At 31.0% G+C, this 72,089-nt stretch overlaps 4 protein-coding genes, 1 long non-coding RNA gene, 2 other non-coding genes and 1 pseudogene across 12 annotated transcripts; 5 read left to right on the top strand and 3 right to left on the bottom strand.

Annotated features, from left to right (window-relative positions):
• Nucleotides 1–2,701, top strand: part of LOC100787975 (probable acyl-activating enzyme 17, peroxisomal) — a 13,807-nt pseudogene extending 11,106 nt beyond the window's left edge.
• Nucleotides 2,702–18,040: 15,339 nt separating this feature from the next.
• Nucleotides 18,041–21,954, bottom strand: LOC102665538 (tetraspanin-11-like). Its single transcript, XM_026128728.2, is given in 4 exon segments — nucleotides 18,041–18,065; nucleotides 20,685–20,968; nucleotides 21,554–21,717; nucleotides 21,720–21,954. Coding segments are annotated over 4 exon segments (708 nt in total).
• Nucleotides 21,955–28,291: 6,337 nt separating this feature from the next.
• On the top strand, nucleotides 28,292–32,642 carry LOC100787451 (enolase 1, chloroplastic). Of its 2 annotated transcripts, XR_005891911.1 has the most exons (8): nucleotides 28,292–28,970; nucleotides 29,899–30,206; nucleotides 30,591–30,745; nucleotides 30,827–31,144; nucleotides 31,365–31,511; nucleotides 31,599–31,649; nucleotides 31,818–31,938; nucleotides 32,097–32,229. XR_005891911.1 is itself a non-coding variant. In XM_006581979.4 (7 exons), exons 1-7 carry the CDS (start codon nucleotides 28,549–28,551, stop codon nucleotides 32,160–32,162), a joined length of 1,467 nt encoding a protein of 488 aa, XP_006582042.1. In that variant the 5' UTR covers nucleotides 28,293–28,548; the 3' UTR covers nucleotides 32,163–32,642. The 2 variants fall into 2 exon arrangements, 1 of the variants encoding a protein (XP_006582042.1); XM_006581979.4 differs by lacking the exon at nucleotides 31,818–31,938 and having other exon boundaries at nucleotides 28,293–28,970; nucleotides 32,097–32,642.
• Nucleotides 32,643–34,246: 1,604 nt separating this feature from the next.
• LOC100776583 (plant cysteine oxidase 3) lies at nucleotides 34,247–39,885 on the bottom strand. 2 transcript variants are annotated; one of them, XM_003527080.5, is made up of 5 exons: nucleotides 39,582–39,885; nucleotides 38,530–38,681; nucleotides 37,686–37,848; nucleotides 36,551–36,748; nucleotides 34,247–34,817 (listed from the first exon to the last, which is right to left on the bottom strand). In XM_003527080.5, exons 1-5 carry the CDS (start codon nucleotides 39,736–39,738, stop codon nucleotides 34,693–34,695), a joined length of 795 nt encoding a protein of 264 aa, XP_003527128.1. In that variant the 5' UTR covers nucleotides 39,739–39,885; the 3' UTR covers nucleotides 34,247–34,692. The 2 variants fall into 2 exon arrangements, with proteins under 2 accessions (XP_003527128.1, XP_006582040.1); XM_006581977.4 differs by having other exon boundaries at nucleotides 34,247–34,308; nucleotides 39,582–39,872.
• A 10,092-nt stretch (nucleotides 39,886–49,977) lies between these two features.
• On the top strand, nucleotides 49,978–50,063 carry LOC113002024 (small nucleolar RNA snoR77Y). Its single transcript, XR_003267552.1, has one exon. It is a non-coding gene; the product is annotated as a small nucleolar RNA snoR77Y (small nucleolar RNA).
• A 1,746-nt stretch (nucleotides 50,064–51,809) lies between these two features.
• Nucleotides 51,810–51,895, top strand: LOC113002023 (small nucleolar RNA snoR77Y). Its single transcript, XR_003267551.1, has one exon. It is a non-coding gene; the product is annotated as a small nucleolar RNA snoR77Y (small nucleolar RNA).
• Nucleotides 51,896–54,872: 2,977 nt separating this feature from the next.
• LOC100786909 (protein STRICTOSIDINE SYNTHASE-LIKE 11) lies at nucleotides 54,873–57,370 on the bottom strand. Of its 2 annotated transcripts, none has more exons than XM_006581976.4 (3): nucleotides 57,051–57,370; nucleotides 56,296–56,586; nucleotides 54,873–55,442 (listed from the first exon to the last, which is right to left on the bottom strand). In XM_006581976.4, exons 1-3 carry the CDS (start codon nucleotides 57,293–57,295, stop codon nucleotides 54,950–54,952), a joined length of 1,029 nt encoding a protein of 342 aa, XP_006582039.1. In that variant the 5' UTR covers nucleotides 57,296–57,370; the 3' UTR covers nucleotides 54,873–54,949. The 2 variants fall into 2 exon arrangements, with proteins under 2 accessions (XP_006582039.1, XP_003528253.1); XM_003528205.5 differs by having other exon boundaries at nucleotides 56,296–56,571.
• Nucleotides 57,371–61,485: 4,115 nt separating this feature from the next.
• Nucleotides 61,486–63,797, top strand: LOC100776050 (uncharacterized). Of its 3 annotated transcripts, none has more exons than XR_005891863.1 (4): nucleotides 61,486–62,256; nucleotides 62,451–62,587; nucleotides 62,719–63,537; nucleotides 63,625–63,797. It is a non-coding gene; the product is annotated as an uncharacterized lncRNA (long non-coding RNA). The 3 variants fall into 3 exon arrangements; XR_001388705.2 differs by having other exon boundaries at nucleotides 61,487–62,587; nucleotides 62,719–63,048; nucleotides 63,488–63,537; XR_001388703.2 differs by having other exon boundaries at nucleotides 61,486–62,587.
• The last annotated feature ends 8,292 nt before the right edge of the window (nucleotides 63,798–72,089 follow it).

Here is a 72,089-nt window from a genome sequence, read left to right as displayed (position 1 = left end):
TAAATTATAAAAAAAAAAAAGGCAAAGAATGCACTTGAAAAGTTATGATATTCTCTTGAAATTTTAATTCTTATTTGTTATCATGTAAAAGAGGACGAGCCCTGGTGCAGCGGTAAAGTTGTGCCTTGGTGACTTGTTGGTCATGGATTCGAATCCGGAAACAGTGAAGAGCCTCTGGGCAATGGGGTACGAAGTTTTTTTATTTGTTATCATGTAACATACAGAGGCAAGGAATTCATAGCTACAGAACAACCAATAGGAACATTTACAAACATTCTCTTTTCTTCTGGAACAACAGGTAAGTTGAATTTTTTGTTTTGGCCTGAAAGGATACATTCTAGACAAAAGAAGTTTGTGTGCTGTTGATAAAGGATATTTGAGGTAAAAGGATTAATTCAATACCAAGACTTCACTCACCATATGAAGCTAGCCAAAAGCTAATATAATGTACCTCATTTGGTGGTATAGGTGATCCAAAGGCAATTCCATGGACCAATATTACTCTCTAAAAGCTGCTGCAGATGCATGGTGCCACATGGACGTTCGTAAAGGTGATGTAGTGTGCTGGCCCACTAATCTTGGACGGATGATGGGGCCATGGCTAGTATACGCATCCTTGCTAAATGGAGCTTCAATGGCTCTGTACATTGGATCCCCTCTTGGGTCTGGCTTTGCCAAGTTTGTACAGGTACAAACTCATTCTGCTGTTTAAATTTTCAGTCCTTTTCATAGCTTTTGTTTCCTGTGAAGTGTGAACAATTATTATTCTTTTCTGCTAATGATCTATTTGAAGTTATCACCTCCTTATCACTTTATGACTAATGTTTGATAAGCTTTTATGACCACTATGTATTTGTGTTTACTAAGACAGCTTTATATTTTGGTATTATTTTAGTTCTAGAAGCTTTTATTCTTTGCTTTGCCGAACTGATATCTATGACCCTTCATTTTTATTTCTTGAGCAAACTAATGCTCAGACTAGGTACTTTAACTAATGTTTGGTCTTCTTTTCTATGACAGCCACAAAATGTTCCAGGAATAGGTGAGTTGGCTCTTGGTCCGCTCATGCTTGGGGCTTCAAATACACTGCTTAATGCTGACCATTACGGTGTCTATTTCAAAGGAATGCCTCTCTTGAATGGAAAGGTGGGCATACCATTCTCCTTTATTTATGTGGTAATTGGGTATCTGGGGTACCTGAAAATTTACGGTTGAGTTTCTCTAATCAGGTATTACGGAGGCATGAAGATGTATTTGTGCGTACTGCTAGAGGATAATATCATGCACATGGTCGTTCGGATGATACGATGAACCTTGGGGGAATCAAGGTAAACATTTTGCCTACATATTAATTATTAAAATAGTTGGAATGTTAAATGAATATGATGTTCCAAATCAACACCAACCAGTTTTAGGAAGCAAAACAACCATTCTCCATTTCTTCATATAATTCCTGGGAATGAGGTGATGTGCTGTCATTAACTTGGATGAATAAATGTATTAAATGGATCCTCTCGAGTTCACATATATACGTTTTCTATTTTGATTTTCTATTAGAAAAAAAAATGTAAAGTCTGTGATCCTGTACAGTTGAAATGCAACTGTTGAGGAACTTGATCCCTGAAAGTGTAATAATCTCCAGCTGGTTGAAAATGGTGACAGAATCATGGTCAATTAATTGGCATATGAATCTAAATTATTATTTGAAAATTAACCTTCATAGAATGCATCAACACGAAATGTGTCTCTAGAAAGGAATTTGGGGCATTAATTGGGTAGCGTGCAGCCTAATCATTGAAACAGAAAATATATTACATCTTGTTGATATCAAATAGTTGAGCTTTGTTTCGTTAGATCCTTTTTACATGAAATTTTCTATAGCTTTTTTGTAGTTCCAATCATACAGATTCTCGATTATATTGATGTTTTCTTTTGATAATAAACAGGTTTGTCTGTGTGAAAGAGAGACTAGTCTTTCTCTGTATATAATGTCTCCGAAAAGTTTAAGCATTTGACTTTATTAGTGCGTCCTGACATTTCATGCTGTTTGTTTGGACAGGTGAGTTCGATTGAGATTGAACGCATATGCAACGGAGTAGATAGCAATATTCTGGAAACAGCTGCAATAGGGGTACCACCTTCTGGTGGTGGGCCTGAGTTGTTGACTATAGCTGTTGTATTCAAGGATTCAAATAGCACAAAGCAAGATTTACACCAATTGAGGATGTCTTTTAATTCAGCTCTCCAAAAGAAACTAAATCCACTGTTCAGGGTACTGATTAATTTCCTTTTCTAAGAGTGTTTTTTTTTTTTTGGTGTTTACAATGGTCACATTGTGGTTCAATGAGTACAAAGAACACATTTTCTAACACATTCTTTTATTGATTTGAATTTATTAAAGACCACAAACTCAAGATAGAGATATATTAGATGTGATATGAAATTCATACAATTTTGTAATTTGAATAAATTTCAACCAATAAGAGAGTGATCAAAAAAGTATGTTAGAGAGTTTGTTTTTAACATTTCTCTTTTGTATTATCACAACAGTTTAGAGTTTAGTGTTCTAAATACATGCTCGTATGTGTAGGTTTCTCAAGTAGTCACACTGCCATCTCTTCCAAGGACAGCATCCAACAAGGTTATGAGAAGGGTTTTGCGGCAGCAACTTAGCGAAACTAACCAAAATTCTAAAATATAATACAATCATGTTAATCAAATATTGAAGATTATTGAATATCCAGGACCAGGAGTTATCATGGTACACATTTAAAAGTATTATTCTTTTTGGTACTAGAAAAGAATAATATTAGGGTAATTACAATATAATGCACAAATGGTATAAATAATTCTCATTTGTAACGATAGAAATAAAACAGAAGAATAGGAGTTTGAATTGTATTTTGAAATCTTTTTTGAAAACCTTTTGGGTTGATCAAAACACTTTTGAGAGGTAAGAAGCGTAACAGCAAAAAGAGTATTGCAATCAGAAGTTTAAATATCGTCTTATGGGATAAGATGGTGCAAGAACAATTTTTTTTTATCCATAGTGATCGAAGAAGGTGTGAGAGGGTTTACAATAATAGGTGCAAGAACAACTTTGGCCGGGTATAAGCATATTCTTCCCCCAAAAAAACATTTTAAATTCTGCATTTAGTTAGTAAACATAAATAGAGAAGGGATGAGAGATCAACACGTGGTAGTTATTTTTGTTCATCCAACAATCCTTAGCCATGTTTAGTTCTTGACTTTTGGTTTATATTTCAACCAAGGCAGAATAATTTACTCGCATGATATTTTAGTCTTTGCCACTCAATTATTGTTTCACAGGTCTTTCTTAGCTCAACCAAGTATTCTTTGTTACAAGCTGTTTTAGATTTCACACAAGTGTTTAGATAAAAAAAAAAAAAAAAAAAAAAAAAAAAAAAAAAAAAAGAGGTTTACAAATAAACCAAAGTTGGATGAAATATTGTGAGCACCAACATATAATAGGTCTTTCTTCCAAGATATTTACAATAAATGAACAAGACTTGTGAGATATTTGGAAATTGAAATAATGTGGCTTTTGAATATGCAACGATCAATAAATGTCATCTTCTCGAGACATTAATGGAAGGACACTTCAGTTTCAAGTGCTTCATTTCTCTAAATTTAAATGTTGTAACATTGAAAATGCAATAGATAAATACTAATATTATAGACAATGTATTGTGTTTTTGGGCTATTGAATATGCTTTTTATCCCTTAGTTGTGATAGGAATGCAAGTAGGTAAAACTTTTCCATTTGTATGGATGATAGGTTGTCAGTTTCAAAAGTTCAAAGGTCGTTGCTTTGGACACTCAGCGTTTTTTATGTAATACCCAACAACGAAGGTGAAAGGACTAAAAGGCCCTTCACCTTTTGCTTATAAAAACAAAAAGTGACTCGTCCGTACGAGTCACTGTGCGTTGTTTTTCTTCTTTTTGTGTGCTGCTTTCCTTCTTCCTCTTCGTATTCCTTGGTGTTTCTTCTTCCTCTCCCTCCGTTAATGCTTCTTCTTCTTCGTTCGTGGGTCCTGCTCCTCCGTTCCTGGTTCTTCTTCTTCGTGGATCATGCTTCTTCTTCCTTGCGTCTTCTTCATTCTCCTTCGAGGTAAGTATGCTCCTTATAATTGTTTGTGCATTGCTGCTCCTTCGTTCATGATGTTTGCGTTGGTATTGTATTATCTATGCATTGTTGGTATTCTGAGGCCATTTTTTGTGAAAAAAGTCATACGGATTGACAATCCGTATAACCCATATGGATTGTATGGATCATATGGATCAGTAATCTGCATAGCTTTTTTTTTAAAAAAAATTGTTAATTTATTTTGTGATTTAGTTTTAAAATTTTTTTAATTCTAAATTTAATTTTTGTTTGTTATGTTTTAGTAATTTTTTTATATATTAGCAATAGTTTTATAAGGATTGATGGGTGTTATTATTTTATGGTGGTATAGAAACAATAAAAAAATTAGATTAAAAATTAGATTGGTGAAAAAAATTATAAAAATATAAAAGAATTTTTTAGTTGATTTATAAAATTTTAAAAATTGATTGAAATATAAATTTAAAATATTTTAAAATTGTTAGTTAATTTAAAAAAAAAGATTGAAACAATATTTTAAATTTGTTAGTTATTTTTTAAAAATGATTGAAAATAAAATTTAAAATATTTTAAAATTGTTAATTACTTAAAAAAATGATTGAAACCGTATTTTAGAATATTTTTAAATTGTTAGTTATTTTTAATAAATTATTGATAACAAAATTTAAAATATTTTAAAAATTTTAATTAGTTTTAAAAAATAATTGAAAGCGAAATTTAAAATATATTAAAATTGTTAGTTAGTTTTAGAAAATGATTGAAATGATATTTTAAAATTGTTTGTTAGTTTTAAAAAATGATTGAAACTGAAATTTAAAATATGTTAAAATTGTTTTTTAGTTTTAAAAAAATCATTGAAACCAAAATTTAAAATATGTTAAAATTGTTAGTTAGTTTTTAAAAAATGATTGAGACCAAAATTGAAAATATGTTAAAATTGTTGGTTAGTTTTAAAAAAATATTGAAACCAAAATTTAAAATATGTTAAAATTTTTTTTTAGTTTTAAAAAATGATTGAAACAAAAATTTAAAAGATTTTAACATCGTTGCTTAGTTTTAAAAAATGATTTAAACAAAAATTCAAAATAGTTTAACATTGTTAGTTAGTTTTAAAAAAATGATTTAAACAAAAATTCAAAATAGTTTAACATTGTTAGTTAGTTTTAAAAAATGATTGAAACAAAAATTCAAAATAGTTTAACATTGTTAGTTAGTTTTAAAAAATGATTGCAACAAAAATTCAAAATATTTTAACATTGTTAGTTAGTTTTAAAAAATGATTGAAACAAAAATTCAAAATATTTTAAATAATATTGTGTAGATAATGGTTAGAACTAGGGGTCTTGGTCGAACTTTAGGCCAAGCAATAGGAAAAGTCCTGGGAAGGAGAGAGGCTAATGACGATGATAATGATGTCCCTAGCGATGAAGGCCTACCACATCTGCCCGTAGGCAGCGACAACAGTCGCGTGTTGTTGAGGATCCTCCAACAAGCGCAGAGGAATTGAACAAAGAGTAGCAACAACCATTTGTTGAAGAAGGTGTTACTTATGTTGAGGGTTTCCAGGCGGACCCCAAGACACATCAGTTCTTAGAGATTTTGAAAATCTCATTGCTTTGAGAGTCTGGAATGGAGAGGTATGTAATTCTTAAAAAGCATAAAGCATGTAGTTTACAACTTATTATTTTTTTTGTTACATGGTCGATATTATTGTTTGCAGGAACGTCCTGAACTGAAGCTATATCTTCCCATGGAAGGAAGATGGCTAAGTTCGGGAGGCCTACTCCAGAGATTGAGGGCCTTGTGGCTGTCAGCGAATAAGTCATTTGATCACATGTTCCCTAGATATGGGAGATCGAGGACTAATGTCTGTTTTTGTAGAATGCTGGCATAAGGAAACTAGTAGTTTCCAATTCCCGTCAGAGAGGTCACTATCACCTTCGATGAAGTCGCGTCATTGTTACATTTTCTTATCGTAGGGGTGTTCCACAGCTTCGAGCAACTTCATGTCGACGACGTTGTCGATATGTTGGTGGAATTACTCGAGGTCAGCTTTGTAGAGGCAAGAGCTGAGACAATTCAATGTCATGGCTCTTATGTTCGACTATCATGCCTACGAGACGTGTATCAAACGAAAATCGAGGCATGTCACTAGATTGTAGCAGCACGAGCGTAGTTACTACATCTGCTTGGATGCATACTCTTTGCTAACAAGAATGTCACACACGTGCACATGATATTCTTGGATGCACTGCGTGACTTGATGCAGAGCGGGACTTACGCTTGGGGTGTTGCTGCACTTGTGCATATGTATGATAATTTAAATGAGGTGTCAAAGAGCACGGCAAGGCAGCTTGCAAGATATATCCCTCTATTACAAGTTAGTACAACTGTTAATAGTACATTTTTTCATTGGCGTTGGTTATTATATGTTGTCGCTTATTTTAATGAATATGTTTGCAAAATATATTTAGTGTTGGATTTACAAGCATTTCCCGTCTATTGGTTCCGCCCTAGCTGCCGAGGATTATGACGAAAGAAGACCATGTGCATGCCGATGGACCTCTGGCAAGGCACTGTCTGTGTCGATGTATCGCAGGTGTCTGGATAGACTGACCAATGACGTTGTGTGTTGGATTCCATATGGTGACCACCGTTCATTTAGAGAATTTGAGGTCATCTCCTTGTTTTTCGGCCATCTCAGATGGGGTTCCTTGATGGTCATTCACCGACCGGAGAGGGTTGTATGATAGTTTGGGTACATCCAGACTATTCCACCACATCCTACTGTGCCTTTAGTTTTTGTTAAAGAAATGAATGCTAGATGGATGCAGTTTGGTGACTACATTGCACCTGTAGGGTAAATCTGTGTAGTGCTTGGCCAGTGTTCGTCAGATTACATGGAGTGGGTATACATGATTTTGCATCCATTTATGACTCTGGCACAGTTAGGGGATTCTCCTAGAGTTCCGCCGGTTCAACAATATGACACATTTGTTGAACCAGATGTGCATCAGCAACCGGTGTCGACAGCAGCACCTGATGAAGTAGACATTGATGTGCATCAACAATATATTTTTTTGGTATTTTGTGTTTGTTGTTTTCTTTTCTATTTTATTACTAACAATTGTTATGTTTATTTTTTTTTTTACTTAGTAGGATGGTTATTTAGCAATTGTTGATAAGTTGGAGAGACTACTGAGAGACTACTAAACCTGAGGATCTGACTGAAGGAACAGAAGCCTATATTGTTGCTGAAGAATGTCTGAGCATCGCAAGAAGCTACAATGGCCAACCAACTGTAGGTCACAGATCGAGACGTAGGCAGCGTACGGACAATCATTGAAGTTGTTTTTTTTTTGCCTTATATATGTCAATTTTAATTTTTTTGGATAATTTATTTATTTGGTGCATTTATGTATTGACACTAACATTTGGTTAATTTATAATTTTGGTACGCTACTTACGGGCATGTTTTTAATTATTTTATACAAATTTTTGTTATCCATTTATCGTTAATTAGTCATTAATATTGATTTGAGGAATAAATTAATTCGTCCATAACAAATTACGAATTATGTTTTTTGCAACATTTAAGCATCATAAATCATTTGCAAAGTTGACAACACACTATGAATTGCATGAGCCTATTTAAAAAAATGAATACTACACCTACATACTGAAATATAAATGACTACTCAGTTGTTTTAGTTCTGATAGTAACAATGCATTTCTGATGCAAAATTAAAGCATGATACAACATTGTTGTACTTGACAACATATAGGAAGTGACACGTGTCTATTTAAAAAAAATAACACAAGCAGACTCATTGAACAACATCTATATATACCACACCAACACTCTCAACAATCACACATCCTCACCCAATCTACCTTTAGAAACCAAATTCTACAAGAAACTATGGCATTTTGGGGAGAAACAAGCAGTCAAACCATTGTCAACTCTAGTAGAATGCACAATACCCTTCAACTAACCGACGATCAATATTTGGATGAAATTTACTACCGGCAGCCATTCGCAGATGCAGGTAACCAATTTGTCTTTCAATTTATGTAATTGAAAAATGATGATGATGTTAACACAATATTAATGTGTAATGATCAATACTCGTGTGTTGGCCCGATTGAGTTATTATGTATCATTGGTAGAACACCGGATGATATATTAAACTTACTTCAAGCCACTATGACTCCTACTAATGATTCTCTGCTATATTACAACAGGAGGTGGAACATATCACACCAACACGACTTTGTGGATTACTCGTTCAAAGGAAAAAAAAAATCCAAAATGATTTGACATTCTTTTGGGATGTAGCATCGATGGACTGAAGGATGTGATCAAGTAAGTTGCACCTCAAAGGATTCTTCTTTATGGTATTCATGAATCACAAATTGTAAGACGATTGTTTTTTGGACAGTCAGGTCATTTTGAGTATTCAGAAAAAGTTATCAAATTTGAAATTATTGAGCTGAAAACTGACGATGATGTGTTGAAGGTCTTAGTATAGTCTAACTTCTGAAAATAAATTGGCCCAATAAAAATTTTAGCTTTTTTTAGTAAACTGGTAATCAAAGTGGAAGACGACATGTTTTGGTCGCAACATGATTCAATGCAAAATTAGTATTAGTTAATTGTAGTTTTTTTATGCATTTTCTATTTGTTTCAACTATGTTGTAAGCTAATGTAATGTTTAAATTGGTATCCATTAACTAATGAAACCATATGTTTATTTTTTTTAAAGTACTTAGTTATGCCCTAACTTTTTAAAATAATTAGTGGAAATAAATTATTATTTACAAAAATGTGAACAGAATCATGAATGTTAACAAAATTTGGTTTTTAGCCTAAACAAATTTGTGTAACACTGCATTCTACCTATATATGGGGTGGGCCACTGCTTTGCCTGATAATGACAATGTGTATTTCACAACAACGCCAATGGTGGTAAAGGACAATGGTCTCATAAAAAAACATGTTACATAACGACAAACAGATTCAATGTAAGATAACTAACAACATTGTCAACATTTATACTAACATAATAATTATGCAATTTCCTGTACAAAATGATTCCCCTACACATGACCAATGTATATTATGTGACGCACAGAAGAATTTGGTGGTGGTTGACTTCTAAGAGGATAAGATGACATGCTTTTTTGTTGTGAAAGAGAAACAACAATTATGTTGTATCGTAAAACAATGACATATCTCATATCCATAATATTCATCCACTTGTCTATGGTAACCTACATGTAACAGAAAACAAATAGCGGATACTTAAATGTTATTTTAAGAAAAAGTGACATAACAATAAACTTACGCACCATAGATAATTCGTCAACAAGTAGGGAACGCTTTAATTCCTCAAATCTCTCTATGCCACCAAGCAGGTTGATATATTCTTCCGACCAGCATATCAATTCTTTATGTAAATGGTTGTGCACCAATGACCATGATTCTTCACCCATACTCAATAAGGCAGTTATTGCATGATAACCACAGTTACCATCTGCTTTGACATCAATACTGTTTTCAATAGAATCCTGGATGCACAGATGAAATTGATCCAACATTGGAATATTCTGTCTTTGTATTGGTTGCTCAGATGATGATGCACTACGTTTCACTGAAGAATTACTATTTTGCACAGAGTGTAATGCATCAACACACTCCCAATAAGATGAATCATATTTTTTTGACTTTTGTTGTTTGATCAACGGTTTTTTTGGAGCACCCTTGGTCTTCACCTTTTCCGGAGGAGGACAAATGGACTTCAGATAAGGATAAGTAATTTCTCACAACTTTGTCTTCAAATGTACTTTGCCACAAACATCGAGCTGCTCAAATCGTTTCGATATGGTTTCCATCTCCTTAGTCACCAGCAATTTCATTTATAGCGTACCTTGATACCATGCCAAGTAGTTTTTTTGTACAAGGTAACTTTAAACACATGTCCAACCACGTGCGTGCTTGTCTCAAAAAATGCTTTAATTTGGGTGTGTTGAAGTGTCATCATATTGTTTATTGCTTCTCAAACATTGCATATGTCACCAAGGGAGTTTTGTAGGAGTCTCTTTAATGACCAATGATCACTCTCAACCCTACAAATGAAATATACAACAACGTATAAACAACTGCAACATTTTCATTTAAGTCAACACTTAAACAAATCAACACAAACAAAAAACAATATTCATACTTGTTAGTGGTTGTGTTTCCTAGATGCATCACTTTGTTGGTCCATGCTTTCACAAATTTTTCTTTGTGCGGAATCACCTATTTTTGACACACATAGTGCACAAACATAGGCCACGAAGAGCAAGCCATTTCAAAGTTTTTAAGGTACTCATCAAAAGAACTTTCACATGGACAGTCAACCAAATTCCCCCAAGCCTCCATCACATAATCTCATGCATTCTTTTGAGCAACCAGGGTTTTGCACTTTGCCTTCACATTTTTGTCAATGTGAAACCGACACAACAAGTTTGAGGCATCCGTGAATACAGTTTTCACTGCATTCATCAAAGAGAAATCTCTGTTGGTAACAATAACCTTAGGGAGTGCATCAACTTTCATGAAAAGACCCCGAAACCGCCGTAGGGCCCAAACAACATTATTAAGACGTTCTCCTTCCAAATAAGCAAAAGCAGCAAAGAATGTCATTCCTGTGGTGTAACACCAACAATATCAAGCAACGACAGTTTGTACCTATTTGTTTTGTAGGTACTGTCAATAAAAAAAATCAAATTACAAGAATTGGTTAATTTACCTGCATCAGGATTACTCCAGAACAAGTCACATACAACATTTACATCCTTCATCCTATGCCAGTGAATATATTGATCTCGGTCAAGCAGCATCATCAGTTGTTGCATTTCGGTGTTACTCCCTCTTATGAAAGAACAATAAGCATGTCTGACATTGTAAATTTGTTTAATTGTTGTATAACTATTGGCATTGTGTTCCTTCAATGTCAAAATAATAATTTTTGTCTTCACCATGGACTTTGTCATATCAGCAACAACAATCTTCTCATCTTTAGTCATTCGACCTGCATACGGATGCCCAACAAATGACTTTGTCATTTCATGATTGGAAATCCCACAAATTAACTTCACCATTCATCTTTCTCCTCCCAAAACTGGCTTCGCACGCAACTTAAACAAGCATCCACATTTTCTACACCCAGTGCATCTTCTTACCAAATCATTCTTCTTAGGCCTATACTCACCGCTCCTTTTGCAAGCTATTAACAGAAATGAGACCCTTCCTCTAACACCAGCATTTATGTCTGACCTGATTATCACGACAACAAATCCAATTTCTTGAGCCACTTCTCAAGCCCAATGTAAGACTTCATCACGGGTAGCAAACAACTATAACACAATTCAAAGAAGGTCTGGAATCAATGAACATTTATGTAATATAATTACTATACCAACAACAAATTAGACAAATACCTGAGAAGTATTAAAGGTATCAGAACAATTAACGTGTTCTACTTTCACACCAGCATCTTTCTCATTTTTAACATTCATATCAACTTCTTCAGACATGATGCTATCATACATCCACTATTCTTCGTCCATCTTAATAAAACATTTAACAAATTCAATGATAAACAAAAAACAACTTAAAAAAATTATAAAATCACCTCATTTATTATTGACACAAATATAGCTCTATACAAAATTTAAAAAAAATGTGTTGTACATCATATAGCGACATAATACATTTTCACTACATATCTTCATAAAAATATTCAACTATAACAAATAAAAATTAATATTATAATTGAACAAATGACTAATAAATATCATATAAATTCTAATAAATACATCATTCAATAAAACACCAAATTTGTTTAACTATCAATTGCTGAAATAAGCATCTAAATACATCATTCACTTAAATATCATATTTGTTTAATTTTTAATCGTTGTAATAAACATCTAAATACATCATTCAATTAAATATCAAATTTGTTTAACTATTAATTTCTCTAATAAACATCTAAATACAACATTCAATTAAATATCAAAATTATTTAATTACCAACTTTAGTAAATATTTTAAATGTATATAAAACTTTTTTTAGCAATCTAATGTTACTTTTACCCATATGATTACTAAATTATTTTCAATTAATTACCAAATTATTTTTTTAGCAATCTAATGTTAGTTTTAGCAATTTTTAAAAGTTTATATATATTATCATTTTTTACCAATGTAATTACTAAATTTAATTACTAAAATAATATCACCAAATCAATATTTATATAATTACTAAAAAAACTATTACAAAAAAAATTACACTACAAACAAAATTAAAAATTAAATCACAAAAATACATTTACAATTAAAAAAAAGCCCTACGGATCAACAATCCGTATGAACCATATGGATATGGTCATACGGTATGGCTTATACGGATTGTCAATCCATATGGTTCATACGGATTGATGATCTTATGTTTTAAAAAAATAATTGTGTACCTCTTCTTCTTTGGCGATGATAAATCACCCAACTTCACTGTATATTCGTAAATAACACACATACACCACCAGAGACAACAAACGCTCGAAATAGGAGGCTAACAGAAGCAAATTACACTAAGGGATTGAGATTTTACAAAAGAAAAAAAGGCATTGTAGAAATGAAAAACATAACCTACTATTTATAACCGAAAATACCTATAAGGGTATTTTTGGCATTTTTAAAATGTGTTGGGTGTCCCAGCAAAAACGCTGGGTGTCCCAAGCAGATGCCAAGTTCAAGTTATCACATCTTTTTTGTGTTAGGCTTCAAGCCTTTTTGTTTTTTGAATCGCAAGTGACAATCATAAGACGAAGCTTAATTGTTTGTCATGTTACTCTTTTTATATTGTATTCTTTCTCAAAGGAAGCTCAATTGTTTTGTACTCTCACCAATGCCTTTCTTTCTGCTCTCACAATGAAAGTCCTTCCATTCCTATTGGTCAACAAAATAGGAAACATAGCTATCCTATCATAATCAACGTGAGCATGTGGTACTTACATGGATTTGGTGAACTTGTGATAGGGACTTAAGTGCTGCTATTTGAGTCTCACATGGAGTAAAATGAAATATGTGATGGAGTATGCAAGTGGTTGTATTCACCCCCTTGGCAACTAGCTTTTAAGGGAGGGTTCTCAAAGTGCTTAGGTGTTTATCAATTGGTGTTAAAGCTAGTTGTTGGTATCTTGAAAATTAAGTACATAGGAAAAGTTGAGTGAAACATTAGTTTGTTTAAACTTATTTGTTGAAATAAATATTATTTTTTATAAAATAAATAATTTTCTATTTTTTTAATATATTTGTTTAAACTATTTCTGCTTAAGAAAACAATTTTCTGCTTATTCTAAGAAACAAATCATATCTACTTCTTAAAATATTGTTTGTATAAAAAATGTTTATTTTAAAGTTTTTTTTAGTCTAAACAAACTCATCAATTATAGAATCTAGCCATCACACTACTAAAAAATTGTTCTTTTACGACGCACATTTTAAGACGGTTATATAAAACCGTCTTAAAAAGTCACGCGATGGCAATTTTGTAATTAAGAAGTATAATTTTTTTTTATGGCGCACATTCTAAGACGGATTTTACGAAACCGCCTTAAAATGTACGATGGTGTAATTGAAGAAACAAAAAATGACGACGTTTTATGTGTCAAAACGTCATTGTTTTCTCTGTGCCACTGTGTCCTTTGAAATCCCTAACCTCTTTGAAATTCCCTTCATTTCTCACTCCACTCTCTCCACTTCCTCTCTGACTCTTTGAGTCACCCACTAACCTCATTGTCGTTTAAGCACCACAAAGTTAAGATCCCAAGCTTCCATGGCTTGAGATTAGTACAACACACTGTGTCATTCTTTCATTTTTTTGTGAGATAAGAAAAATAGTTTTTCTTTTGTTTTTTATTTCTTAGGATTTTGCGTTTTGCGTTTTTCACTTTTTGGGGGGTTTCGACATGATTTAGTTTGGGATTTCTCAGATTTTGAGGGTTTTTGTATTTTTTTTTTCTTTTGTTATATAATTTCACAAATGAATCATGCCACAACACCTAGCTCAATCTCTTTGACCTTTTCTCCCAATTTTCTCGAGAAAATATCACTTCGAGAAAATCTAGCTCAATCTCTCTGCAACACCTCACACTTATGGATCGGAGGAGAAACAAGAGTCTGATCTACGCCCGGCAGTGGAGCGGCGGTTCCAACAGCACCGGTTCCTCGTCGCCGACGATGTTGCCGGCTCATCCTCAATCGCGCCTCGGTACAATTTTCGTCATCGGTCTCTCCACCGTCAAGCGCACGCAAAACGTGACAGCCAAAGCCGCCGCACTGCGACTTGCTCACGTGATGGCGTCTCAGAATACCACCGCCAACGACGGAGAGGACGCGGCGGTTTCAGTTCAATATCAGCTGGAAGACCAGCGATTTCAGTTCGCTTGCTTGCAGGTGCGCAGCTTCTGTGTTTTCGATTACGCTTCGTGTCTGAACCGTTTGATTTGTGATGTCTCGTTCCGTTAGTCTCTGATGAACAATGTTGTTTTATGTTCGTTCGTGTTCACTATGTTGCCTTTTCTGATTCTATTTACTGAGATTTCAACCTTTCCTTTTGTGGTTTCGGAACTTCACTTTGAAGAAGAAGCTGCTCTTTGATTCGGCATTCTGAAAGGAACAAACACAAACTGCATTTTTAATTATGTGTATATATTTATTTATATTCTGTGAAAATTTGAATCACTCTGCGTTGAATTTTATTGGATTTTTTTATTTTTAATATAGTTGAATGGTTTGATTTAAAATTTTGATTTAATTTATCTTTTTAAGTCACCTTCATTGTTGTGTGTTTTAAAGTTTTTTTTTGGTATATCGATCCTTTAGTTAATTCACGTTACTGTCACTACTTTTTGTTGATTGGATAATGTTGCAGTAAACATGAATAGGCTTACAAACTATATGGTTTGATTTTATCTTATTTGTTGATTTCACTGATTGGTGAAGACTTTGAATTGATGAGAAAACAGTAGGGAACTAGTTTTTACTTGGTGCTGGTTTTATATGTAGCGGAATCATCAAGGAGGATTGTTGTGCTTGATATTAGTTGGATCTTGTGCTTGAATGCATGTCAATTACATTGTACGCTTCTTAGTTCTTGGTTCTGACAAACACATGGATACATGTTTAAGATATATGTGATTTTAAATTATTATGCTTCTTGGTTCATGGTTCTGTCAAACACATGGATGCAATGTTAGAATTACTTTTGGGGGTGTTAGAATTGTTGGAAGATAAAAGGAAGCAGTGTTTGACCACTTTGTTTATGTCTTTGCTATGGAGGATGTTTTATTGTGCTCTTATGTTTTTTGTTTTTCATTCTAATTAAATTTATTTTATAAAAGATTATGTTTATGGAACTATAGTCTTTGAGTCTTTCCAGTTTCCATTCATGTTATTATGATATGTGGAAAGCTTTTCTTTTCTTTTTAGTTTTGCAGCCCTTTTTTTAAGATGTGAATCTTCCCTTGTGAGAGGGATGATCTCAAACTAAACAGCTCAATTATAAAAGAAATAATTTCTATGTAGAGTATCAAACATCATGCAAAGGGATGCTCAGAAAGATCCTGCAATTTTTCCTGATGCTCTTCATGAGAGCAGATAAAAAGGAGATTAAAAGAAAGGAATGCCATTTCAGATGATACAGAGCTCTTTGGTGCTTCTTGTTATGCTGCAAAGGTTTGAGTTAAGATGACTGTTTTAAATGCCTAGTAGCTGTTGGATAGGTATGTATGTGGTGTTTGTGTAATCTTTATTCCCTTCTCACTTCTCAGGTCACCTTAACTGCCTTAGAGGATATGTTTCAAGGTGCACGAGGTATCATGAGCTGGCTTGGTGACTGTGCAAAAGTATATTGTCAGTGCAATGGGATTTTTTTGGAATTACATCTCTTCTTTCAAGTTCATAGTATTTCAAGGCATTCTATAGGTTAATAGTCTATTATTATTATTGTTATATATATGGTTGCAGATCAAAACTTCACTTCAAAATGTTTGCTCTTGTTTTGTCAGAGGACCAAAAACTGGACTGGTGCAAGATGTTTGCTCTTGGAATTGAACCTCAATATGTTAGGAACCCAAATCTATGGCCAAAGAATCCAGAAAAATTCAGGTAACATATATCTGCTGCCACCAAAGATGGCTTGTCTCGGCATTTTAGATTTGGGGAAGTTTTAAAAGTGATTATAGTTACTGATGCAGCAAAAGGGTAACAAGTGTCAGAATTTTGTTTTATTGATCATATATATTCGGTATATTTTGTTGGTGAAGCTATATTGATTCACATTTAATTGATGAGGGCAGCTTATATTGAGTTCATGCGAAAAGAAGCAGCAGATAATGCATTATATCTGGATAACACTTCATTCATGTCAACAATTCTCAAGGTATTTATCACATTTTGGTTCTCTCGAGTTATTTATATGTTTTCCCCCTCAATTATGTATTTAATTTGCTTCAGCCATTTTTCTCCTTGTTGATAATAATAAATTACACATTTTCTTTTAATGAGAAAAAAAGTCATATACTGATATGTAAAAAAATTTACATAATTATTTAATTATAAATCTTCTTGTATACAAGTCTATTCAATTACAATTCCAAGTGATACTTTTTTACAGCAATTATAAGTGATACTTAATAAATAAAAAATATGATTCGCATTTAATGGTATGATGAAATGTTAAGTTAAATTAATAAAGCGACAAAGTCAATTTTGTATCAATTTATAAAATAAATAAAATGATTTTGGTAGTTTCCATTCGTGGATGGTTTACGGCATGCCATATTAATTTGGTCTAAAGTTTGTTCTAAAGCCAATTCCGTTTTAAAATTGTTTTTTAATTCAAATTTTGTTTTTAAAAATGGTTGAAATTAATTTAAAAATAGTTTAACAAATAAAATGCAAATAAATAGATTTAAAAATAAATTTAAGTAAGATGAATTTTTTTTACTAAACTTGATTTAAAATATCAGGTAAACAAACCATTTATTGAGGAGGAAATTAGTTTGATTTAGAAATTAGTTTATATTATTTTTTAAAATTAATTTTCATTATTCAAAACTTTTAAATAAAACTTCATTTGGATTATGATTTAATTGAGCTAAATTTTTTTTACAGCCCTATTTATAATTTATTTATGGATTTCACTGCCTCATCTACGAAAGTCCCAACCCAAATGCTGAGACAAGTTAGATGTGCCATCTTGTGATTTGTAGCCGTAAATTGAGATTGAATAAATTTAAACAATAGGGAGGAATGAAAAACTTAAAAATAAATTAGTGTGACATATTTAATATATAATAATTTATTTATTTTAATAATATAATATTTATTACATTTAATTCTACTCTTTACATTTTTAGTTGATATATTTGATGAGAGATGACTTGAAAAAAAAGATAGAGGATTAACTCTTAATTACTTAAACAATTAATTTAAGAGTATTTAATTTTTAAGTAAGTATATTTTATTTATTAATTAATATCTTAACCAATATTCTAATCATAACTACTAGTACTAATTAAAATAAAAAAGAGAACTTGTTAACTATCTTTATTTTATTTTTGAATTCCTTAATCATGATTTTAAAAAGTACTAAGAGTTATAAATTTCTGTTGTGTGTTTGTTGGTCCTCGTGGAATGCTTTAAATAGGAGTTTTAGCATTCCCGTAATAGCAATAAAAGTTGCAGGAACACATAAGCCAATAGAAAAAAAAGAAACTTTTGTCTAATTAATGTATTATAGACAAATCCTACAATACCGAATATTGCTATCTCACTAACGTATTTTGGTTTTTCTAGTTTTAATTTCTCATATTTGCTCTACTACTGCATAAAATTAAAACATATTTAGTGTCATGGACTAATCAAGCTTAATTGTTGTACTTTAATTGAGATGGTATTTCAATAGTGGGTCTTTTATGTTTTAATTGTTCCTTCTCTCCACATGTGATCAGGTGCAATTTTGCGTGATGGAAGAAAAATACTTCCTCAGGTAAATTTCTATGACTCTTGTGTAGACTTATCTACTTAGTTCCCTATTCATAATAGAATAATTTTCAAGAAAAATACTTCCTCAGGTAAATTTTCATGACTCTTGTGTAGACTTATCTACTTAGTTCCCTATTCATAATAGAATAATTTTCAAGTCAAAGTTGTGTTATAGTGATCAAGTCAATAGTGGGTCTTTCTATTTTTTTTATTGAAATATTTGTTGTTTGCGATCCAATAATATTGTTTAATTGCAATAATTTGATGATCTTGGAGAACTAGTAGAATCATTATTTTTTTATTTTATTTTTTAAAAAAAAACACATACATTCTAAGACGATTCTCTCATAGAACCGTCTTAGAATGTTTAAAATGTCTACATTCTAAGACGGTTTTCTAAAAACGGTTTTCTAAAAATCGTCTTAGAATCATAATTTTATTTTATTTAAAAAAAATTATATTCTAAGACGGTTCTTGAAAAACCGTCTTAGAAAAATTACACATTCTAAGACGGTTCTCAAGAAAATAACTGTCTTAGAATGTTTAACTTTTCTAAGACGGGTTTTCAAGAACCGTCGTAAAAAGTTTTGATTTTTTACAATGCTGGCTACAAAGACGGTTCGAAACCGTCGTTAAAAATGCTATAGAACCAATGTAGAATCATATTTTTGTAGTAGTGTCAGATTGCCAGGTCTCATCAAGGGAGATGATATGATAGGCCTTAGGTATTATAGGGTGAGGGAGGGTTCCCAGAGTGTGTTTGGGGGTGTTTATCAATTGTTATCATAACTGATTGCCAATGTTTCAGGCTACTTACAAAGGTTAATCAGGCTAATCGAAAAATTTTAGTGAAGTGTGTATAGTCATTAAGACATTGGTTCTCTAAGAGTGGTGCTATGATAAGGACTTGGATATTATAGAGTGCTTAAATCTCACATCAAGTAGAATGGTATGCTCAATGGAATATTTAAGTGGCTTGTTCTACCCCTTGAGAGGTAGCTATTAAGGGAGGGTTCTCGAGTGCTTGAGTGCTTATCAACTTGTCAAATCTCTACCAAATATTGTACATTATTTGTGATATAATATGAAATGATATTGAAATGGGTTTCAAAAATTATTTTCTTGACAGTTATGAAGATGATCTATTACTTTCTATCTACTTTTTTTCCTTTTTTTCATTTATCATGTTTACACTTTGTTTTATGTCTTTCTTTGCTTATCAAGTATAGGAACATATTTATTAGAAATAGGAATCTTAAAAAAATAGAATTTGATCAGAAAACAAAATAACTTTTAATTATTTAGAATTGAAATATATTTTTTATATGATCAATTAATGAGAAATTATCATTGATATAGCTTTAAGTTAATTGATTATTATAAAAATAACAAATTTATTATAATAATTTATGATTGAATGATTATATAAATCTTTTTTGCACTATCTTCCTTTTTATGAAAAAATTCATTTACACTTTCGGTGCTATATTATTTACTCATTTGTTTATTTATTGTACTTAAATAGGAATTTGAATTCGACTGTAAATCTAAAATCCATTTTACTTGTTTTAAATTTTGTAGATCATAACAATTAATATTATAAAAAATGTAGTATGAATCCAAATAGCATCTTAATTAGTTAGAGAGTTGTAATATTTATAAATAAATTTTTTTCATAACGCCTTTTACAATAATATTTTTTTTATCTCTGTTTTCACATTAACAATTATCATACACTTTTTTCTTCTCTTCTTATCTCTCTTTTATCGAACCATTTTTTTTATAAATACAATTTCTCTACCACTCATGCATACACATCATGTAACGTGAGTTTGGCATACAACTGCTTACCATATTAATAAAAAATATTCATAAGTATTGCCCATATCAGTCTAGTACGTACCTAAGCCGATTCAAACAAACGATTATGTGGAGCATTTTGGAATGTTAAATGCTACCTATAAATGGTGTAAAAACACGTACTGCTAGTGATAATCCTTAAAGAGAGAAAATATATTGGTACATATCATAAATTTTTGGAAAAGATAAATGGATATCCACAATACTATTAGATACCTAGTACTGACAGAGAAAAAAATATAAATTTCATAGAATTTATTTGTAATAGAAAGAGAAAGATAAAAGAAAAACAAGACTGTGTGAAAATAAATGTTTAAAATAAAAAAAATATTCAAATATTGTTACTCTAAATTTTTATAAAACAAAAGAGAAAAATATAATTGTATGATAAAGATTTTCTCTATTATAATCAATCACAAAGAAAGTCTTGTCTTTAAGGGAGAGTGTCCGATAGAATCTTGGCATTCCTCAATAATACATAGAAACATTTTTCTTCACACAATTGAGAAAGAGCATGTAGGGTTCAATATTGATCAAATTACTGTGGAGGGTATTCTCATTCCGATCTTCCTCCTCTGGGTGGTGTAGTTGGAGTACTCCAAGCGATTGTTCCTGATGGCATAGTAGCCCAAGACGTAGATGGTGGTGACGAGCACGAGCACGCATGCATTGAATATAGTGAGATGTCTCCACTGGCTTCTGATGTTGGCCAGCACTCCTCCTTTGCACGAATCGCAGTTGAAACACAGTTTGTCTTGTCTGTTGCTCCATGTTCTGCAATTAGTGTTGTTCGCCGCGGTACTTGCTTTTGCCGGCGCTTCCCAGAACGTAGCGTTCTTCTTTGTGAATCCACATTGCAACGGTGGCTTACAGCACCCAAACTGTGTGGAGAAATAATCAGAGCAAGGTAATTAGGAAATATTCTAAGATACACAGCGTTTCTTAACTATATATTACAATCAATTCAAATAACTACTATTACCACCGAGGTTCAACATTTAATATAATTTCCTTCCAGATTAATATGGAAAAAAAAAGAGAAAAGAATAAGAACTTGTACCACTAGAATAATCAAAATTAGCGAGGGATGTAATCCGTCACAAAATAAATAAAAATCCATAGCAAATTTTGTGACATAATGTGTAACGAACTAAATTTTGTCGCCAATTTTGAAATCACAGGGACGGATTTTGTTGTCCTAGACAATGACAGATTAATTCCGTCACATTTTATCTTATATTAAAAAGATCAAATTATTTGAAATAATTATTTACTTTAATATTAAAATTTGTGAATCTTTGTGGAAAAATGTTAAATTATAGTAAAATAAAAAACCCTGAGAAAATTAATTAAACATTGGATTACAAAGTGGCACTGATCCATGCGTGGATGATAGCTGGTTTATGTTGAAATTTGAGTTTTTATTTTCCCTGGCAAGTACAAAAAGGGGAACCATTGTTACAAACCTGCGTGGTAGACAATTGTTTGAAAGCAAGAGACACATTGTTACCGTCGTGACAGACAAGCTTATGCAGCAAGCAACTCTTGGCCACGTCCCAGTTCCGCTCGTCAGTGACGTAGTGCTGCAGCCACGGCGAGAAATCCCCTACACGGCTACGCTATACACCACCGATGACGGCGTGTTGTTTCTGGTGACGAAGAGCGCTACAATGGTGAAGGCGGAGAAGGCTAAGACGACGAAGAATGTGACGAGGAGGTAGAGGTAGATGGCGGCATTGATGCTGCACAGCGCGCCGATGAGGCCGAGGGTGGAAACAACGAATATGAAGAGACCGCCGAAGAGGAGAGGGTACTGGAGCACCTTCTGGCAGTCCCCGTGGATACGGATGTAGGTGGAGGCACCCATGACCGCATCGACAGGAGCAAGGGGACTGTGTGGAGGATTCCGACCAGGTGTTGTTTATGCAGAACATTGTTGTTGTGTCAGTTTTGATCCATGGGGTGGTGTTTGTAAAAAAAAAATGTCTTAAATGATTGGAGAAACAAACAAGTGTGTAACTGTTTTACGAGGACAAAAGAAAGAAAGGTATAACTTTTTATGAGGAAGAATGAAGAAAGAAAGAAGTGTAACTGTTATATGCGGACGAGGGAACATGGGGTTGAGGGTGGTAACGGTTATGTGGTTACTGAATATATATGGGGTGACGCGCATGTAGAGATTAGTGTTTGGACGTTTGAAGAGTTGTGTTATATATCAAAGTTTTGAAATTGTGGTTACAGTTACAACTGTGGATCAGTTTAATAAATTGGGAAAGAATTGGAATTAGAATTAGAAAGATAAATCATTTAAACGTACCCAGTGTTTTCTTTAACTTACTTAAATATATTTTTTATTATTAGTTACTAAAATTTATTAAAATTCATAAAAAATTATGAGTTTTATTTTAAATTTAATGAATTTTACTTATAATTTTATAATTTTTAATAAATTTTAATTAAAAATAAATAAAGAGGATAAAAAGTAGGGTAGAAATTAGAAAATGTGTTAACAATCATGAATAAGTAATAAGTAATTATTATAAGTTCAACAAATTTATAATAGTAACCTTAGCCGTTTATGCGGTCTAAAAAATATAAAATATTTTAAGTTTAATTAAGGATAAATATTTAAAGTTGTTCCTCAAGTGTATTTTGCTTATGTAGTCTCTGTAATTAATTTGGTTTGTGAAGTCTAAATTTTTCATTTTAGAAAATCATTTCCTCCTTTCTTTTCCTGTGCTCTTTAATTTCTTCCTTCCTCTTTTTCTTGGATCACGGCTGGTCATCATATATAATAAAAATATTTCGACTATCCTTTCTTCTCTTTTTCTCCTTATTTTTCTTATTCTCTCCTTCTCGGCGGAAAATCTATCTAATGAGTCTAGGTTGGGAATCAGGTCTAATAAGCAAGTATTTAATTGCAGCATATGATCAGTATAAACAATAATTTTAGAGCCAATGAGGGTAAGGAGTTTTTCCAAAGCATACACTGTGGCCAGCAGATGTGATGTGGTGTTCTGTGATTCATCTAATGTCTGGATTAAAAACTTGCAAATTATAGGCATCTTTCAAAGAAGACTAAAAAAAACTTTCTTTTTTTTTTACCGATTCTTGATGACAATTTAAGCTACAAATCCTTCATTTAGCATGTGAGTGCAAAACAAATCAGGAAAAATTGGAAATCTAGAGTTTCAACTATGCCAGATGATGTGGCATTGAAAACAATGTTTGAACTCACAAAAGAATGTTAAAATTCAGAGTCATTTGTGGTTCAAACCTATGTGGAAACAAATTCAACAATTCAATATAATAAGTGGTTGGATATAATGAGATGGATTTTTAATAATTTTATTATTTTTTTTATCAAGGATATATTTATTTTTGAGATAGTTATTGTAATTCTCTCAATTGTTTCAACCCATCAATATAAATTATATAATAATGATACATTATTAGACACACAAACAGTGAGTGAGACTAAACCTAAAACAAAATTTAAGAGAAATATTTTAGTTTATAATGTATGGTTATATAATAGTTTTTTTTTTGTCAACATAGATAAATTTCTTGTCAACATATGAGACTTATTTATTTTATAAAAACTAATAGGAAACTATTTTATTTTATTTTTTTGGATTGGCCTAAAACTTGAATTTTATCTGCTTGACTGGCCTGCGTACACGTAATGTAACGTTGAGTATTTAAGGTTTAATACAATAACACTGTGTTTAACGATTATATATAAAAAAACACTTTGTAAGTTTAAAGATCATTATATAGGGATGAAGTTCTGTCCAAAAAATAGGACTTTTAAAGGGTTTTTTTTTTTTACAAAAAGGACTTTTAAATATTATTGGATATTTAAATATTTTATTCAATTTTTTAAGGCTAACTTTTACTTTTCAAATAATGATTTCAGTTCTCCTGACCTAATTACATTTTCAATCGATCATTATAAATGATAATAAATATGCATAACGGTAGTCCCGTGTAATGCTTAAATTTAGTATAATATTTAATGAACTTATAATTTTTTCTTATATAATTTTAAATTTCGCCATGATGAAGGTTAAATATATTAACATTATGTTAGAAGATATTTAAATATTTTATTGATATTTTATTAAGAATAACTTTTACTTTTGATAAAATGTTCTTAATTCTCTCAATTATAATTCAAATCGATCATATATTGATAAATTTACAATTAGTATTTTTAACAGAGCAATTATTATATTTATAAGAACGCACAATTTGTACTAATATGATATTAAAATTCAAAATATTAAAATATTTTAATCAAATACATTATCTCTAATATATTTTTTTATATTTAATGCATATTAAAGCATCGGTTTTATTAGGGGTTAGATGCATCAAGTTTCAAAGTATATATTTTTTCTCGCGTGAGGAATGCTATTTTTTTTAAGGAGAGGAATGTTATTATTCTCTTATAGTGGGATGAATTAATTAAGTTTCATGTTCAGCAGAGGCGATCCTCAAAAACTTGAGAGACGTAAAATAAATTTAAAAATAAATTTATTTATTTATTTATAGAATAGTTTATTAATTAAGATAAAATTGTGGTGTCATTTAGATAAAAAAGATTAAAGTAAAATTTATCACACTATTTAATAATTGTTTGTGTTTATTTTCATATTTGGGATTCACATCTTTCTCTTTATATATATATATATATATATTATTACGGTAAAATTATATTTTTCATTATTATAATTTTAATTTGAATGTATTTTTTATGGCTGTCTTTTTCACTATTTAATAATTGTTTATGTTTATTTTTATATTTGTGATTATCACATCTTTCTCTTTATATATATGTATATAAATTATTATGGTGAAATTATATTTTTTATCATAATAATTTTAATTTGAATGTATTTTTTATGGCTGTCTTTTTCGTTATTTAAATACTTAATTTATTGAATATTTTATTTTACGAAATGAAAAGTGTGAAGAGAATATAACAAATGGAAATAAATATTTTTCATGATAGTAAGAAGTTTAAACTTAACTTACCATATAAAATATCGCACACAGGGATGAATAAGTTTTTTTTATAAAAACAAGTAGTAAAATTTACACTAATTCACGACAATAAACATTTTTACAAAATATTTTTCTCCAATCAAAGTTAAAACTTGTTTTACATAATTAATATATATTTACTCTTTTTGTTTATTATCTTTTCAATTATATAAATTAGTCATAATTTTTTTCTACCGGAAAAAATTGTAATTTTCTTTTATATATTTATATTTATATGTATATAAAATATAGCACCCAGGGATGGATTTTTTAATTTATAAAGCAAGTAGAAAGTTTTTAGTTAATTCACGAATATGAAATTATATTTTTTATGAGAGTATGAAAATAAAAGTATGACACATTACATTACATACAATACAAAATCCAGATGGAAAACAATTGTTGCTCAAAGTGTACTTAATGTCAGTTCCTAAGAGACCCTCAAATCACGCTTAAGCGTCATTCCTTGATAGGTCAGATTGTGATTTTTCTTCTAAAATCTCTTCCAATGGATTCCAAATGAACTCCAATTCATAATTTTTCAATGTCCAACATGAATATTGAATTAAAATGCTTCTAATGAACTCAAAACAATGATTCAACACACAAAACATAAGATCAAATATAGTTTAAGCTTCTCTTACATCAAACTCAATGAACTTTGAGATGAAGGGATCTAGATCCTCTCCCATAGCAATGTCAACTGGAGGTGCAATTAAAAAAGTCTCAAATGTTTGATTATATGAACGATTGTGATTTTTTTACGTGTCCCTCTTCAAACAAAAAAGAAACACACACTCTCTCTTATCTCTCTTGAACCTGCACATTGTGTTTCATTCTCAACCAGTCTTCATGCTTCTCCATCTTTGGTCTTCAAGGACCTCATCGCCTTCATAATCGAAATTCAAGGCACGCATCGTGCAATCTTTGAGGTTTTTGCATTATATCCAAAAACTTGAAGTCTCTAATAGTGCTTAATTTCATCTTGGAGACAGAACAAGCAAGATGTTTTGTTTTGTTTTCTGAATAAAAGTATGGAATCCCAAGCCTATGTTAAGCTTCATAATATGCTCCAATGTGAGCTTTATCTGAATGATGTGCAACATGAGATAGGAAGGAAAGCTAAAATGGTCACTTAAGCATTTTTTTTTTTTGAAATGGCTTCTCTTGAAATTAGAAAAAAAAATCAATAAAAAGGAAGAAAAAAGAATAAAGCCAAGGAAACAAGACCCATTTTTGTTTGTTGATAAAATGAGAAAAAACAAAAAGCCTCATAATAGAATTGAAATTTTGTTTGTTTAGATTGGAGTACGAGATGCCGTATCGGCCTAGCAGGAGTCGTCAAATGTGAAGGTCCAAATGACAAAGGTTTTGCTGACATTGGTGTGAGAAAAGGGGAAGAGAAATGGAGGGTTTTCTAAATAGAGCTGGGTTGTTAATTTAATCCTATGGTGTAGGATTATTAAATTGGACACTCTCCCGTTTTTAATTATTGAAAAGGATTCGGGGTCCAGATGAAGGGAGGAAGAAAGGAAGAGATTTTAAGTCTAAGACGAAAGCCTTCTACCAAAGCCTTCTACCACTCACACAACAGTTCCACATCATTCACACCATTCATATCACCCAATTCCCAAAACCAACATAAATCACATAAAAACCATGAAAATGAAAATTTTTATCAACTTTCAAAAGTGCTCATGAAAGGAATGAGAGGGTTTTGAGTGTGGTTCAAATTTGAACCCCTTTATGCAAAGTCTATAAACACACACACACAAATTGGTGTAAAATTATTCCATCAAGTCTTGAGTACCATATTTGTGTCAAATAGTTGGAGGAAGAGCTTTATTTTTCATAGTAATTCTATCCGACTTGAATAAAATTATTTTCAATAAAAAAAATAAAATATGATTTTTTAAAAAAAAACCTCAGCTTTATTATCACATTTAAATTTTCCCCATTCAAAATCTCACCCCTTATCAAAATTATGTTTAAAGACACCATCTAAGTAAATGAATATTGAACATTAATACTTTTTATATAAAAAAACAAACAAAAAATACATACTTTAATCCTCACAATTACTAAAATTTGACCAACAATATTTTGGATAAAATAAATAACATATTGTCACCAAAAATGGTGTCAAAGTGTCAAGTGAGTTAACTAAAAATACCATTTCTTTTTATCAGTACGAAGTATTAATTAATTTTCTGGTAATTAATTTCTGATCAAAATCAATTTATTTAAAAACAATCAAGGAGAAAATATGTTTTTAATTCTTATATTTTTTTTGTTTTTGTTCCTGGAGTTTCATATTATCCAATTTAATTCTTATTTTTTTTTATTAAAAATATATTTTTAGTCTCTCCTCATGTTGATGTCATTCATTACGTGACACATAGATTACACCGTGACCATTATTTTTATAAATGTGGCAATGCATTATTCCAAGTGGTATTTTGAATTAAAAATTTAATAGAAATTAAATGTTTTATTTTTAAAAAGAATCAAAATAAAAAGAAACTTCACTCTTTCTCTTGGTTGTCCCAACTTTCTGTGTACTGCTAAGGGGGACTCTCATCATTGTTCCAAAACTACTTTCAATGGATAAACAAAATCAAAAGAAGATACGTGAACATATTTGCAACATGAATTATTGAAGAATGAAGGTAAAAATCAAGATAGAAATAGAACCGTTGAAAGGTGGGTTTGTGTTAGGAGAGAGGTTTGATAACTTCATTTAAAAGTAATAAATAATTTTCCACATATTTTTAATTATTTTTTCTAAAAAAAAGAGAGAAAAGAACACTGTGTGCCATGCTAGATACAAGTTAACGCTGTTAGTGAAGATTTTGCAAGGAAGGAAGGATTAAAAATAAATTATTTTAAAAATTTAGTAACTAAATTAAAAGATAAGAAATTTTAAGGATTAAAAACAAGATTTGATAAAAATATAAAAACCAAAAAGCATATTTCTTCCAAAAATCGAACATAGTATTGTACCAGTATTTCATCGCGCTATTAATTGGAACACTTTGAAGTGAGTGTGTATGAGTATAGTAAATCTCGTACTATCAAATTCAATTTCCTGGGATAAAAAAAATTGAGACAGTTGACCAGAAATTATAATTTTGGCAAGTACAAAGCATAGAAAACAAGTGGAAACATGCACAGCATACCACCTCTTCACTTGGAGAGTGATGGTGTTTCCAACAACCTCCAAAAGGCGTTGTTTTTTAGGCTTCTCTTCCACTTGACTTAAGTAAGTTTCATCGCCCCTCACCAACCCCAACAACACTACAACCTTCACATAAATAAAACCCATTGCACATTGCACCTCACTTCAAAAACCTCAAAACACAAAACATTCTTTCCATTTCAACAAACCAAACTCAAAACACTTCACAAAACAATGGCTTTGAATTTGACTCATCAACCAGCCATTAAAGCACCGTCTTCCTCCTCTTTCGCCGCCTCTCGCCCTTTGCGGGCCCCGCAAAGCGTCCCCTTGAGGAGCCCGCAGCGCTCACTTGCCGTGCGCGCCGCCGCCACGGAGTCTCCGGCGCCGGCGGTTACGGCGGTGAGGGAGTGTAAGGTGAAGTCAGTGAAGGCGCGGCAGATCGTGGACAGCCGCGGGAACCCGACGGTGGAGGTGGACCTGGTGGCGAACGGGCTTTTCCGATCGGCGGTGCCGAGCGGCGCGTCGACGGGGATTTACGAGGCGTTGGAGCTGAGGGACGGGGACAAGAGCGTTTACGGCGGGAAGGGAGTTCTTAACGCCGTTAGGAACATCAACGAGGTCTTGGCTCCCAAACTCGTTGGCGTCGACGTTAGGTAACGGACTTTCTTCCTTCCTTCATCTGTTTCTTGGTTAACTAATTAATGCCGTTGACCATTTTCCCCCTGCGAACACTTCTTGTTTGTTGCGCGTTGCTGTTGTTGTTGAACGTAAAAGGAATGAAGGGTAGGTTGGGAGAAATAACGGGGAACGTTATGTTTGTATAATTAGAAGGTTTCGTCTGAGTGTTTGGAAGAGAAGAAGAGAGAAGGGTGATTTTGCGATTATGTTGAGAAAATGTTATAAAGTGTTGAGAATAAGGAATGAAAGCTATTGTTCAGTGTCTTTTGTTGTCACCACATACGTCTGATTATTGTTCAGTAAAATTGATTTTTCTTACAAACTTTCGGTTTGATTAAATGTCGTAAAAATAGCTTTTTTGCATTAAGTTGAAAAAATTACAGTAAGTATTGCATCAGCTGTGCAAAAAAAAAAAAATGCAGTAAGTATTGCATCAAACTTTGTTTCAGGGTAACAACATTCAAGCATAAGTTGCTTTACTTCAAAATTAATTTTGCAAATGCATCGAATAGTATCATTTCCAATAAGATTCTTTTTTATCAATTCTATTTTTTTTATTTTTTTTTTGCAAATGCTTGTCGAAACACACACTCAACTATACATGTAGTATATCAAAAGCTTAGGATTTGTACTGATGCAGTAGAAAGTAGAAACAGCTTTGAATAAAATTTATGTGAAATATTATGATATGGAGTTAGCTGAAGTTTTTCTGAGCTAGGTGTATGTAGCTTGCTATACACTGTGAGTTGGACACCACTTTTTGAGTGTTGTGCTTGGCACTTTGAAAGGAAGAAAAGAAATAGAAACTTGTTTTATATTTACATATACTCTTAACAAAGATATTGGGTTCTGTTTTTGAAGTTTTGGGCAGTACGGCTGATATTTACGGCTGTGTTTGTCAAGGAATCAAGCTGATGTGGATGCTATTATGCTGGAAATTGATGGAACTCCTAACAAATCAAAACTAGGGGCTAATGCAATATTGGGAGTTTCACTGAGTGTATGTAGAGCTGGTGCAGGGGCAAAGGGAGTTCCCTTGTACAAGCACATCCAGGAGATTTCAGGAACAAAGGAACTTGTTATGCCAGTTCCAGCTTTCAATGTTATAAATGGGGGAAGTCATGCTGGGAATAATCTGGCTATGCAAGAATTTATGATACTACCAGTTGGAGCCACTTCATTTGCTGAGGCATTCCGCATGGGCAGTGAAGGTTAGAAACCTATTACTTTGTGACTGACTGTAACCACACTGAGGAAGTATGGTTGTGACTTGTGACTGTATATGACTTGTGGGCTGTGGCTGTAATTACACATCTTTTGTGTGCATTTTCTCATTTTGGCATTCAACGTGATGTCTGCCTTTTTCATCAATAACTCAATTGTTTGGCGAGTGTAAATTGATGAATTCAGATATTAACTTCCGTGCTAATATTAGGTGCTTAGGTAGGTATTACATATGATTTGATAGCTAATCTTAACTCCAATTTTCCAGACTGCACATTATGTATAGCACAAATTCCATAATTTTTTCAATCTAACACCAGTGATCTATATATGGTGACAATCAGTTAACTTGGTTATTTCTGGTGGAACAGTTTATCATGTATTAAAGGGAATAATCAAGGCAAAATATGGACAAGATGCATGTAATGTTGGAGATGAAGGAGGATTTGCTCCCAATGTTCAAGATAACAGGGAGGGGCTTGTCTTACTCATGGATGCTATTGAGAAAGCTGGTTATACTGGCAAGGTGGGTGATGCTTTGATTATTTCTGTTACATAATTTGAATATTCACTTGTGCTGATCTGGAAATAAAAAACAATGGCGCAGATTAAAATAGGCATGGATGTTGCAGCTTCAGAGTTTTACACTAAGGATGGGAAGTATGATTTGAACTTCAAGAAACAACCAAATGATGGAGCTCATGTTCACTCTGCCCAGAGTCTTGGTCAACTATATAAAGATTTTGTGAAAGAATTTCCCATTGTGTCAATTGAGGATCCATTTGATCAAGATGATTGGGGTTCATGGGCTTCACTTCTCTCTTCAGTTGATATTCAACTTGTAGGAGATGATTTGTTAGTTACAAATCCCAAGAGAATAGCTGAGGCCATCCAAAAGAAGGCTTGCAATGGTTTGCTTCTAAAGGTTAGCATCCTTAAACAAAATTTCTTTCAATCATTAGAATTATTTCATTTCATTACATTTTTGTTTAGTTTCTCCAGCTTTTCCTCCATGCAGCTTGCTTTAAGATAGTTGTTTTTATTTGCATCTTATCAAAACTAATCAAACACCAGCTGCATGTTGGCTGAATTTACAGCTGTAATTAATGATTCCTTTGGTTTTTTCTGTTATCCAATGACTGCAGGTTAACCAAATTGGTACAGTGACTGAATCTATTCAGGCTGCACTTGACTCAAAGGCTGCAGGTTGGGGTGTCATGGTTAGTCATCGGAGTGGTGAAACTGAGGATAACTTCATTGCTGATCTCTCTGTTGGCTTGGCCAGTGGACAGGTTCTATATCCTTAATCTTTTTAGCTACCATACATTGTACTGTGGTGTTATCACTTTCATATTGATTATCCAAATTCTGTCCTCCAGATAAAGACTGGTGCTCCTTGCCGAAGTGAGCGATTGGCAAAGTATAATCAGGTAATTGGAATGTTGTGTTCCTCTTTGATTCAAGGTTTTAGGTCACCCTATGACAACATAGAAATCATTATGACTAAGACTGTTGCAAAGTGTGTTCATTAATCAAATTTCAGCATATATGTATGTTTGTTTCTGACCTACTTTAACTTCATTTTTCTTTTGGTACAGTTATATTCATTATTTGGGCTTGAAATGGACTTGTCAAGATAAAAGATTGTTAAAAGTGAAACACAAAACAGTATAATTAAGTAGAGTTAGAGTTACTGATTTATGTCAATGTTTCTATTCGGTATGTCTCAGTTTCAATCTTCATTTATTGTTTTTATAAAATATCATTGTTCCTGAAAAGTAATTTTTAGAATGCTTCTTTAGCATTCAATCGCTAGCATGATAATGGAGTGATCTAATACACATTCTCCATCGCAAATTTATTCAATTTCTTTTCAGCTTCTTCGGATTGAAGAGGAACTTGGAAGTGTGCAATATGCCGGTGAAGCTTTCAGATCACCTTAGAGTGAACACAAGTGATCTTAAAAATCTTATTCTGGAAATATTTCTGCATCAGAGTCATTGTCATCATTGATTTACCAAGGAAAATCCTGAGTTTTGATATAGATGCTAGCCTTCTGGGATTTTCAGATCTACTTGATGAGTTAGCCTAAGATATGTGTTTTGAACTGAAATAATTATCATGTGATTTGATGATAACTTGGTGCGGTAACATGGTTCCATCAGTGTAACTTTTTCTTTTTTTTTTTAAAGAGACCTACTTGTGAATTAGTCCCTCTGCTTCCGGCAATTAGATATATACTGTGTAATCCTTTGAAGAAGGGAGAGGTTTAGGCATTGCTGTTTGGTAGTTCAGTGTTTGTAATGGTACTTCTCTACATAGCTTGTGGACAAGTCCCGTCTGTTACACCTGGCATTAGCGATATGATTTGGAATTTGTTTCTCCTTTCACCCTGCGACTTGAAAGGAATTCCTTAATTTTAATTTTAGACCCAGCAATAGTTTTTGTCTTTAGGGGGCGTTTGGTAGAAGCTAAATTTTTTGTTTTCGATAATCATAGGTTTGAAATAGTTTTTCATGTTTGACATCAATTTTTAAAGAATAACATTATTGAGAAATGATGTTTATTATAAATGTTTTTTAATCAGTTTTTCATGTAAACTTTTTAATGGAAGGTGTCGAGAATCTTATTTTTTCAGTATTCTTTTTCACTATAGTAAAATATCATTTTACTTTTTATTAAATTATTTAATGTGATAATAATATTATGTAACTCTTTGATACTTTGGAAACTTATCTTAAGATTTCAATGATTAACTAAATAAGTTTTATTCTCATGAAACATAATTGCTTGGATTTATTATTTTCAGAAATAGTGATTTTCGGACATGAAAAAATTTCTCCCTTATCCAATGCTCTCCAAATATTTTTTAATCGGTTTTTCATGAAAATTTGTCTGTGGGGTGGTAGGAATCTTATTTTGCCTAGTTTAATTTTTGTTAATACAATGAAAAAATCATGTTATTTTTTATTAAATTATATGATATAATAAATAATTAAAATAATCAGGAAAAATATATTATTCTTTAATTTCTAGGAAACTTAGGTAAAGATTCTCAATGGTCAATTAAACAATTTTTATTCATTCTTAGGAAACATAATTTTTAGGATTGATGATTCTTGGAGAAACTTCTCCCTACCAAACATCCTTTTAGTTCTTAAACACATTTTAAGATTTGTCTCTACATTTTTTTTTTATAATTTGGCTTTATTCTTTATATTTTTTGTTATATTAGTTTGTATAATTTTATTCGTAAAAATTATGTTGTCTTTATTTGGCTCATAATTTTAGAATTTATTAGGAAATTGGCAAATCAAATGCCATTTCCCAATAGGAATGTAAATGAGTTGATATTCATGAATTATTTGAGTTCAACTTGTTAAATGTTGGTTTAAGATTGTCTGTTTAAATAAATAAACAAATTCAACCTTAAAACTTCGCTCCATTATATAAATGAGTCATACTTTACAAGATCGATACCAACAACTCATGAATAACTCTTATTTAGATTGATGATGATAACTTTATTATCCTTCGTTATTTATATATTCATTATGGAAGTATGAAACACTTTGTTGAAAACATTAAAATGAATTTTGAAGTTTCTTTTCTGTAGGAATAAAAAAGTCATGAATTTTTTGTTTATTGGATTATGAAAATGTAATCGTATATAATGTTTGAATTCATATTAAATATTGAACACATTTCTATTTTTAGATTACTATATGGTATTAAAATGCTTATTAAGTAGAACTAAATTGATAAAGTTAATAACTAATTTAAAAACATTTTTCATAAAAAAAATAATTAAATTATAAATCAACTAAACAAGTCATGCAAGCCTTGTAGTTTTCAATCAAGCCAACCTAGAGTCATACTTTGAATAAATGAGTCAAGTTCGACCTTTCAGTTAGACTTGTTTAAATAAATGAGCCAAGTTTAGTTTTTGCAAAGCTAAGACTACAGTACTCAAGCTCGACTAAATTTACATCTGCTACTGCCAAAGAGACGCTGATGCCACAGGATATCTTTTTCCATGATAATATATTACCATACTTTGATACGGCTACAGGGGAATCCATTTTGTACCTAACAACATATTTATGAGGATCATTACAAAATAATTATGCTTATGTGCAACTGCAAGGAAAGAACATCTAGAACATTTAATAATGAGGGAACATGGTATGAAACACAATGGCCACCAGTAACCATAGCAAAGATTTGTTGTTCCAAGGCAATGAGAAACTGCAGATTTATGTATCAAAATCTTTGCTCAAAATATGCATCCAGCAAATGGAAGCATAAATTAACCAGAACACGCCCTCCATGATCATTTTAGATCCTCTTGTCACTAGGTTCCAGGAGCAAGAGCAAAATGGGATAAGTATATATTTTCAGGCATTAATATCATCCACCCTTCACAGCAGGAAACATGCAAATGCAATTGCTTTTAAATCCAAGCAAGCAGAGCTAAAACTGAATAGCTGGACCCGCATATACCCCCTGGCGCATATAAAGATCACTAGGTGATTCTAACTCTGCGAGCCACACATATTCCTCCTCTTCCCCGTCACGTATAGGTGCATTTCCAGCTACTGCAGAGCCCATCAAGAAAATCACTCATGGAAATCTCATATTTGACTCACTTCCTAAAAGAATGTGAGTTCTATAAAAAGGATTCTAACTTCCTAAGAGCATCAATATACTTTTAGATTTGAATATCTGAATTGTATATTCTAAATGCCTAAAGAGAATGTCCCCTTGGCTGTTTATTAATAGTGATCAATGCTTAATTACAGTAATAACCTAATCCCTTAATTGTAGGGATAATAATCAAGATAAATCAATTACATACAAATAGTAAGTAGGAAACTAAATCAATAATGTAAATAAGGAAACAATCATATCAAAATGATGTCTTATCCCATATCAGTGTTTTTAGGGGGTGGGTGCAATGTTCCCTCTAATTTTGATGTTTTGACCTTCCTTTTTCTAAAAAAAAAACAAACATTTCTCACGAGATCCCTCAACTGGACTAAAAGAACTTGAGAAAGGAAGAACTCAAAGGGATGAATGACCCCGTAGTTGGGCTAGAAATACCAATGAAAGAAAGAGTAAAGAGACCGAAGGAGAATTTAGAGGTTATCAACACATTACATGATCAAGCCTAAAATGGGAGAAGGGAGCCCATGATGGTGCACTTGATTTAAGTGGAAGAAGGCCAACCTAATAATGCACCAACATGGGCCTGCAACCTACTTTTTATTTCATTTTATTTAAGTGTTTCTAGAGCAATTTTTAATTTTAATAAATGGGCTGATTTGGTGTAAATTAGGAGCCCAAGTTTTAATTCTAGAATAAGGTTATTTTTATTTAAGTTGTAATTTAAGCCTTAAACTTGTTTGGGCTTTTTGTTCATGTTTCCTAAGATTAGGGTTAGCTACCGACCTTATTAGAAGTGTGCTGTCTAGTAATTCTATAACTAGGGATGTAATCTCTTTCATTTTGAGAGTTAAATAATATATAAGGTTTACTGAGTAGAGCAGTGACTCCTCTTTTTGGTTCTTGAATTAAAACCTCCTTTGCATCTTATCAAATGTTTCCATACCTTTGTGGTGATTCCTCACTTGGCTTATCACTTTCCTAGAGTGTGTCGCCTTCCTTTTCATTTCCTATCTATTCCATTTTTTTTCTAGTTCTTTTGTTGTTTTATTCTTATAGTTTGTGCCATTAATATAATTGTTTTATTGCTATGCATTAGTTTCTCCTCTTCTTCTACCTTAATCTATCTTATTTCGTCTTCAATTCTTGTTACAAGATAACCAACTCAAGGACGATCCATAAAAACAATATGACTCCTATCGAGGATCATATCAACTTCTCAATAAGTATTTATTGAAGAAGAAAATACGAAAGTAAAATAAATTGAACTTCTCCCATAAACTAAATTCACTTGTGCTCTTAACTTTCATAGAAACCCTTTCATTTAACTTATCCAAAAGCTAATGTGCACAAGTTGATTTTTAGCTTATGGAAGAACTCAATTCATTTTATCTTCTTAGTTTCTTCTCCTATAAGTATTTATGGAGAAGTTTATCTAAACAGGGTCTTATTTTTATGTAATGACTTATAGTTCTACTAAGTTGTTGTTATTACAGGCCAATTTTGGGTGATGCAATGCACAATCACGGCCTACTGTGGTTACAGCAATTACCACAACCGAAATGTTGCAATTGCATCATGTGATGTGACCTGCAATTAAAACCTTGATCACTGCTATATATTATGATGTATAGAAAACAAGCAATATTACTAAGCAGTTACTTACAGAATGCTGAATAAGGATAATCATGATAATAAGTACAACTCCTTCCTTCCTCTTCTCTGTAAGGAGGTGTGAGAATGTCTAGCATGGCACAAGGTGTCACTGCTGCAAAACAGTGCAGATTTCCGTGTTTGGGATATAAAACTGATGTATCACACAGTGCATTCAAGACCTTATCAACTGCTAACTTTGCTAGTCGTACTGCATCAAAGGAAAAGTAAAACAAAATAATGAAATCAATTGACAAATAACAAGTAACTTCAAAATAAGGATCAGAAGAGCAGGATGTATAAGCCATTAACATGATAATTTTTACATCATCTAATGTTCAAAAAAAGATCTACAGAAGATTATATATAAAGAATGTAAATCACCATGAGCCAAAACATAGCATAATGGAATTATTTATTACTTCTAGGCAATCCGCCTTATAAGGATTTTAATCACTGTCTTAGTAGATCATAACAGGAGCTGAAAGTTTCCAACAACTGTCATTCTTTTTTCCGCTTTATTAGTAGACAAAGGGGAAAGACATATCAAATAGTCTGCATCTCCAGTCTACCCATTGATAGCCAAAGTAAAGGGATAATAAAGAGATGAAACAAATAGCAACTAGGTAAGTTATTGGGTTTTGTATTATAAGTATATTAGATTGGATGAACAAAAATAAACAATCAACCCCTTGAATTGAATCAGAAAAAACAAAACATAGTCTTTCAGTAGATCTAAGATAGAGTGAACAATTGATACAAAATATTCCCCCCAATTCTATTACACCAATCACCAACCATGTCTATTTTCTGCATGGTTCTCATGTAGCCAGGAGAAATGTAATATCCAGATGTATATGAAGACAGATAGACATTTGAACCAAAAGCATTATTTGTATTTATTAAATTGAGGAAGATCTAGAGTATATAATTTGAAACATTATGAAAAATAAGGTTCCAAAGGAGGATAATATAGACTATACAATATGATGGGACAAGGCAATTGAAGTTCAAATGACTAATTAACAACAATCTCGTCTTACTGAAAAAACAAAAACATATTTAAAATTAAAAAAATAAAAATACGAAACAGAAACAGAGGAAATAAGAAAGTCAATTCATAAGTAAATGCAATATACTAGTCAGACCTTGACCATATCCAGGTCCTTTGCTTTCTATGATGCAGGGAGGCTCAACCCAGTCATAACCTTTCACATGCAAAGAGCCATAGAGAAGTTTGCTAAATACAGTCATCCCAGGATGATCATGGAGAGGAATAACTGAAGAAGTAGGGAAACAAAATATACACATCTGCACCAATCCACATTGCTTACGTTAAGTGTAAATCTCATTTCATACAGGTTGAATGGTCACAGAAAATCACAATAATTGATGCTAGAATTAGAATGTAAACATCATGATCAACCCAATTAAAAGAATACAAGGAATAGTTTGGCTATATTTGAATAAATGGATTGTAACATAAACACCTTATACCAGTACTCAGAAGACAAGAATAATGAAAAAAAATAAACAAATAAACATACACTGACATAGACATGAAACCCTGCAGCAGTGCAGTGCAGTGCAGAGGCAGTCTACTAATGCAACATACATACGAAATACAAACATAAATGTTGACTACCATAGTGCTGGAAAAGAGAAGAAAGAGCAAATAAGTAACATAGATGTTTAACATATTGCTACCATGCTGAGGTTGAAATTAGCCAACATGTTCATACACTGCTTGCACACGGAAAAACCAATGCTATCTTAACTCTTCAGTTCAATCATTCAAAATACAAACAGAATCTGACACGAGTCCGAAATGTTCAAATGGCCATGGCTTATGGATTAAGTTTTTTTTTCAATTTGGTTTGCTGTGTTGCACTTTTAGCCACAGTCTTATGAGCTCAATGGCTTTGACATGCAACACCATGCTAATATGCATAGTTGTCTTACAGTGGTGTGTACTAAAATGGTAAAGCTCACCGTAAAACTGTCACATTCATGAATGTCCACATATGTTATTGGTTGAGCCCAACGAGTTACTCTACTAAGTGCATTAGCACCAAAAAATCCAAGCCCTCGATCATCATCTGCAGTTTCTTCCTTAAGGCCAACATCAGCCGGTTGAATAGTGTCTGCCAAGCCATGAATAATTAACAAAGATTAAGATTCCATTATCCAAAGCAATGTAACATCTTCATTTCAAAATTCAAAAATATGTGAAAAATAATCTGGATTTTGATAGGAAACCTCCAATTTATAAAATGCAGCAGAAACAGAATAAATACCTTAACAATATGCAGAGATAAAATAGAGCTAAGGTCACTTTGCTGAACAAATCAAACCTGACAACAATTGACCGATATCATATTTCTCTATACTCATTGAATAATTGCTCAAAATCAGTGACATCAGAATCCAGCAACATGCCAAATTCCCACAAATCAACTCTTCAAAACATCCTTTCAGTTTTGCAATCCTTCTAATATGATTGCTTACATAGTGTAAGAACCCCAAAAAGTAAAAATGACCAAATCTACTTTCTTCTTCTACAATTCATCTTGGACCTCTCCAAGAAGTAAAATTACCTAGACTAAACAGTAATTACAAATTTACAATAATAAAAAATTACCTACATTACAAGTCCAAGCACGCAGCTTTCACAGCTTTGAAGTTATATTGGTCTTACTCCATGCATCTTTCCTATTAGTTTATTTTTTTTCCCACAGTCTTATCGGAGCATATTCTCATTCTTCAAAACCAAATCAATCTTAGAACTTTTATGCATTAACATAATAACATAAAACATCATCTAAAAAAAAATCAAAAACCAACCATCGCTTCAATTTAACCGTAAAAGACCAAACTCGTCCCAACAATGTTCCCAACACAAGCAACTTAAAACACCCCCAAAATCCCAATAGGACCAACTGAACATTAACCAATCTAAAAAACAAAAAAAATACATTTTTTTTTTTGCTTAATTGGAGAAAAAGCTGCAAACTTGAACGTTTAGAACAACAAAAGAGACATACCCAGAATCGAAGAAAGCTTCATCAGAGCTTGGGACGAAGGAGGGGCTGTTCCAGAGCCAGAGGGTGATAAGATGGTTTTGCAATGGTCATACAAAGCCTGAACCTTGGAGCTTTGTTGCCTCATACTAAAGTACCCGCGAAGTGAAGAGAAAACCATGTCCTTGTTCTCTATAACTACCCTCAGCTTATCAGATAATAATTGTCGTAATTTTTGACATGGGATTGGTCAGTGTCAATCTACGATCCATAACAAAACCATTATTTTACTTCAACCAAAATGCGGTATTTCCCCTGTTTCTCTCTGCCCACAGTTATTTCTTTCTTTTCACTTGAAAATTTAACTTCTTTGTACAAAAATTAAAAACAATAATTACTCATAAAAAAAATTAAAAACAACAAATAGTGTCGACAAGTAAATTTTACGCTGAAATCCGATAACAAACTACTACTTTCGTCCGCGTCCGTGTATCAGTAAGATTATTTTCAGAAATTTAATTATCATCTATTTTTATAAAAATCATTTTAATTGTTTATTGTATTATTATTTTTTATTAAAATATGTTTATTTAAATATAATAAAAAATAAATTTTATTAATTAATATTGATAAATTCAATCTTGAATCTTTGTTTCTTTAATTTTATTTTAAAAAATTGTAGTTATCCTTTTTTTTAAAATTTAACTCTTTAACTTAGAATCATTTAATAAGTTTTTACTTTTGTTAATTTTGTTCATTATATGTAAAAAAATTATACAATATAAAAAAATAGAGAATCAAATGACAATAAAAGAAATTAATATAACTAAAATAAGGATAATTATCATATTCAATAAAATATATAAATAATTAAGATATTTTGTAAAAACCTTTTAGAGCTAAATATTATTTTTAAACATCTAATATGTAGATGAAAATAATAAAGGAATAATTATAAAATTAAATAAGATATAAATAATAATAATTTAATTATTTACTTTTTTCTGTGTATTATTGGTAAAACTTTACCTTTTAGTCGATGTACTTCAAAACATTTCATTTTAATTTCTTACACATCATTTTCATGAATCAAGTGGTTTCAGTAGTCAAGAGGAGTTGAATTGAGTTATTTTAAAATTGTTTCGTCTCCTGCCTCTAATCCTCAAGAAATTATATAAAAGCAAAAATCACGACAATGGGAATTGAACTGTGATTTTTAAAATTTTTACAAATCTTTGTTGCAAAACCACTCATCATTTGTAGAGATAACTTTGATAAAAACTTACAATGAAATAACAAATGATAGTGTTCACGCTTATGTTTTAGCAAAAACTTTTCTAAAGCATTTTCAAAAAACAAACTTCACAATTCAAGGGTTAGATATATATAAATATGAAAAAGAACAACACAAAAAATTACACTAACTCATTTCAATTACAGAGATTACGTTTAATTCTTAACAACTCATCAAGTTTTACTAACTTTTACAAAAATACAAGTTTTCTTTTTACAAGTTATTTAATCCAAGTAATATTTATATTAGCTCCTATCAGCCTATCAGCTAAATCTCAAGTATTGTTTATCACCAAATCACTTTTACCTCTTTACAAATTAGAAGACTTGTTTAAGCTTAGGTGTACACTAAGTTAACGTCTTATAGCAATAAATATACAATTAAACTTATGTTTTTTTCCTTAAGATTTACAAGGTGTTTGAGAATGCAAAAAATATCTTTGCAAGAGTTAAAATGCTAAAGAGAATTGATAGATTAGACTTCATATATTCAATTCCTCAAAACTTATGGTATTTATAGCCATGTTGGGGGAGTAATTGTTATCTCTAAATGATATGTTGTTTTCATCTATTATGTGCCTTAAGATGTTTGTTTGAGCATTAATTGTAGCATTAAATGTATGTCACCAACTTGTATCCATAAAACACTATGTTATATTCCTTAAAGGACACTCCAAATATCATGTTAAAAGATAGATTAACTTTTGTATAATGAACTACATTGTGATAGCTCTAGGCCTGCCATTTGATAGAGTATGTAGATCTATCCTTTGACCTTTTCTTTCTTGTTCTTTGATATATCCTATAAAGGATAAACAACATTTTGTGTACATAAAATCAAAAGAACAAAGCATTAAAGTGATTATAAATGGTATTGTCTTATCCATGGGAAGCAAATTCAATCACTTTGTTTATATGCTATTAGATGTAAACTTTAAAATTTTAATATTTATTTACATCAAATTAAAATAAGTAAGAATTTTAATTCATCTTAGGTTCAATAATTTTTTTCTTTTTATGATGACAAACAAATATAAATTTTAAAAAATGTTATATATAACATGAAATAAACATATCCTATCAAATAACAGGACTTATAAAATGTTTAGACAATGCAAACATATAAATAACTATAGAGAATAACTTTTTTTTTTTAGCGTACAATAATAAGAAGAAGATTTAAACTTAAAATAACTCATTAAAATCAACATAATAATAAATTAGTTTAAGTAGCCTTATTGCCGTCACTGTTAAAAAAATCAATTCAAAATTCATATAAATTACTCTATCATTTTTAAAATATTGATATTTTAGCATTTAAATAAATTTCATATTAACTAATATTTTAAGTTTTCAATAAAGTATTAAAACTTTATTTCACATTTATTCCTAATAATTTAATTTTCATCAATTTAATGATTTTGAGTATTATTTACGTCCATCATTTTTTTAACTGCTGCCATTAATCAATCAATGACGATCAGTAATGTATTTATGCAAAATAATGATATTTTACTTGAATTTTTCAACAAGTAATAAATTTATATGTTGTTCTTAGTCTGTGTATTTTTTTTTTAAATATTAATCGTTTTGAAATAGTGGAAGTATTTAACCTTAACTAAGCTGACTTCACCTATAAGTAAATAACTACCTTTGTCCCTGAATGTGTAATTCGCTGCTAAATGTGTCTCAAAATGATGAAAATAAAAAATTTAGTCTCCGAAAATGTAAAAAGTACAACAAATATATTCGATCGTTAACTTTCTCCGTCACCATTAATAAAATAGTCTATGTGACACAAAGGAATAAATTTATTAGTGAAATGATTGTCAACATAGTCATCTCTAATGGCTGGCATAGAGATATATTTGCTTACAAATGCATTCATGAAAGATGAAAAAAATAAAATTTAGTCCCCGAAAATATAAAAAGTGCAACAAATATATCCAAATGTTAATAGTAGATTGAGACTAATTATTATAATTTTAAAAAAATATAATGATTGCGAATTTTTTTTAACAAACTCGTAAATTAAATTGAGTCTAAAAGAAAAAAGAATATTCATTTTATAAACTATAAATAAGTTTTTTACACTCTCATGCTTGATGAAAGGTTCAAGTAAAAAAAATATTTATTGTAAAACATTATAGTTAAATTAAATTCATAAATAATTTTTAGGGAAATTGTAATTGCAATGACACTTTTAATTTGTAAAAAACACTCACCTCCTTTGGAATGATTTTTTTTAAGGTTATGATTTTTTAAATGATATGTCAATAAAAAATAATTGTGTATGATTTAAAAAAAATTAAAAATCAACAAACTTTTATTATAATTTATAATTTGATGCCATTGCATATACTAATAGACATTCATATTTTATTATGAAAATTTATATAAAAAATTAAATAAATAGTGTTTGATTAAACAAAAACAATGATTTTCTTAACGTTTTACATTAAATTTTTTTTCTGTGTTGATAACATTTATTCAAGAGTTAACAGCCAAATGTTTGATTTTTTTTTTGTAGTTAAAGAAAAGTAAGATGAATTTGCCAAAGTAATAAAAATTCACTCTCATTAATAATATTTTATGTATGTCTCAACCGTTGATGAAGTTTAAAAACTATATAACAAAAACAGACACTTAACGATGTGATATAGCTCGCCCAAAATTTTAGTTACAATCTATTATTAGTATTCGAATATATTTATCGTACTTTTTACACTTTTGACACTAAATTTTACATTTTGTAGGAATGTATTTATTAACGAATTATATATTCAGGAACAAAAATAATTATTTACAATAACTCAATTTTGTAAGTAGACGAATAACAAGATGACTCCAGCTATTATACCAACTAAATTTATTACTACATGAGATCACGAGAACAATAATTTATTATTAGCAAAATAATAAAGTGGCATGTTTCTAAGCCGTATAAACAAAAAACTGCCCTGTTCAGTGCTATAAAACCATCCTCTCACAACTTTCAGGTTGCAATATTAGGATTTATGTTCCTCCTTTACCCGCAACCCATATTCTAGGTTTCTTCCTATTGTTTTGGGCCAGCAAAACTGTTGTGGGTATCTTGGCAATGAAATCTGTATCCGTGAGTATTCACTTAAAATCGTGTTGATTTTGATGAAAAATATTTAAGTTGATTAGATACGGGTTCGGATTGAAAAATTACCTGACTTTTTTTATAAATCAGATTTTTAATATAAATTTTTTATATTTTTTAATAAATCTAAACGGGGAACGGGAGCATAGATGGAATACCGGATATCCGATGAATACGAAAATGGGGTAATAAAGTTTAACCCGACGGATATCGGGGATAAATATGATATATGGTGAGAAGTCGGGGTCGGGAACCAGGAAGACAATACTCGTTTCCGCCTTGCCCGTTGTCATGTCTAGTGCCTATTATTATGACGGATTGGTTCAGCGGCCTAGATTCTCATAATTATGCTTGCACTGTTTTTTGTTTTTGAGGTTAACAAATTTGATGGGGTATTCTCTAGTTGCTAAGCTTTTGATTATTAACAGGCTGTATGAAGCTGGAAATAAGATGGTCTTTGCTAGTAGTAATACGGATTTCAAAGTGGTTCAAGCACAGTAAGATAGGATGGTTAGTTTATTTCTGGTTTTATAACAAGTTTTAGATCTGTCTTGTTACTGGGTCATTAGATGAAATTATGTGAAGGTTTCATACTTTCATGTGCGGTGGAATCAGTTTTTCCTGATCTTGTAAAGGTCAGCAAACTGGTTGCAAAACAAAACCGGATCCTTATAAAAAAAAAAGCTGGGATGCTATCTGTTTCTTATCAAAGAACTTTATTAAATATTTATTAAATAAGCTCTTATCAAACAAAAGCAGAAGAGTGCTGGAAACACATTATTTTCAGAAAGGTCACCGGATGCTTCCATAAGTTCAAATATTAATAATTCCATCAGGCCGCGAAATCCCAAAAAACAGAATAAAAGTGGATTTTATGTGTTGGACAATGATCCGAGTAAGAGATATTAGATGAGGTAGATCATTAAAAAAAATGGAAGGGAAGAAAGATTCTGGACCTAACACAAACTAACATTCTACTTCTTCTTGTCCCAAATATAATAAAAACACTTTTTTTTATTTTTAAATATAACAATTTTAATTAACTTTATTATTTTAAAAATATATTTCATATATAATTAGCTTTATTTTTAAATATAACAATTTTAATTAACTTTATAATTAATGTGTCATGCTTCTCTTATATTTAAAACTAGACTAATGATAACTCACTCCCCTCTCAATTATAAGCAAAACAGATATATTATATAAAGTTAAATTGTATCATTTTCAATTAAAAATAAACATTTTTCCTAAATTATCATTTATTGAAACTTGATATCAAACATAATTTTTTTTACTTTATTAAATGAAAGATAATTTGAAAAGAGTCTTATTAAATAAGACATAAGTAGGCTTTTTTTACCCAGAGGAGGTATTTTTACGCGTAATTTTCCAATTGAGAGTGACTTGTAAGTTAGAAGTCATAACGTCTGTTACGACTTCGTAATATTTTTTAACTGGAGTCGCAAAATTATTTATGTTAACTTTTTTTTACAACTTTGAAGTCGTAAGAAATTTTAGTTTTTTTTGTTTTTTTTTTCTTTTACGACTTCAAAGTCATAAAATTTTTTTTTTGACTTTATGACTTTGAAGTCGTAAAACCTTTTTTTAAAAACATTGTTTAAGTTTTTTGGTTATTTAAAAATATAAAAGTTTATATTTTTTACGGTTTATTTTATTTATAATTTTTTAACATTTTAAAAAATTTATTTATTTAAATGTCAAATAAATAATTTTAATTTTACTTATTAATTTTTTTTATTTTTTATGGTGTATATTTTATATGTTATTAATTTGTTTTAATATTTTATTATTTAAAATATATTATATATTTTTAATATTTTTTATTTAAATGTTTTTGTTTATTTAAAATTTAGATAATCTATTAATAAAAATACATAATAAAATTAAAAATAACATAATACATTAATATAGAATGTACAATACAAATTAAAGAAAAACATAAAAAGTAGAAACTATATTAGTCATGTATTTATTTGTATGGACAATTAATATGATTATGTCATTCACTTCTACACAATGAGCACTTCTTAGACCTATTTGAAATTGGTTCATACATCTCATTATGTATTCGAGTAGTGGTTGACATTCCCGATGTCTGTCATTGTTTCGAAGGATCAGATATAGAATGTGGACCTAAATATTATGTTTTCCAACTTGTATAGAGGGTCAACAAAGTTATCATAATTTAAATTGCAAAAAGCACATGTTGCAATTGCATGCGAGCAAGGTAGTCAAAGTGCTTGAAATTGTCCATAATCACACGCCCATTCATTCAATTTGATAGTGCATGTCATTACTCGTCAATCAAGTCATGTATTTGTAATTTCTTGAACCTCAAACTCCCCTGTTTCTCGAACATACATGCGAACATAATGCGAGGTAACAATGTGTTGATTTTCTTGCATCATGACATATAACCTATGTCCTGTCTTTATCATATTCATGATTTTCATGCCATTAGTAACAAATGAATAATTTATTTTATTAAATGTTTCATTGACTAAGGCAGTAATAGGTAATGCCTTTTTCAAAACAGAATTCATACATTCAGCAAGGTTGGTAGTCATATGGCCATACCATTTTCCTTCATTGTAGGCATGGGTCCATTTACTCTTGGAAATTTGATCCAACCAATCTGTTGCTTGTGGAAACTCTGCTATTGCGAGCAACTTTATCTCAAATCGTGATTTTCTCATCTCATATCCTATGCCAAAAGATAAAACAATGAGTAATAAATATAGTGAAGATGTAATAAAGCAAGAATATGATGCATGAAATAGGAAGAAGCATACCCATATTGATGACTTGTTTTTTTAAGTCAACATTTTTAAATTGTTTTTTAAAATTTGATGCAATGTGGCGAATGCAATACACAGACGAAACATCTAGTCCATTCCACTCAACATGTTCTGATTGTAAAGCTGCTAGCAAACCGATTCCCCCTCTCATATGTTTTGCAATTGTGGAATGACATCCAATAGACAGGGTCATGAGACAATTTGAAATGCGATAAATTATTTCAGATGACCCACCAAACCTAGATCAACTCCATGACATTTATATGAGAGGGAGAACAAACATTTGTTGGCCTCACCATCATCGTGGCTGGATTGCCAAATGGAATCATTAGAATAGTTATATTGTTTATGGTGAAATGGACTAAGGTCTTTTGCATGAAAATTCAGAATACATGCAATGATATATACGTCAAACTAGATGATATATATCGCGTGAAGGAACACTATCTACTGAGGTTGTAAGTTTAATTTACAATTTTAAAAAATTATTGATATTATTATTCATTATTATTCCTAACTTTATAAATTTGAATCACAATATTATTCTGGTCATCACCAACATCAATCATATGCTGAATTTAATGTACCTCTCGTGCATGTTTCTGAATATATGCCTCAACATCATCCATCACAAGCACAATATCAATAAGCTGGATACGCAACTCAAGGATGTCAATAAAGTTTTCAACCAGTAGGATTCTCATATGTCTCCATACTCATTTCAAATTTCTTCTACTTCAAATGTTTTTGATGGACCCTTACAAATGTTTGACACCACTTTCAACACTACACCATCTGCATATAATCTATCACCATTGAACTTTTGTTATCGTTTATCATTACCTACTCAAATGCATGACATGAGTCATGAAGATGAGGAGGATGATGATGATAACAATAATACCAACAATAACGATGATAGAGATCAAGACGCATATCTAGGAGAATTCGTTGTGTGACATCGTTTTATTATTAGTTTTAAAAAAACATGCAATTTTAATTTAAATATCATCAATTTTTAAATTAAAGTGCTTCAAATTTTTAGTATCTCCTTTTAATTTTATTATATATTTTTATTAATAGATTATCTAAATTTTAAATAAACAAAAACATTTTAATAAAAAATATTAAAAATATATAATATATTTTAAATAATAAAACATTAAAATAAATTAATAAAATATAAAATATAACTGTAAAAAATATACACCATATTAAATAAAAAATATTAAATTTTTTTACAATTTAAAAAAATTAAAAAAAATCATAAAAAATATAAACTTATATTTTTTTAAAACCAAAAAACTGAAACAACTTTTTTTTAAAAAGGGTTTTACAACTTCAAAGTCGTAAAATAAAAAAAGGTTTTATGATTTTAAAATCATAAAACAAAAAAAAACTTTTATAATTTTGAAGTCGTAAAAGAAAAAAAAACAGAAATTTCTTACGATTTCAAAGTCGTAAATTTTTTTTAACTAAAATCATAAATAATTTTTTCACTTCAATTAAAAAAAACTACAAATTCATAACAAGTTTTACGACTTCTAACTCAGAAGTCGTAATACCTATGACGACTTATCTTATTTTAGGTAATTTTTTAAAAGTTATCCCCAAGAAGAAAATTTACTTGTAAAAATGCCCTCTCTTAGTAAAAAAAAGCTGATATAAATAATTAAGATTTATTTATATTTAAGAAAAATTAATTTTTTTGTTGTTTATATTTAAAATTAGAGGGAGTAACATTTATCGATAATAAAAGAAGATAATGATCCGAGTCCGTTGTTTTAATTATCATGTTAGGTGATTTGGGATTTAGGCTCAATATTGTCGACTAGCTCGATAGTAAATCTGGATGCATTTATTTATCTGAGATCATGATTAACATTTATGGAGAGGAAGATTTATCAAGGGATTCAGTTTTTTTACCATGAAATGCACGTAGTGATTGCTTTTTCAATCAATGAAGTCAAGCTAAAGAATCAATTCCTAAAAGAGTTCAACCTCTTGAAATTTCCACCTCTTTTCCTGCGATTACCTAACTTTTAGTTGCCGTGTTTAGGCATAAGGGGCATATTCAATGGTATTAACGTGGATGAAGTGGCGATAAAAGGAAGAATAAATAATAAAAAAAAGCTCATGTACATGTGTAGTAGTCAAAGGAGCATGAAAATTTCAAGTTTTCTTCTTAGGTGAGCTCAGCAACTCTGCAATTTTCTATTCCTCTCTGTTATTGGTTTACATGACACAAATCATTATTTTATTGATGCCTAGCTTTAGTGTTATTTTTCCAACTCTGCATTGTTTGATTAGATTTCAACCAAGTCCTCTAACTCCTCAATACAAATTCCAGAATACACACCTTAACTGCAATCACATCACCCTCAAAATACTTAGATGGAATTAAAATTGAACTTTTTTTATTCTTCCAACAAGTCCTTTCACCAACGTAGTATTAATTTAATATATCAAGGATTTAATATAACGAAAAAAATATATATGCACCTGCTCTTGAACAGTGGAAATATAGCTACCTACAAAAACAACGTAGGCTGGGCAAGGTATGATCAGCTCAGTTTGAGCTTTTGTCCGAAATTTCACTAGAAGTAGACTATTGTGGGAGAGTCTATTAAATTATGGAAAACCAAAGAAGTAGAAACGGTGGTTTGTATCATTGCTGAAAAAGGGCGTGACGGAGGTTCCTTCACCTTTTTTTTTTTTTACTGAAGCAACATATCAATATATCAGTAAGAAATATTATGCTATGATACTTATCTGTATTGCGTGTGAGATTTAATTAGTTCATTATTGTTATTATTATTATTATTTTGTACGTAGATGATGGAAAAACGAAAATACCGTGTATGACACTCTAAATGCAGCGCCAATTTAAAGAATGTTCGTATCCACCGCTGGCAACCCTTACAGCAATCGAGAACGTTCTTTGTTGCGCTGTGCGTGTGATTTGGGGTCTGTGAGGGTTTTGTTTTCCGTGTTCAATTTTTTTTTTTTTGGGGGTAAGGTCCAATCGCCGGTAGCTATATGTGAGCATTGACCAGCGATGCTACTATGATTGGACCAAAAACAAGAGTGAAAATTCATTTGTTATGCGATTACATTTCTATTGTTTTATATCAAAACAATTTTTATTTTATTTTTTTATGTTGTTATGTGTGCGACGAGGCCAATGAGGATTATTTGAATTGGAATTACAGTCTGAACAAATTTACATTTGATGTGAATTTCTGACTGGCTCTGAGGCTTCGTATTGGTTCATATTTTAACTGCTTAACATCATGTTTGTGTTTTTGTTGAGTTGGCTTTTTACACTTTTCAAAGTCACGTTTTGCAGTTTTTTTTTCTCTCTGTTAAATTATTGATTTTTAAACGGTGAGGTCATAATTTGGTGGTTTAATATTTCAAATATACTTGTCTTTATTTTGTTTCAACTCAACTACAAAATAATGAATATGACGGAGGACTTTTACAGTAAATTGTGTAATTATTCTTATTCTTATTTGTAGTAGTAGATTAAAGTTTGAAAATTATTTTAAAGTCATTGTTGTGAAAGTTGTTAATATTTTATGCATGTCTCAAATGATAATCTAAAATTGCAATGATATATGTTGGAACCTTGGAGATGATGCTTATAGCTTACAAAAACCCTTTAATTACCTAAGTTGTCTTTCTATAAAATTTTGTTCCCAAAAATATAAAAAATGCGACAAATATATCCGAACGTTAATAATGAATTATATGAGAGAAGTTAGAAAAAAAAGATTAAAAAAAAGTAAAATACATCTTAAGATTTGAACTCTTATACTTTGGTTATCTATTTATTTACACATCTATCAAATTGTTAATTAATTTTTTAATTAATCAATATAACTACTTATTTTTCAAAATAAAATAAATTTCTTTAGTTTTATGATATAAAAAAATTGAGTTATCATTTAAGAAAATGAAAGTTTTATTTTTGAAATTTTTTGTTTCTTCAATTAGTTATTAATCTTTATTATATATTTTGCCAAATAGAATCCAAGGTCATTGTAGTCCTTAAATTAGAGAGAGATATAACTCTACGTTCCAAAGACGAAGAATAAATCTTTGTATTAATTTTTTTGTTTTAAAGTTAACATCCATCTGTATTAGTTTGAGTATTATTGTATTTTTTTTAATTTATTGGGTTCTTTATTTGTTAGTAACTATTTTCATTTCATTTCTATTATGTATAATAAGTGTTGTCTCAAGTAGAAGCACATAAGATTTATTCAAGAGATTCTTTCATATTTAAGGTATATATATATATATTTTATTGATTAAGGAAAAAGACTTATAATTCCACTTTAGCTTTATCTAGTTTAAATTTTGTGAGACTTTTTTTTTTAAAAAAAATAGTTGATTAAATTCTTTTTAAAATAAATAAATAAATAAGTTTGGTTCTGCAACCGGTTGTATTTTTTCTATTCAAAACTCTCGACGTATTATTTTTAATCTAAATATGAGAACACTTAAATTGGAATTGTGATATGGAATAATTTTAAAGATTAAAAGTGAGAAATTTAGTAAAAATTTGATAAAATTATAAGATATAAGATAATTTTTTTAACAGCAAAGATTAAGGTTTGACAAGGAAATTTAAAAAATATATTGCATAAATACTAAACGAATAAGAACAGTAAATTATAAACACATAATAATAATAATAATAATAATAATAATAATAATAATAATAATAATAATAATAATTAGTCACAATCTATTATTAACTTTTTATAGGTTCGGGGATTAAATTTTATATTTTTATCTTTCAGGGACGCATTTGTCAGTATATTTTATTAACAGTGACAGATGAAAGTTAACGATCGGATATATTTGTCACATTTTTTACACTTTTATGAATTAAAATTTGTATTTTTATTTTTCAGAGACATATTTGTTAGCGAATTACACATTGAGGGATAAAAGTAGGATTATATACCCATTTTATTTTATGTTGTTATGTGTGCAACGAAGTCAATGAGGATTATTTGAATTGGAATTACCGTCTGAACAAATTTACATTTGATGTGAATTTCTGACTGGCGCTGAGGCTTCGTATTGGTTCATATTTTAACTGCTTAACAGCATGTTTGTGTTTTTGTTGAGTTGCAAAGTCACGTTTTGCAGTTTTTTTTTTCTCTCTGTTAAATTATTGATTTTTAAACTGTGAGGTCTTAATTTGGTGGTTTAATATTTCAAATATACTTGTCTTTATTTTGTTTCAACTCAACTACAAAATAATGAATATGGCGGAGGACTTTTACTGTAAATTGTGTAATTATTCTTATTCTTATTTGTAGTAGTAGATTAAAGTTTGAAAATTATTTTAAGGTCATTGTCATGAAAGTTGTTGATATTTTATACATGTCTCAAGAGATAATCCAAAATTGCAATGACATATGTTGAAACCTTGGAGATAATGCTTATAGCTTACATAAACCCTTTAATCACCTAAGCCGTCTTCTCTTACCCTTTGTTTGGATAGTGTAAAAAAGAAAATAACGAGGGAAAATTTAAAAAACTTAACGTGGATCCCACATATTTTTTTCTCTATATTAATTTAAATAATTTATTTCTTTCTCTTTTCTTTCATTTTTTTCTACCCAACAAATACACCATTAAGTTGGAGCTTGACCTTTCTCTTATTTGTATTTTATAAGCAAACAATAGGATACATGTTTGCTTTCTCTCTCTATGTTATACATATCATTTTTGGAAGAATGGACTATGAGGGAGTTTTTAGTTATCCTCACATGATAGATATGATGATATTTTATCAGGAAAGGAACACAACCTATCATAAAACTATTTGTTGCCTGATCTATTTATATGACAACATTCAAATCTCCTATCTTTCTTTTGTTCATTTCTCTTTCGGGCTTGGCAAGTTAAATAAATTAAGGAGAAAAGCCAGCTGAATTTAAATATTGATGAGCATCATCACACTGGTTGTTTTAATTCTTCAAATAACAGAGGTTTCACTGTAGTTAATCTTTTGTAGATCAATATTCTATATACTTCGAGTTTGATATTGTCATAAAGACTGCAATGTCTTTCTCATCTCTCTTAGCTTTCTTCTATCATTGTTTTCAAATAATTTTTTTTCATGTACCCTCAAGCTTCTTCCTCTTTCTTTTTGTAAAATGAGTTCTTCTCTGTTCATATGAGAAAGGTTATTCTTTTCTCACTGCCTAAATTTCGAATTTCGCTGCCGGAGATAAAAAAAATCATCGATTTGCAAAGCTCGGTGTAGAAAAGGGGGGAGGGACATAGAAGAAAGTAAGAAACTATTGATGCTGGAATCACTTGCTGCAATTTTTTTTTATTAAGAAGCTATGCAACAACCAATTTGCATATGTAGATCCCTTTTATCCCAATAAGCAGACACTCAAAAACTCATGGATGATTTCCTTCGGGTTTCTAATATTCTTGATTCTTTGGTTTCTAAAACTATGCTCTCCATCAAAGACCAATTTCCCTGTTTAGAAAGAACTTCTAATTGTACATGAGTCTGTCAAAAAGACCTTTTGTTGAGCCTGTCAACGACCTTATAGATGTACTTGAGTCTGTATGGTAAAAATGACATGTAAAAAACAAGGCTTTTGTAGGAGAATGGTGTAAATTTTTCCATAAATTAACAAAATGTATAATTTTTTTTTAAAATACGAAAATAGCTAACGCTTCGAAAAATGATTTCAACTTGGAGAAATCATGTTTCAAAAGACCATTTCACTTTTTAAATTTTTTATTTCATTTTATTTTTTAAAATTGTCTATTTAAAAACCGTCACAAATTATTTCTTTACCTCTCACAAAATGAGTTATTTCTTATGTAAGGAACAATTTGCAACAGTTTTTTTTACAATTAAAATTATTTTTAAAAAACAAAAAACAAAAAAATAAAAATTGAAAAAGTGAAATTGGCATTTTGGAAGCATTATTTCTTTCCCTTGAAATCATCTTTAGAATTTTTTCATAATTTACCCATTTTATGAAAAAATTGTACCAAAAGTCGTAAAAACAACTTGCTATCAGGGCCAATTGTGGCTACCCATTTATTGAACAATATACTCTAATACTCATTACCATATTTTCAACTGCTCCAAATTCTGCTATTGTCTATTTGTCTTCTCAATCCACTAATCAAACCATGGGAATAAGTTCTCCCTCTTAGCTTCTTTGGACGGGAAGTGACAGATTTTCAATTTTACTTCTTTGTTTAGTGGATAAGAAATATTGGTTGAAGAGTAATAATAGACAAAAGTGGTAACGGATGCTTAATTTAGAGGGACAAAATCTTCTGATACAGCCTAATTACTACTGTTTTATAAGCACAAATAGCTTTTGCTTCCCGGGGCTTCATGAGATGAAAGTGATATAATGGATACGGATCTTCCCCTTGTCGAATATGATTTGCTTTTGTTAAAAAGAGACAGGCAATTTTTTTTTTAATTAGTGAACCTTAAAATCATATATCTGGCATATTGAGAATCAGGCGAGAATTAAAATACATATCATTAAAAAATAGGTGAGAATTAAACGAGCCATAATTTACTTGATAAAATCTTTGTTTTCTATATTAATAAAACCAAATCATATGATTCAACAACAGGTGAGAATTCAAATTCGGGATATAACTACTTTTGGAGTGGTACCTACATACTAATTATCAAATTCATATATGTTACTAAGGGAGTCTAACTTAATTGGTTGAGGAAAGTGTATAAATGTTATAAGCTCTCTTATTGTGTTTAATTCTTATGGATAAAAAAAAATTCATATATGTTAACGTAGGGAAGGAATTGATCTTTGGTCAGTAAGATTGCTAACGACGTCGAGTTTACACAGTCAGAATGAAGAAAACAGAAAGGGGTTTTGATTTGCCTCCTACCCCACTGATTTCACCATTAATGTTATGGATTCAATCGAATTGTTGTAAATCTTCTGGTACCTGATCCTACGGATAAAAAAAAAATACCTCAAACAATTCTGCAAAAGATTACAAGGCAATGAGGTTTGCTGGTGCTATGGCATGTAAGGATCAATAAATCTTTATTTATTTAAAATGTCTCTTCCATTGTTTATAACCACACAAATGCAGCAGTGACAAAACTAGACTTTGAAAATGTTGGCATAGGAAACATGCAGGGAGGAAGCATAGAGTGTTCCATTAAACTCTTGAATTTCACTGACTGATTCAGTACCAAACTCATCGACAAGAGGCACAGCCTCTAAAACTTCACCATCCTCATTGACTCTGAGTCCTAGAGGCAAAACAGGAGGTCTTGGGGGTGGAGGTGTCCCAAAAGGATAGTTCATTGCCACCCAAAACTCATTTTTGGAGTTCCTCTTTATGTTCTCTGGTCTTCCTGGAAGCTGCAAGAATACTTCTGAAGTATTTGCTTTAGGTCCAGCAAGCCAGAATCTGCGAATTCTGTGGGCATTGCACTCACTAACAAGGACAAATGAACCATTGCCACTTACTGCCACCCCAGCTGCCACAGCAAGATTGCTGAGCAACAATGAGGTTTGGTTGGTGCTTGGATCATATTTGTATAGGTTTCCAGAATAATCATCTGTGTTTTTTAGTAGTTCACGGATATCCCTGCAAAATTCAAGTGCCACAATTATAATTAGTGCATAGTTGGTTTCTTAGATACAAAATTACATGTTTTGCTCACCTTAAAAAAATGACTTTGACTTGATGCAGCTTTAATGATCCAAAATTTTATACCTCAAGTTTCCCTTAATAAATTAATTTTGGATTAATTCACTTTTTAGTTTTTAAACTTTTTCAAAATTCAATTTTAATTCCTAAATTTTTATTTAATTGATCAATGTTCTTCAATTTTTTTATTAAAATTTTTAGTCTCTAAACTTTTGTTTGACTGGTCAAAGTCATTAAATTTTTAAAAAAATTTAGTTCCTAAATAAAAATTTGAATCCATTATTTTTATTCATTTAATGAGATTTTAAGAACTAAAAATCAAATTTTTAAAAAATTTATAGACTAGAAACTTACATTTTTAAAACTTTAGGGACATTACATAGTCAAACAAAAATTTAGAAATTAAAAACCGTAATGAAAAAAAGTTGAGATTTTAACCTGTCAAACAAATATTTATGGTCTAAAAATCAAATTTAATTAAAAATTTAGTTAATCCATTATTTTTTTTTAACATAAAATCACTTAAAATTTCATTCAAAAAATAGTTTTTGCAAATTTTTACCCAAACTCACTCAGCCTAGACTAGACAGAAATAGAATAGGTGTTGCATTTTTCATGTTTTTCTTTGATAAAGGATCAAACATCTGACATCATTAGAACCCATCCTGAAGATTGAGCCTTGCTTAGTTGAGCTACGTACAAAGTACAAACAAACTGACTTTGTCCACATTTGCATCACAAGCAAGCTATGCAAGCACATGAAAAAGTGAAACCGTGAGTATGGTATTACCTGAGCTTGAAGCCAGAGCTAGCTTCTGTAAAGTAAACGGTTCCGGTATCAGGTTCTACATCCACACCGGAAAGAAATCCAAAAGGATTACTTCCCTGTGCATGAGCGACAAGTTGGGTTGCAGCACCTCCATAGTAAGGTACTTTCACAAGCCCCAAATAAGCATCAGCTATGAACAGTTCACCTGTCTGATAGTAGAAACTCAATCCTAAAGGCCTCCCACATGTTTCTTGAAGTGTTGAGAAGTCAGAAATGCCATCACATATTGTCTTGTTCCTGCACCAACAATGGCTTTGGTTGCATAAAAAAAAAAAAGATTTAATTATATATTTTACCCTCAACTTTTTAATTTTTGACAAATTTTATTCTAACTTTTTAATTTGTCACATCTTATCCTAACCTTTAAGAAACTTGCAAAATTTACCTCAATCATTTATCAAATAAACACAAAAGTGAAGAGTAAAATTTACAAAAAATAATAAATCGGGAGTAAAATTTGTAAAATAATAAAAAGAAGTGTAAAATTTTTCAAAAAAATAAAAAGGTGGAAATAAAAAATGTAATTATGAAAGAAATAAAATAATTAAGGATAAATACACTAGTTTGTTAAAATTTAAGAATAAAATATGTCAAATTAAAAAATTAAGGATAATTTTTTTAAAAAATTTAAAAATTAGGAATAAAAAGTACAATTAAATCAACAAAATAAAAGATAGACTCATCATCCATCCTGATGGTAGCAGACAGATACATACCTGTCTTGCCATGTGTAAGCAAATTCGACGAAACCAGAATAAGTTTCCTCATATTTTAGAATTCTCCCATCAGAAACTCCAGTGTAAGGCCCTCCACCGATGGAGTCAAATGCAAGGGACTGAGGGCCTGTCAATAATGAAGGGAGAAAGAGCCTATCGAGTATTCTGGTGGAGGTAACCTTAGATGCTGAATAGAAGAGGGAAATTAAGATCACAAGGATAGCTATTGGGTTAGTGCTCAACATGATTGCCAACAATATATGTTGAACTAAGTTAGTAATATTTTGTATGTATAGATGAAGCAGAACTGATAATATTATGTGATGAAGCAGAAGATATATATTATGTATCGATGAAACTGAAGTTGTTTTGGTTCCTTTTTCCGCAATGTCCTCAACCCTGCTTGTCATTATTAGAACGTGAAAGAGCCAAAGAAAGGCTCCGGGGCCCAGCTTTAGGGCAAGAAGACACAGGAAAGTCGAATTTTCTGCCAAAAATGTTAATAGTTTGTTACAAGTTTGGATTGATTTATGGAATTCAAATAACTTGTAACATTTGAATGTCTTTCATTTGTAGTCTTTTTCTCTCTCCAATTCAAATATACTTTGGTCTTTCATCTTTTATTAAAATTTATTTTAGTCATTGTTTTTTTTAAAGATTCATTCTCCTTTAATTCTCAAATTTGAATTAATGTTATCATTTTAAAATGGCAATTATTTTTAATTTTAGATATGATTTTGAACCTTTTTAATTAATTCAATGTGTTAAATTTGTCTCATTAGATTCACATAAAACTCAAATAATGTTCAAACAAAAAAAGTTATAAATAATAAGGTGTCTAGTTTTAGTTTCTCAATTTTTTGTTTGTGTTTTTAGTCTCTCTCTTCAATAACTTAGAACACTAAATTAGGAGTGTTCAAGGGTAAGGTTTGATCGAATTTGGTCACATCTATGATCAAATCCAATCAAATTTGAAAAGATTGGGTTTGATTTTATAATTTTTTTTTGAAAAACCCAATCCATTTACAAATGGGTTGAATCAACGGATCAATATTTAAATTTATTTATTAATTTTAAAAATGAAATTATTTTTATAAGCTAAAATTTTATTAAAATGCACCTGAATTCAACACAAGATTAGTAGTGTATAACAAGATAAAGGTATACATCTTTTACTCAAATTTATAAGCTAATATAAAAACGATGAAACAAAAGCAAATACATAAAATGCCATATATACCTCCATCCCCGTTACATTGTTACTCAGAATGTGCGTGCCTCACCCCTTAATTACATTCATTTTAATTGCAAGTTGCAACATTCATTTTAAAGTTTTCAATCTTTCATCAAATCATCAAACCCATTAATTTTTTAATTAACATATATTATATATAAAAATAATAATGAGATAAACTACGTTTTTAGTCCCTGGACTTTTTGACATTTTAGGTTTTGGTGTTTAAACTTTTGGTTGACTGGTCCCATGATGTTTATCCAATTCCTTTACTGCAAATTTCATAAAAGTAACATAACATAGAAACTTCAATTCAACGATTGCTAGAAAGTTCATTAGAGTGAACTAGGAACCCCTCAATTAGGGGACAAAATTTCTTTCTTGAGTTAGTCGCCTAAAGGAAATCACTTGTTGGTAATAAGATGACACGACTGACCAATTGACTTATTTTCACACCAACATATTAATAAAAAGTAATATTCAAAATAATTTATTAAATGGAGTGAGAAGGTGTCTAATTAAGCTTATAAATGTGGTTTATGATACCAACAACGGTTGACACAAGTGGTAGCGACTTGTGTCGCTTAATCAAATGATTCATGGTTTGAATCCTGGTTAGTCCTTGGGTATGAATAAATCATGTTGGGAGGGGAATACGTACACTCATCTATTGTATGCTCATAGTCTTCGACGAAGATTAGTCACCGCTTCTGGCAGGGCTTCTTTGTACCAATACCATTGTTAGCAAAAAAAAGTGGTTTATGATCCTCCAACAATTACTTTGTTTTATCTAGCTTTAATAAGCTTTATAGGAAAGTATAAAAATAAATTTAAAAAACTAATCGGTGATAAGTCAACTTTACAAACTTAACCTATAAAATAAATTTATTTAATTAAAGTGAGGTTTTTGATAGAGGAGAGAATTTGTAAAAAAAAACTTGATTTTCGAACATCATGATTCTTGAGAATTCTTAAAATCTATTTGGTTAGTTATAAATGAAGTGAACAAAATAAAACAACAAGGGGAGGTTGAATTGTGTTTTCAATAAACTTAAACTTCTTTTTGAAAAAGATAATTGTTCTGAAGTTATTTTTAGAAAGAATGTGTTCAAATAAAGAATTGTTATGAGCTTAAAACGAAAACTTAACAATTTCTAGAAAGAAGGAAGTTACTAGTCAGAACTAAAATAGGAATATCTCTGTTCAGTTATAGATACTTGTTGAAACTCTATGTTTTTAGTTCCTAAAACCATTTTTATTAAAGGTTTTTTTGTAGAAAACAATTTATAAATAAAATGAACAAAACAATAAAGGTGAAAGGGAAGAAGAAGATGGTGCACAAATGATTTTTTTGTTAGATCTAGACGGTCTAAATGGTATATCTGGATGATCCAAAATACCCATAATTTTGATGATAACAAAATAACAAAGATATAAATTATTGATGGACTAATGGTTTACATGAAGAAAACAAGACAGACTTGATATACGTGTTGAAAGGATGATGGAATTAAGTGATGGCTAACATTCTGCTTAAGTGTTTCAGTGTTTCTTACTTTGAGAAGCAGATATGTTCTTTCATTCTGAGATACTAAAAAAGATTCAAAGAACTGTTGTCATAGTTGAGAACTCAAAAGAATTCTTGAAGCCTATCAAAATGATGGAGTTTGCTTCCCTCTGAGTACTTTGTTCTTGGCAAAATACTGAACAACAAGGTCTTACATAAAAGCTTCATCAAAATCTACATCAAGAACATCATGGTTCAGAACAAAGCAATGCAGAGTCAACATCCAAATGATGAAGATCAAGACTCTGAGTTTCTAAACATTAGAATAGTTCAGAAAGACTTAAAATGCATTACTTAAACAAAATCACAAGACTGAAGTCTGAAAAATTCTTCACTTTGCCATAATCACTGTGGGCACTTCAGAAAGGAAGAACTGACTACATCAGAAGATGTACAACTGTTGAAAGACAAAGTTGTCCATGAGAAATTTTGATGAGAAGCATTAGATTGAAGGACAAAAGAAATCAACTCAGTCTAAACCATGGACGAAACACAACACACCAACAACAAACTTTTACTACAATATTTCGAAAGTAGTCAAACTTCATAATGCATGAAGCTATGAAGCAATGTTAAGAAGAGATGAAGTTGCACTACATCAGAATGAAATATCAATATGAACTTCATCAAGAGAATTTAATAAATTATGGACTAGGTTTCAGAAAACATCAGAATGACTATTCTGATGGTTCTTCAAAATGCCCCTCATAAAGGTTCCAAAAATGGAACCTTAGAATGGTTTTGTCAGTTTTCACATCATGATAGTCGGAAAGTGAACCTACTTGTTCTAGAAGTGTGTCAGTTGTGTGGAGTTCACTCCAAAGGTCTGCTTGAGAGCTTTTTAAGGTACTTTCGAAGGCTATGAAAAGTTAAGTTGAAGCATTCCATTTCTGCAACTTCTTGAACAAATTCTCCGTGTGAGAAATTTCTGGTCTAACTTTAACACTCTCTATCAGAGTAACCCATTTTTGTGTTATGTTCTATAACTTGTAATAATCTTAGTTAGAAGTATGAAACCATATTCCTGAGTGGAATTCCTCTTGCGATGATAAAATCTATTCTTTGTGCAGTGGAATCACAAACCCATTTTTTGTAAAGCCCATAAGTGTCTAGCAAGAGTGATATCCAGTAGTGTAGCTGGTCTAGTAGAGTGCAGGTTTGAAGTCCAGTGTGGAACTGACAAGATTGTAAAATCCAATGGTCGTTAGTCCAGTTGTGAACTGGTTATGTTAGTGGAAATCTCATTTTGAAGGCTGAAGGCTGGACGCAGCCAAAGGTCAGGTTGAACCAATATACAAATATCTATGCACTTTTCTTCCTAATCTCTTTTATTTTACTATTGCATAGATATGAGATCTAGTTTTAATGAAGAACACTAAATATGTTATTTTACTTGTTAACAACATAACCAAACTTGTTTTGATAAATATGTTTTTATTAAACACCAACCTTCGAAATAAAAGTTTTTATCTTTAAAAGAATTGTTCCAAAACACTTGCACTTCCATTCTAAGCAACTTGAATTTTTATTATGAGTTAAGAACAGTTTTTCATTATGAAGTAATTCTTTCTAAACTATCATTAGAAACCTTTTAGTTTTGAAAGGAACATAAAAAGTTTTCAAAACCCCAATTCAACCCCTTGGTATTTTTGTCGCTTTAATAACACTACTAAAAAAAGGTTTTTGACGGTGGTGGATCAACGACGGTTTCAAGAACCATCTTTGAAAATCATTTCACTTCTTCAAAAGGCATGTCTCTCTCTCACTCGCGCCCTCTCACATTCTTCAATTGTTCTCACTTCAGAGCCAACATAAACCCTATCACCCAGGGAAGAAGCTAAATTGCATCCTCATCATGGAAGATGTCGTCACCCAAGGCAAGCCCTTGATCAAGGAGCAGGAAGAGGTTCTCTGCTCCAAACCCTCCATCCTTGCCCTCAGCGATGAGCTCGATAAACTACAACAACCTCTTGCCATCGCTCTCTTCGAAGATCTCCAAATCAATGACACGTCTTCTCAAAACCCTTGCCACGAGACCGAGACCGAGACGAAGCGAAACCACCCTTCTCCACTGGTGCCATTATCGTAATCGTTGTGGGATTCGTTTTTGACTTGGCATTGTTGTTGTTGCTGTGTCTCCAACGGTGGTGAAGACAACCCATGAAGTTGTCAAAGGTGGTGGTGAAGGAGCATAATGTGTTGGCGGAGGCAGGGACGTCGTTGTCGAAGGGGGATATCATCGGGGGTTCGGTGGAGGTGGAAAGGAACAAGCTTGTGTCCTTCGAAGGGGGAATTTATCTTTCTATCATTTTTTGGTACAAGATCTCTCTGTGAATCTCATTTTCCCAAAACATGGTCATTTTTACTAGTCCTGATTTCCCAGCATTGTTGCTCTACTATCTCTGGTCAATTTCTTCTCCTTTCTTTTGCTTTGCATTCACTTAATTGTTCGAATTCATTGTTTTTCAATTGAACCTTCTCTTATCACTTTTTTTAGCTGGTTGGTATTGATATTGAAGCTCATTTTGGTCCCAATTCTGTTATAGGGTTTTAGTGTTTGAAAATTGAGATGTTACTTGGTTTATTTTCGATAAAACAGTTTCCCAGGGGCATAGGGTTTTGATAAAATTATGTCTAGTGAAGGAAAAGAGGTGAAGAACATGAATAGCATTTTCAGCGAGCAAATACTTGTAGACAAGTTGTCCAAGCTTAATAACACCTAACAATTCATTGAAAGTATCCTTTTTTTTTATTATTATTATTTGCACTTAAATGATTTTTCTTCTTCTTTATAAACAATTTGTTTTGTTTGAATATTGACCCTTGGGTTGTACTACATTATTTTGGAACTTTAACGCAATATAAAGTTGGAAGGTTCTTCCTGCAACACTTAACGATGTTATCAAGACAACTGATGATCATGGAAAACATGTGGTTTCTAGATTGGTAAGCCCTTTTTATTCTATGTGATGCAAGTATTTCAAGTGAATACTTTAATATGCATGTGATGTGAGGAAAATGGAAAAAAAATGTTGATACTGTGTGCTCTGTTGGTGAACATACAATAGAACAGAGTTACAGAAGTAACACCTGAATTATGACTGCTCTTACCTGTATGGATGCTGGCTTATGTTTTATTTCCCACATGTTGGCTGACTTGAAGGACTTCAAGAAAGTCAATGAGATCTATGCTAAATGTGAGTTTTGTGGTAGTTATTTAAATTTTTAATGTTTCCTTGACAGTTACATTCTTGTAGAAGGTGAAGCTTGCACTAACTTGTTTAGGTGTGAAAAGATGAATACACTATCATAAACTTTTATTCATATTTAGCAATATCTTTTGGTAGAAATAATTAGCCATCCATTTCATATTGCAGATCATGAAAGTCCCGTATTGACAAACTACTTAAGTGTGCTAATTACTAATGAATTTCACTTCTGATAATAATTTATACTGTGTTGTAAAAATTGATCCTGCTTTGCTATGGCACTCATCTTGCATGAAAATTTTAGTGTTCAAGAAGTCCCTTGCTTTTTAACTCACTCTCCTTTTTGAACTTCTTATTCTCTGCTTTCTTGTTAGCTTGACTTTAGTTTCTAATAATTCATATTTTGAATCTTATCTTCTTTTTTTAGAGTTTTGCAAAGTGATGTGAATTATTGATGAGATCACATTAACTAAAAAGGTAAAAAGTTGTGGAACTTGTTTCAATTGCAGCCTATGCATGATCAGAAGGTGCAATTTATGATAATAACTTTTGTTTTTTTTGTAGTTAATGATATCTCATTTACCAAAAACAAAGGTAAAAGGTTATGGAATTTGTTTCATTTTGCAGTTTATCGATATTAACTAGTTAAAGATTCAAAAAGTACTAGTACAAAGTATGACCATAAACAAATAACTCGACTTATGTGATGAACATTTCAACATGTCTCATTTGACATTTGTGATGGCTTCCATTCTTGTCTTGCCTTTACTAGACTATTTTACTTTGTTTTCAACCCCACAATAAATTTGAATATTATGATTATGTCTCTTTCTTTTTCGGATTTCATTTTTGGAAGAATAGAAACATTTTTATATTTATATTTTTCAGATTTTTTTTAATTATGTATTCTATTGAAGATTATTTGAATTAGTGAACATGACATCAAAGATCCTTCTCTGTCTATATGGTTGTTATATTTTAAATTTTCATCCCAGTCACTTTTTGAATATCTCCTGTAAGTTACATTTTGCAAATTGATAATGTTTTTAGACCAGATAGGCTTGAATCATTTTAGGCCAATTAAACCTTTGGGATCAGGAGATACGGGCAAGTTTTTTCCTCATTCTCTTTTCAACTTCCCAACATTTGAAACATGCATGAACAGGAGGTGGCATAGGGCTTAAATTAATTGCTTACCGAAACAAATTGTAACTATATATATGTCTATGATGCTCAGGAAACATATAACATGGGACCTAAGAATCAAAACCTGAAACTATACTTTCATAGTATGTTCAATCCCTTTCAATATGGTGGATTAACTACAACAACCAATTATGAACATATTTTTTTAAATGATTGCATTGCTCCAACTCCAAGTATTACCTATTTGCCAAATAATTCCAAGTGTCCAACCATGTATGTTTTTTGGTGTAATTAGTGCTTTTAAACTATTAAGTCTAATTCTTCAATGAAATTTCAACATATATTAGAAACTTATAGGTGAACTAGTATGTAGTTTAGATTATTTTTTTTTTAAATTCTAAAACCTTGATCAGAATTTCTTCATTGATTTGACTGATGTGAAGTTTTTCTCTATTCATTATTTTTTTCCAATCAAACATGTTTTTTTTATCTAGTTTTTTATTTATTCATTGAAATTTGATATAGTATTTAGAATCTAAACTCAACATTCCTCTTCAAAAAAAAAAAACTCAACATTAAATAATACTTTTTTATTGCATAGTACTATTAAGGAACACAAAAAATAGTTTCTCACAATTAAACATAAATATAAGGACATATTTTTTATTTTTCCATATAATTAGAAATATCATCTTATTTTTATTTTATTTCTTGTTTAAAAATATAAAGAAAATAATATTTTAAATATTTTGATTATATCTATACAATTTTTGATAATAATATTTTATTATATCTATGGCAAAAATAATATTTTTAATTTTTATTGACATTCTAAGACAGTTTTTTAAAAAATTATCTAAGAAAGGAGACTTTTTAAGTTTTTGGGAAAATTATCTTAGAATCCTTAATGAAAAGTCTTGACTAAGGAACCATCATGAAAAGTCTTGACTTTCAATGATGTTGTCTTTGAATGTGTTAAAAAAACCATCTTCAAAAGCTCCTTTTTCCAGTAGTGTAAGCTCAAATGGTAAAAATCACTATCTATATGCTTTTACAAGTTATTGTCTAAAGGTAAAAGGAAATTGATTTTATTAACTTATCATTCAACTTCTAATGCATTATTATTAAACAAGCGTTCAATGAATTTATGAAAACCACTACCAATGTACTAAGTGTTATTATAACTCCAAAAGGACATAACTAACTAACACAAGTGATTTATATTCTGCTAGTTAATGTCCATATGATTGTCTTGCACCTGAAAGCATCTCGAGGTTGATTTGCTCGCCCTTATATTAAAATTTTCCCTCTTAATGTATGTTGTGAAATTCGTCTAATGTTTGAATTTCAAGTGTATACATGTAGAGACAAAATTAAATGTCATCAATGACAAAATCAATCGTACACGTAATGGAGAAGAGAACAATAAAAGCATTGTACCTTTGTCCCCTTTCTCTTCTCAACTAGCTCCACATAGTAGAAAAGACAAGCCATTGATGACAAAATTATTTGAGGAAGGTGCAAATCCCACAATGGATATTTTCTGAAGCTTATAATATCGACCTTAAGGATCAACACAAATCATGAGAATTCATTCAATTTTTACAAGTGCTGAAAGTCTAAACGCTAAAAAGCATTAGAACCTACAAAGTCTATCCTTTGCTTAGCAAATTTATTTGTTGTATTCAAGCTTAATTGTATATTCTCTCTTTGAGAGATTTGAATATTGCATTCAATCAAACTATTTGTAATCAATTGTGATTAGTGGAACCTTTTATAGTTTTTTAAAGAAGATCTAGATGTAGCTTAGGTTGAGCGAACCAGTATAAAAATTGTGCTTTTACTCTAGCTTCTATAATTACTTGTTTAATATAAGGTGCTTTGATCTTGTCTTTGGATACGCAAGTTTTTATAAAATCGTATTTGTGAAAATCTATTTTTAAGTGTGGACATTCTTATTAAGAACATTCTTTTCAAACTTGTGATAAACTTGTTTTGTGAAACTCTCTATCTTTAGAAAAAACTTTAAGTTTTATTTAACACACTATTCAACCTCTCTTATAGTGTGATATCTTTCATTTTAGTTGGAATCTTGAGCTCTTGACATGGCAGTGGAAGAAAATTGTTGAGAAAGGTGAAAAATGAAGGAGAAGCTGTGAATGGGCCACCACTCTTCAATGGTGCAAGATATAACTATTAGAAATAATGAATTATTGTAGTCTTCGAGTCCTGTCATATTGACATGTTGGATGTAGTGGAAAATGGAAACTACATTCCCTATGATGACAACCTCAATGAGCTTCTAAGAGAAAAATGGACTGATGAAAAAGATAGAGATTCTTATTGAACTCCAAAGTAAGAAACTCCCTAATGTGTGCCCTTTATGAAGAAGAATACACAAAGATCCATAACTTTAAAAGAGCCAAAGAAATGTGCGACACTCTTATTATAATACATGAGAGTTCCACTGAGGTAAAAAGAAACAAACTTAGTCTCCTTACTCTTAAGTATGAGATGTTTACTATGGATGAAAGCATGGACAGACAAAGTATGTTTGGATGCTTTCAGACCATATTAAATGAACTAAGAGATCTTGGTAAATCTTATGATATCATATTGACAAAATCTTAAGAAGTTTGCCTAGACAATGGAGACCACAAGAGACTGCGCTGAGAGCATCAAAGAACCTAGACAACCTATCTATTGAGGAACTTATTGGTATTCTCAAAGTTCAAAAAATTGAACTCCAACAAGACAATGAAGGAAACAAAGGGAAATCACTTGCACTAATCGTCCATAAGACCAAGAAACCTTCATCATCCAAATCATTGCCTAAAGCATCATCAAAAGTAGTTAGTGTGGATAATTCCTCTGATGATGAATATGAATATGAAGAAGCTAACGAAGATGATTTGTCATTAATCTGCAGAAAGATCAGGAAGATGTAGAGAAACAACAATGAATCCAGATGGAAGAAATCATCCAAAATGTTCTTCAAGGAAAGAAGGGATAATGAGAAGATTCTAGTCATCTATTATGAGTGCAAAAAGCCTAAACACTTCAAGTCAAAGAGCAAGAAAGGATTGATGAGCACTTAATAAGACTTGGATGACTCCACCTCAGATGAAGAGGATAAGGAGTAATCAAATTTGTGTCTAATAAATAACATAACATCAGAAGAGTCAAAATCAAAAACAAGACAAAGAGGTAGATTTTGACAACCTTGAGTCTTTAAAACAAGCTTATCATGAAATTCTTTCAAACTCTCCCATTCTTTCACAATCTTACAAGTCTTTAAGAAAATATTTCAAAAATTTCCTAAAGATCATAATGAACTTGAAAAGATATGTGAAGTTGAAGGTGATAATTCTTTAGAAGAAACTACTCAAATGAGTGGAGGTCATGAAACTATATCAATGGAGGAAGATAAGCTTCATCTTGAGAGTAAGGAACTATCCAAAGAAAATGATGTTTTATTGCAAAACTTTCATGATTTAGAATAGAAAATTAAGTCTTTATGAAAGGATGTGAAAGAAATCATTGAGCTTCATGATAATCTAAATGATGAGAGATATGATCTTTTTAGAGCCAATTCGTATTTATAAAAAAAATTATGAGGACTTGGAAAACAATAAACATGATCTTTGGGTAGAATATGAAACACATAAAAAGTCTGTAAAAATCTTAATGATAGGCTTGTGAAGAATGATGCCTTAAAAGATCAACCTTGAGATGTTGTAAAACTTTATGAGGCAATTGATACTCTAAAGAAGACTTTTACCAAATTTGTTAGTGAAATTGAATGCCTTTTCATGTTGTTGAGTTACAAAAGAAGTCAAGTTTGTTTATGATGAGTCCATAACTATTTGTTATTTTTGTGGAAAAGTTGGAGACAAGTCGTCCAAGTACAAGGATCTGCCAAAGAGAGACACATTCGATGCCTACAACACTAACAAAAGGAACACCCAAAAAGATTTGGGTACCTAAAGAAAATATTGTTGTTGTTGTAGATATGCTTGTTAATAGGAAAGAAACTACAGTCATAGTACCTGGACAATGGTTGTTCACATCATATGAGAAGAGGAAGGTCTATGTCCTGATGCCCTTCTCTCATGCATGGTGGAATATAAACTCCCAGAGGGAATCAATAAGGAGTTACATCTGGAGTGGGTAAGACAAGTATAATATATCCACTGATTTTTTTCAACCTAATCATTAAAGATTTAAAACACAATCTCCTAAGTATAAATCAATTGTTTAAAAATTGGAATTATATTTTCTTTAACAAAAATGAATGTATTGTCTTTGATCCATGATACTTCATATTCCTTACTACTAAGAGACAAAAGGAAACCTTAAAAAATTAATCTTGGAGAGCTAAAAAAATCAAAACTATTATAGTATCTATCCATCAAAGGAAATTACTGGCTATGGCACAAAATCTTGAACATATAATATGAGGTTTATCTCAGATTTGTAACCTCAAAAGAGGTCTTCAAGTATGCCATATAAGGTTGATTTTCTCTGAGATATATATCAAAGATGGAATAAAAAACAAAATCCTTTTAAAAATTATAGTCTCCATCTCTAAAACATTTAAGACATCTATCTTTGATTTGGCTAGCTCAACAAGAATAGTTTCTCATGACGGTAAAATCTTTAAAACAAAATCTTTTTTTTTTCTTTTTATTTGTGAGTTTTATCTCACTTTTTTTTGTCAATCCCCTTTTTATTTTTAATTTGAGTTGAGAGAAGGAGTTGAGATTTACTTATTGACACAACCTGCAAAATACATACATTCCCCTTCCTTTTCCTTACATTAATATTTCACATAATCAGAGTGCAAGGGACCAAAATAATTAATCATCCAAGCTAAAAATGGTCAACTAAGGGAAAAACTCATCAAAAGAATTGCAGGTCTCAAGAAAGCCTACTAATGTCTCATTTTTTCAGAAAAATTCAGAATTCATCCAAGGATATGCATATCAAAACAAAGAATAGAAAAATGCTACTGAAAGGATAATATCACACTCACATCAAGAGAATTAAGGCTCAAAACTCACATATATGAGGGTAGCTCTTAATAACAATTCACAATCATGCATGCTAATGTCTCTTCTTAAAAAAAATCTGAATTCTCACCCAATTACCCATATTTTTTTTATTAAGGAATAATTGAAAACTCAAAATTCTAAACCCAAGAATTTTTATTTCACAGTGATGAAATCAAAATAATGTAGGAAGTCACATATATCATATAAGTTCAAAGCTAGGAAGTGATGGTACCCCTCCCCACACTTTATACATGTAGTGCTCTCAATGCATAAAACAAAGTAAAAGACAGAATAAAATTGGAAATAAAATCTGAAACTAAAAATGAAAGACTGAAAACTAAAATGACTAAACTGAAAATAATAAAAAAGAAAATAAAAGATAAACCTCCCCAAGATGTAGGAGGACCCTGAAAGAAGTAGTCTTATAGTTGTTGTAGAAACTCCATATGAGCTGCAAAGCTTTTAGTCACCAGCTGGTGATGCTCCTCAACCTATTTATAGTTTTTTTATTGACCATAGTTGTTATTCACAATGCAAGAGTGTATTGTCCCTTACAAGGTTGTGTTTAGAAAGTTTAGAAATAATTTTCATGGTGAGATGACCTATTCTTCTATGCCATATCCATTGATCACTTTTGAAGGTTGCTAGACAGGATTGGCTAGGTAAGGATTCTAGACATATCCTATAAAGGTTTCACTCTCTTATAACAGAGAATAGAAATTTTCTAGTTGATGCTTTTTTAACTTGACAAGAAATAGGTTCAAACTTAACTTTATAGCCACTGTCACACAATTGACTAATGCTTACCAAGTTTACCTACTCCTTTGATGAAGGCTTTTCTGTTATCTCCAAAAGCAACATACTATCCATTCTGTCTCTTCTTAAGGTTGAAGAATTTTCTTTTGTCTCCAATCATATGCCTAGAGCATCCATTATCCAAGAGCCACATCTCTTTCTTCTTATTGAGAGTAAACATTCCTGCATCAATCTTTTCCTCTTTCAGAAAAAAGTATGAACCCATCACTATTATGGATGATACATTCATCTTTATTAAAGGAAACATCATACCCGCTGTCACATGATTGACTTCTGCTCAGTAGATTAGTTTTTAAACCTTTAAGAAAAAAAAATTTATCAATAGGTGGATACCTATCTTACCTACCCCAATTATCAGTTATTTTTTATTCCCTCCAAAAGTTACAGTTCAACCATGTATGGGGGTCAGACATTGGAGCATACACCTTTCTTTGGTCATGTGTCGTGAGCAGCCACTATTTAAGTAGCATGATAGGTATTTCTTTCTTGTTTGTCAAGGATATATGCGACAAGAATAATTTACTCCTTAGGTGCCCAAATATTTTTGGGTCCTCTCTTGTTAGTGCTGAATGCATTGGACACACACCCTTCTTTGGTAGGTCTTTGAATTTGGATGTCATGTGTCCAACATGGCCATAGAAATAACAAACAATTTTATCCTTATCATGAACATACTTTTTCCCTTTGTACCCATTACTAGATTTGTCCATAGGACTTCTATTGTATCTTAATAGCTTTTCAAGTCATTAGAAACCTCTAACAAATTTTGCTAAGGTTGTATTTAAAGTATGAATCTCTTCATGAAGTTTTACAACATCTTGAGGTTGACCCTTTAAAGTATCATTCTTTAAAAGCTTGTCATTTAAAACTTTCATAGCTCTTTTGTGACCTTCATAATCTTTGTGTGTTCGTGAACATTATGTCCAAAGGTGATACCTTCTTTAACATGATCATGAAGGTCGTTAAGTTCTTTTAATTCTTTTTGTAAAGTTTCAAGTTTATTGTCTAACTCATAATAATTTTTGAGTAAAGCACATTTTTCTTTGGTTATCATCTCATTCTCAAGGTAGAACTTAGTCTCTTTTATTTTAAGATAGCATTGTACATTTGAGTGGGTCTTCCAAAGAACTATATGGTTTAGCATCAATATCTTTTTCAAGTTCCTTATGATCTTTGGAAAGCTTTTTAAAATCTTTTCTCAAGTTTTTGTAAGGCTTAAAAAAAGATGAGTTTGAAAGTAGTTCTTGATAAGCTTGTTTCAAAGATTCAGGGTCATTGAGATTTACTGTCTCTAAAGATTTAGGGTCATTGAGATTTACCATCTCTAAAGATTCAGGGTTATTGAGATTTACCTCTTCCCAAGTTGGCTTCTCCTCCTCCTTCTTCTTTCTCTTTAGAGGTGGTATCGTCTAAGTCCTCCTAGGTGCTCATAAGACTTTTCTTGTCCTTTGACTTGAAGTATTTCTTCTTGTCTTTGGACCTCTCTAATTTTGGAAATTCAAGCTTGAAGTGTCTATGCTTTTTTCACTCATACTTTGACTTGAAGTGTTTCTTGTTGTGTTTGAACTTCTCTAATTCTAGACATTCATACTTGAAGTTTCCAGGCTTTTTTCACTCGTAGCATATTATAAAACTTTTTCTCTGTCTTTTCTCTCCTTGAATACATTCTTGGATGAGTTCTTCCATGTAGACTCATTCTTGTTCTTCCACATCTTATGAATCTTTCTTGAGATTAATGCCATCTAGTCATCCTTATCAGACTCTTCCTTGGATTCTTGAGCAGAGGAGTTTCCACACTTAGAGCTCTAGATGAACTTTTGGATACTAATATAGAAGATGACTTCTTGGATGATGGGACCTTTTTGGATTTCTAGACATTGAGTGCTAGAGACTTCCCTCTTTTGTGTCCCTCGTCTTGTTGAAGCTCTTGTTCGTGAATCTTTAAAGTTGCAACATGTTCTTCAAGTGACATGGTGTCAATATTTTTTAAGGCTCTCAGTGATGTAACCTGTG

The sequence above is a fragment of the Glycine max genome, chromosome 6 (assembly GCF_000004515.6).
Source record: "Glycine max cultivar Williams 82 chromosome 6, Glycine_max_v4.0, whole genome shotgun sequence".
Taxonomy (NCBI): domain Eukaryota; kingdom Viridiplantae; phylum Streptophyta; class Magnoliopsida; order Fabales; family Fabaceae; genus Glycine; species Glycine max.
Note: the sequence above shows the minus strand (reverse complement) of the source record. Positions and strands in the feature narration are given on the sequence as shown.

Bases quoted from the DNA above. Each gene is read 5' to 3' on its own strand.
- LOC100776583 (XM_003527080.5), bottom strand. From the start codon at position 39,738: ATGGTTTTCTCTTCACTTCGCGGGTACTTTAGTATGAGGCAACAAAGC. The intron at 38,682-39,581 runs GTATGTCTCTTT...ATGGCTTGGCAG, and splicing joins GAAGCTTTCTTCGATTCTGG to ACACTATTCAACCGGCTGAT. The intron at 36,749-37,685 runs GTCTGACTAGTA...CCTTTGATGCAG, and splicing joins AGGACCTGGATATGGTCAAG to TACGACTAGCAAAGTTAGCA.
- LOC100786909 (XM_006581976.4), bottom strand. From the start codon at position 57,295: ATGTTGAGCACTAACCCAATAGCTATCCTTGTGATCTTAATTTCCCTC. The intron at 56,587-57,050 runs GTATGTATCTGT...ATGCAACCAAAG, and splicing joins GCTTACACATGGCAAGACAG to CCATTGTTGGTGCAGGAACA. The intron at 55,443-56,295 runs GTAATACCATAC...TGAATTTTGCAG, and splicing joins AGCTCTGGCTTCAAGCTCAG to GGATATCCGTGAACTACTAA.
- LOC100787451 (XM_006581979.4), top strand. From the start codon at position 28,549: ATGGCTTTGAATTTGACTCATCAACCAGCCATTAAAGCACCGTCTTCC. The intron at 31,145-31,364 runs GTTAGCATCCTT...CAATGACTGCAG, and splicing joins GCAATGGTTTGCTTCTAAAG to GTTAACCAAATTGGTACAGT. The intron at 31,650-32,096 runs GTAATTGGAATG...ATTTCTTTTCAG, and splicing joins GATTGGCAAAGTATAATCAG to CTTCTTCGGATTGAAGAGGA.